This window comes from Populus trichocarpa, chromosome 6, assembly GCF_000002775.5.
Source record: "Populus trichocarpa isolate Nisqually-1 chromosome 6, P.trichocarpa_v4.1, whole genome shotgun sequence".
NCBI lineage: Eukaryota > Viridiplantae > Streptophyta > Magnoliopsida > Malpighiales > Salicaceae > Populus > Populus trichocarpa.
In genome coordinates, this window is record NC_037290.2 from 20,872,517 (window position 1) to 20,943,621 (window position 71,105).

Consider the following 71,105-nt stretch of genomic DNA (forward strand, 5'->3'; position numbering starts at 1 on the left):
GTGGAATTTGTGGCCCTCACTTCCATCCTCCCACCCACTAATGGCCCGTAATCATGGCGTCCATGCTAAGGTCAAAAAAACCCCTCCCATCATTTTTTCTTTACAAAAAATATATCGGCTTTTATCTCGTGCATTAATTTGATTTAACATTCCAACAAGAAAATTGGAGTAAAATAACCAAACCCAGAAAATAGAAGACCGGAACCAATTACATCTAGGTTCATAATTGTTTCGTAGCCACTCAAAACTAGTTCTATTTCATAGTATCTCATATTGGGATTGATTTTTAAAATGATTTTTATTTTAAAAATATATTAAAATAATATTTTTTATTTTTTAAAAATTATTTTTAATATAAACACATTAAAATAATTTAAAATCATAAAAAAAAATCAACATAAAAACAAGCACAATCGAGGAGTGATATTTCTTATATATATATATTCAATTGCTTTCTAGTTACTCTCTTTTTTCTTTTTTGGCAATTTTTTTGGCTTGTCAGAGTGACTTCTTGAGTTGTCACTATTATTTTGTTTGAAAAATAGAGCACTTCATGAAAACACGCTTCATAATGCTGATCGAAGGGATCATGGACTGTGTATAGTATATGGTTTACCCATGCCCAATTCATGAGATTTAATGTCGGGAAAGATTTTGCTTCTGTTCACTATTTTCATGGCTTCTTTTTATTGAAAACGATATCCATAAATTATATAGCTTTATGAGCATCTAAAAGAGAACCTTCATTTATTTCTTCAGGCTTAGTGCATGAATAAGCTCAACATTGACGCGATTTAAATCTTATAAAAATAAATTAAATTAGCCCTCGATCTTAGCAACGTAAATTAAAATTAATCTAAAATTATTTGACCCGCTGAGAACAAATTATTTAAATGCTTTAAGAGGATTTGAAGATGGTCATCGTATATCCATCCAATTAATAATAATGATGAGATTTGCTCTTCATCTAGTCTCAAATTCTATCCTTATAATTACTAATATAATGGTTACTGAAAGTTTACATAGTCGTTAATTTTAGAGTTTGTGAGATTAGTTAAAATGCACGCAAGCTGGCCAGAACATCCATGTTAATAATATATATAATAATGAGAGGATTTTGATTGAAAAATAAAATCATAATTTCACCTTTCCATAAACTTGAGAGTGCAATTCCCGTTTTTTAAAATTAAATCACATTTCTATTCTCAGTATTTTTCATAAATTATTGACTTGACTGCAAGGTCACACCCACGTGGTGTCCCTAATAAACTGGCTAATATGATCGAATATCCAGCCCATACATGTGTAAAACAAAAAATAAAATAAAAGGCTACATTATAATTATGTATTTATCCAATTTTAAAAAAATCATCAATAAACTTGTTTTTTTAGGGTAATTCAGTCTTTGGATATGTTCTATAGTTATTATAAAATTGTTTGGAGTCAATTTAATCTTTTCTTATTTTTACCACGATTGATTTACCTTTAAAAGGAGAAAAATAATAAATTGTTAAACAAGGTTATTTTGGTAGTTTTTTTTTATTTAAATAGTGAAAAGACAATCGATAATTGTGTCCTCGAAAAACAATGATGGATAAATTGTTGCATAGGGGTTGTTTTGTCTTTTCACTCTGGTTTTTTGTTATATTTATTTTGACTTGAGGAATTTAGTTTTTTATTAAATATAAAATATTGAAAAAAGGTTGTTTATGTGTAACGTTCCATCGCTTTCAAGTAGTGCGTGTAGATGATTCTATCGGTTAACGATGAACTTTCTTGGTGTGTTGGATTCGTCTCAGTAGCTCTTTCCTTTCACGGTGGTACATTTTGCATTATGACCTTTAGTTTGGCAACGATAGGCTCTTTTATATTTTCTCTGCCTCAATTTCTGCGCGTGACTTCTCAGAAATTCAAATCAACCCTTTAATTTTTTTTTCATTCATATTTAATCCAGGGTTTTTTTATTACTATTTTTTTTAATTGAAATGGTTTATATTTAGAGTTGATTTTCAATTTCATCTTTCTTTATTTTTTTGATGTCAGATTTGATTATCATTCTTTTAATTTTGATTTATTTTGTTTTAAACAATTTCTTGAATTGAAGTTTTTCACGATTTCATCCCCCTTTTATTTTTTTTCCTGTATGATTTTATCCTCATTATTTTTTTGGTGATTTTTTTATATTTTTTTACATTTCATACTCGGCTATTAAATTTGTTGGAAATTGAACTTCTTGATTAAATCTAGGTCTAGGATTTTACTGATTATAAGTTTGGGGGATTAAACCATATTTAGAAGATTCGCATGGATTTGATTGTGTTTTTTTTTCTTTTTTTAAGGAAATATTTTTTTAGTTTCATCATTCAATATTTATTTATTTTTAAGTTTCATCCTCCTTTAATTTTTTTTTATCTTTCATAATTATTCCTCATTATTTTAATTTTTTTTTAAGATGATTTTTAGAATTTAAGTTTTTTTATATATTTTCATCATCCTTCAATTTTTCTTTCTCGTGTGATTTTATCCTCATTGCTTTTGTTGTGATTTTTTTTTACAATTTCATCTTCCGATATTAAACTGGCTGGGAATTGAGTTTCTTGACTGAACCCGAGTCTAGAATTTTATAGCTTACAAGTTTGAACGATATTCTCTAATTGGACCCACAACTAGTTGAGACTTGATGAAGGCCTGACCTAGATGCGAACAAGGAAAGAAAAAAAAGTGACAAATTATCTAATTAGGTTAACTCATGGTTATCTTATTTGTTACCCGAATTGTCTATTTCACGGGTTAGTATGTATAATTGTGTCGTCAACTTTTTCTTTTCAATCCCCGGATTTCTTTGCGAATTAATCTTTTATTAGTCTGTTGTTTAACAACGGCATCGTTAAATTTTCTTTAACTAGATCATCATTTGAATCGGATGATCAGTTCCCTATTGTATGGTTTGGTAGAACAAGTCACGCTGTTTTTTTATTCTCATTTTAAATATTTGATAGCATGTAAAAAAAAAAAAAAAGGAAGCTATGTAGTAGTTGGATCTTGATGCGGTCCGTTAGTGAAACGTGGGGCCCATACCTAATATATATATATATATATATATCACTCCATCTAGCTACTGTTGTTATTGGGTGTCGTTCCATCTGTGGTCTGCACCACTTTCGTTTGTTTTGTGGCTGCTCTTTAACTTTGTCCCATTCGATGGTCTTTGTGTCTTGGGAGTGTACACTCCTTGTTTTTATCTTCGGGTGGTGTTCCTTTCAATGCGTCCTTGATTTTAGAAAACGACATAGTTTTTTTTGTTTTTTCTATAATATGTGAATGTAACGACCGCTTGACATTTATTCATCTCCAACCACTTTTTTTTATATAAAAATAAAAAAAATATTTTATTTATTGTTTTTAAAAGTTTTTTAAAAAAATATATTAAAATATTTTTTTTTAATTTTTAAAAATTATTTGTAACATTAACATATTAAAATAAATTTTATTTTAAAAAATAATATTTAAAACACAATTCCAACTTAAGCAACACAAAACCATTCATTGTTTCTATGTAAAACATAAATTATTCATCAATTTGTTTATACGTACAATCAAATTTATTAATGATTTAAATTTTCATTGCTTTGGAAAAAATAATCAAATTTATATATATATAAAATATCTCCTTTTCAATTTAAACTATCATAATTAGTTACATGATTTACACTCAAAAGCTTTTTATTTGTCTGGTTTATAAAAATATTTTAAAAATAAAAATAGTCAAAATCTAATAATAAAATTTGCAAACCCCATAATTATTTTTCTTTATAATTTGATCCAAAAATGTTATAAAGAAGATAAGTTATAAGATTAATTTATATTTAAGAATAAAATTACCTCGAGAACAATTTAGAGAATCGCATTGATATATAAAAATTGATTGAGTCATTTATTTTATTTTTGTATTGTTATTGAGATTGACTGATTCAAACTAAAAATTAACTAATTAAGGATTAGGATCAATACCTGCTAATTAGTGTTTATGAATTTGAGAATTTAATTACTTGATAATTTAATTTGAAATCCCAAAACGGGTTTAAGTTAGTAATGTTCAGATTTTTGTGTGAAAAACTAGTTGATTTTCCTTTAGATAAAAACTATATAAAATTGCATCCTTATTATATATTTATAAAAAAACTCCTGCAGAATAAAGATTCGTTTGATAATTCATAATCCTATTAATTAAAACGGACCTTATAATTATATCAATTAAATTAATTGTAAGATTGAAACAAAAAAAGTATTAAAATACACCTTTATTTATTTATTGATTTATAATCAAAAGTCGGAGAGAGTGTCGAGTCGTCGCAAATGAAAGCCTATACTTTTCCTTTGTGATGAAATCACGGAGAAGTGTAGAACCTGGAACGTGGCGATGTACCATTGGGCGACTGCTCATTTTCAAACGTAATTGTCAACTGGTTGCTTTCTCGCTGGCAAACCCAACTTGCACCTTTTTACTTTTTCTAGTTTATGGTGTTAGAGAGTCCGTTAGATATTATTTCTTAAAATATTTTATAAAAATATATTAAAATAATATTTTTTAGTTTTTAAAATTTATTTTTGATATTAAATATTAAAAAAATTAAAAAACTAAAAAACAATTTAAAATAAATTTATTTTAAGAAGTTTGGCCGCCCTCCTCTCAAAGCCTTGTATATTTTATTTGTTTTGTCAACAGATATTACAAACGTGTGCTAAAATGGATGGTACGTTAGATTTGAGATTCATATATTTCCTTATTATTTTATTTAAATTCAATAGTTTATAAAGTTATTTTCAAGAGAGAAGAAAATTGATTCAATTTAAAGATTTTTTTATTCAACTCTCATCAATAATTTCTTTTTTAAAAAAAATGATGACATGTACAATAACTAGAACCCGATGGACCTCTCAAGTCTCGACTCACAACCGTTTCATGTGGCACCGATGACACTTTGAACATGGAACGTGTCAATTCAAATTTAGTGTCCATATGAAATGGCACAGTGGTGAGGTGGCGATATAACTCAAGCAGTGTCTGCATGCAATTTTTTTTATTATTATTATTAATATGGATATCCAGATCAGTTTACAGTACCTCGACTAATCCTACGAGTTTTGAAGTTAATGATCATGTAAGTCTCTAATAGTCCTGAGGTTTGTGAGACTCAAACTGGTGATCTCTAGAAAGCAAATCCAGAACTGATCAGTTAAACTACACCCCTCAGAATTATCTTCATGTTTTTTTTTTTTACTGTTATTTAAAATAGTTTATTCATGTGATCAGTTGCTTTTTCCCATCATCTGAAACTGAAGCCAGTTGCCTAGAGATTTTTTTCACAACCACATCAAATAATTCACGTAAGAATGGTTTACAGAGAAGAGATATAATCGTGTTTAAAAATATAATAGTGGATTTTTTTAAAATAAATTTTTTAAAAATACATTAAAAAAATACTTTTTTAAAAAAATCAATTCTATTATTAACATATCAAAACAATCTAAAAAAATTATTTTCAACAAAAATTTTTTTTTTTTTTATAACAAGTGGTTTAGGGCATGAGAAAACACATTTCTTGATAATTATTCTCTCTCTCTTGTTTCCTTGATTTTATGATTATACGGAGAAAGGTTTTTCTTAATGTACAAATATATAGATAAAGTTTATGATAATTGTTATTTTTTGAAATATTTTTTATTTAAAAATATATTAAAATAATATATTTTTTATTTTTTAAAATTTATTTTTGATTTTAGTGTTTCAAAATAGTCTAAAAAAATTAATTTTAAAAAAAATTCAAATTTTTAACAATCACGATAGTTACCTCATGCTTGTGTGGTGTCATTAGCAAGATGAATCTGGTACTGAAAGTTAAATGAAATGATTTTGCCTTGCAGAATACCAAAAATCATGTTTATAATTTAGTAGCTGATAAGCAACGTAACAATTTGATAAAGTTTGTTGATGTAATGAGTAATTTCTTTTAAGTTAATGGTTAGTGATGATGTTGATTCTTAAGGTAATTATTGATGATTAAATTTGAAGTTAATTATTGTAATTTAATCAAAAGAAATAATATAAGTAAATGATGTATAGAATATATTCAAACTTGCAAATATTTAATCAAGAATTTATAATATATTCAAACAAAAACACTCATAAGGGCATGCTTGGATAACTCATTGTACACAACTCTAATGGCCAATGGTTGGATAGTTTAAAAAAATCACATTATGAACTTTAAGATCATATGGGATAGATTTATTTGCCCATAAAAAGATGTAAATTCGAGAAACAACGTCTAAAACTTTATTTATTTACATTACCAACCTAAACTTAAATATTCAAATATTAATAGAACAATTAAAGGACGCTTCCTTGTCGGTTCTCAAGATGTCAAAAACATATTATGACATTGTTTTGATGTTCAATTTAATAAAAAATAGTTCCCTTATTTTGTTATCATAAAATTAAAATAAAAGGGACTGAAATTGACATTGAGGATAAATTAAGGGTTCTTTCTTTAGCTAAACTGTATGTATCAACATTTTTTTAAAAAAATTTGTGTTTTAGGTTTTTGATAAAATTCTCTTTTGATCTTTTAAGTTTGACAATTATATGTTTTGGTATAACTACTCATTTTGTTTATGTTGAAGTTCATTGGTTTACAAATGAGAGAGAAAATCTTTGAAAAATAATATTCAGGTGTTGAAATAAAATAAAATAAAAACAATATAAAAAACTGTTAATGAAAAATATGTAATTTTAGTAACGAGGGCTAAGTCAACTTGGGATATTTTACTAAACCAGCAGCTCAGATTATAAAATTTAAATTACCCAATAAAAAATAGAAATAATTATAAAGTTCTTTTTAAAAGATAAAAAATAAATTTGTAATCCAAGTCATTAAACTTAAAGTACCTAATATGAAAAAACCACGAAGTCCAATTTTTAATTAATCAAGTGTTGAAGAATAAAATTAAAAATAAAATTTTAATTATACAAAAGGATTTTAAAAAACAGTAATTAGAAGAATAAAGATCAAAATTAAAATACAAAATAAATTTTATATTTAATTGAAGGTGAAATTAAAAAAAAAATCAATTTAGTAAAAGGAAAAAAAATTAAAAATAATGAGGATCAAAAGTGACATAAAAAATAAAAACAATGTTGTAATTAATGGGTGAAATTAAAAAAAAAAATTTACAAAAAAATCAAGAAAAAAAAAGAATCAAATTGAAAAACATAATACAATCAATTTGAATTGAATGATAAAATTAAAAACCACTAAATTTTTTACAAAATGACCAAGGATAAAAATTAGAAATCCAAATAATAAAGACCATATTCAAGAATATAATATTCAGTAAATTGAGATTGAATGATGAAATTGAAAACATACAAAAAGACCAAGACCAATAATTATAAATAAAAAAAATAAGAATTGAAGTTTAAATGTAAATAATCAAGAGGATTAAATTGTAATTTTTTTTTTAAAAAAAACAAGAAAATAGACCATGCAAAAAGATCTTAATAGATCTTAATGCCGTTGTAAGCATTAAGTTTTTTAGGTGGAGAGATAAAAACATCATTACTATTACATTGTATTGTTCTAATGAATGATGACAATGAATTTGTATCTTCATACTTTCTCAAAAGGTCTTAGTTCTCTTTAATGTACATTAATAAACCGAAAAAACAGGTCCTTGAGAGTCATATATGTTATAAATTAAATATGTTATAAAAAGAAATCTTAAGAGTTTAGAATCCTCATAAAATAAATGCAAAAAGTTTAGAAACCAATTTAATTACTAGTCTAGCTACTACCGCATTAATAAAGTACAAATCATTTTGAATGAGGTTTGGATAATTGACAACTTCACCCTGAGAGCATCTCAATGCTCTATGCTAGTAGAGTTAAATTAATAATATGGCTTTTTAAATGATTTCTATATATATATATATATATATATTTTACATGCACTCAATGATAAAAATCAATCAGTTATATTTTAATATATTTGATATATAACTCAGTTAACATGACGGGTCTAAAAATAACCCGAATAATTCAACCAATCTAATATTATATAAATAAATTGAAAAAAAATTAATTAAAAAAACAACCTGAGTAAACGCGCTAAACGCATGATATGCCTTACAACTAAATTGTTTCAATTATTTACATGAAATCATGATAATATCGTAGAAAATAAATAAATAAATTAAAAAGAAATCAAAGAAAAAAAACTAGTGAAAAAAAACACTATTATAATGAATAATATTTTATAAATTTTTTAACATTCTAACATTTTGTGTAGCATTTCTCTTGTACATGTAAAACAAGGATTGAAAAACCATCTAGGTGGTGACCCAGTGGTAAGAGTTTGGGACCAAGAGGTTTGCTTCCTCTGTGGTCTCAGGTTCGAGCTCTATGGTTGCTCATATGATGACCACTGGAGGCTTACATGGTCGTTAACTTCAGGACCCGCGGGATTAGTCGAGGTGCGCGCAAGCTGGCCCGGACACCCACGTTAAATTAAAAAAAAAAAAAAAACAAGGATTGAAAAGCTAAATTAATATTTTATTTTTGGCTTTCCGTTGATGAAATCTCTTTGAGATGCCTTACAGCTAAATCGTTTCCCATATTCCAAGGCTCCAAAAACTTCAACAAAATCACATAGCCAAGGTGTAAAGGCATACTCATTGCAGGGTGTCGCCCTCACACGAAGGAAAATCTTAGCTTCTATGAGAGTATATATCCATACCCTTCCCATGGAAACCTCACGTTCACAGAAAATGGAAGCCCAAAAAGTCTATGATCCCTACCCACTCTTGTAAGCAAGAACCCACGCGTGATGCACATGCAGCAGGTCAAAGATCCATTGTATACCGAAAGGTCCATTGAAGAAGAAAGAGAGTTAGTACTTAGTAGGGTCAGTTAATATTTAAAAGTTGACCTAATCATCGGATCACCTAACCAGACCAGCAGTCACTGAAGCAGAAGGAACCTAACCACCTAAAACAGGGAAGATGAAGGAGAGGGCTTGGTTTTCTTGGACGAATTATATATGAATGGTGATTCCTCCCTCGGGTTACCCAAGAAACAATTAAAAATATTTACAAAAACGCGTGATTTTCTTCTTTTGTTTTTGGTCAATGTGTTTTCTAATGATCAATTGAGAAAACTAAGTCGATGCAATCCTGAAGCAACTTAAGCCAGAATTATCATATATAATTAATAAGCGATTACTTCAGGGCAAAATGTAGCCAGGATTCTTCGTCTGTATAATACAGCCTGCCAAAACATATATGCATAATAGCTCAATACCTCTACTTAACAAAAACCTTTTAAGAATTTTATTCAATTTATTTTATAAAATGAAAATAGTCTCTATTTAGAGACTCCAAATACAAAATGAATATTGCTTAAGACTCTACTTGTCAGATATACATAAATAATAATAATAAAATATTTCTTAGATATTTTAAAAGATTTCATTTATAATTTTATTCAAGTTCTCTATTCACCTTAAATCGGATATGGGGTATAAAATTTAGATGTAATCACTAAATGAATGCATGTGTTTGTGTTTTTTGGTGTATATATAGATATTAATTAACAGCTTGTCAAAAAACTATCTGAATTTAAAAGCTTAAACTGCTAAGTGAGATTATTCAATTTAATTTTTTGTTATTTTTTAATTGAATATATATTTTTTAATTTTTCCCTCCAACCACTAAATCTTCTTCTTTATTTTTCAATTTCATGAAGAGCTTGTCAAAGAAATATCTCAAATCAAAAGCTTAAGCTTTAAAATAAAGTCTCAAGATATGACTTATATAATTCTCTAACACACCTTCTCAAAATAAAATTTTGTAGGCTTAAAACTGTACATGTCCACACTACATTGTGCTTAATTTTTAGCAAATAAAATGAGGTGATGAGATTCAAATTCGTGATCGCTTGGTGAACAAGACTCTGATACTTTATCAAAGAACTATCTCAATATAAAAATTTAAGGTATTAAGTGATGTTTTAAAATATAATTTTTTTAATTTTTCCCTCCAACAACTAAATCTTCTTTTTAACTTTTTAATTTCATGAAGCGCTTGTCAAAGAACCATCTCAAATCAAAAGAAGACTTCCATAATTCTCTAACACACCCTCTCAAAATAAAGTTTTTTGGGCTTAAAACTTGTATAGACCCACACTACATTGTATTTAATTTTTAGCAAATAGAATGGGGTGATGAGATTCAAATTCATGATCGCTTGGTCAACAAGCAGGGGCGGAGCTAAGATTATTTGTTAGGGGAGGCCAAAATTAATATAACAAGATATAATATTTATTTTAATTTATTGTACATGAGTTGTAAAACAAAACCTGTATAATTTAATTTTATTCAAATAACTTACTACAAACATATAATGACTTTTGTATAAGGTAAAATGTTTAAAGTAATATCAAATTAAGTCAAAGCAATGAAGTTAATTTCATCTTCATAATGTATCCATCACTTTAATGTTATTGGTCTTTATACCTATCAAATATAAACATACAAAGTATATAAGAAATATTAGCTAAAACAAAGCATTATTTATGTTTGATAAACTTTGAAATAAAGCAAAAAATAATAAAGAATCAATTCTTCTTAGTTTGTTCATCGTTTAACCTAAAATCAAAATATATATCGTAAGAAAAAACTGATAATTTTGGTGGCTCTGCTAAAAACAAAACATAAAAAAAATTCAAGTATAATAAAAACAAACCAATAAAATATATCTAATTAATTAGAAAAAAAAATCACCATAACAAGAATTCAAAAAATAATTGGTAGAACTAGCAGATTTGAGAAAAAAAAAACAAAAATGATAGAATTATAAAAAAACCTCATTAAATTATTAACAAACATCTCAAAACAAAACAAAAATAAATTTTAAATTTAAATTACCTCATGAATTCCCATCACTTCCATAAATCTTTGAAAACTAGAAAAGCTGTAGTAAAATGGAAGTGATGGGAAGCTGTAGTAAAATGGAATCTTCCAGTTTTCAAAGATTTATGGAAGTGATGGGAAGCTGCAGTAAAATGAAAGTGATGGATGGAACAATTCAAAATTAAAACCGTAAGAATTAAATAATAACATTCAAAAGTCAGATGTTGCAGCAAACTACATGATTTATGGTGCCTCCTCTCTTGAATAAAATTGAAGGACTCCAGTTTTCGGTCTTCAGCGGCCTCATTACCTGTTTTCATCATGGTTTCGGAAGAGGATGAGGATTTGATTCAAAATTAAAAATAATTGATTTATTTGATTCATTTAAAAATTTAGATTAATTTGCTATCCGAGTAAAATTTATTTAAAATTATTGATTTAAAAAAAATATCAAAACAAAGTTATTTTAATTATTTTTTAAAAAATAAAGTTAACTTAGAAGAATTCTAGACCTCAATCTGATCTTGCTCTATGTTAACTTCCAGATCTGTTTTAAAACTAAACCAAGTTGTTGAAAATAAGTCCTTTGATGATTTTTTATTTTTTAATTAAGTTTAATACTTGAATTTTTAACATTGATTGATCAAATTTAACTTATTCATTCAGTTTCAAACTTGAATGCGTGATGATGTTCGTATAGATTTCTCATCTATGAATAATGCTTCCCCTTTATTTTCATCTTTGTCAACAAGACTTTGATATTTTGTTAAAGAAACATTTCAATATAAAAATTTAAGGTATTAAGTGATGTTTTAAAATATAATTTATATAATTATAAATCAAATTAATTACCATATGAAGTATCTGTATTGTAGAATTTTCTTGATGATGGATTAGTACTTTTGAAAAAAGTTCTTGCAGTTTTTTCAATTCTCTTTCCATTTCCCTTTTCTGTATAAAGAAAAATGCTACAATTTTTCCACCAACAGAAGACGAATGATCAATTATAGTTAAGCTATCAAGTGATAAATATGTTTTTTTTTTTTTTTTTGAAGATGAAATTCATGCTTGTACCGTCTAACTCCACAACTCTCTTCTTTTTCCTTCAAGGATAAGCGTTTATTCACTCGATTATACTTTGATGTATCACGACGCCTTGGGGTAATCTTCAAAATGATGGAAACATACGACATATGTAATCACTCAAAATGGAGAATCATCTCCTACTTCTAGAACTCACCATAATAAAGAAGAGATTTCTTGGAGTAGACTCAAAAAACAATAAAATTTATTCCCAACCTCGACGAAATTAATTCTAACACCGTGCAAATAGTGTCCTCTTGTGGGATCTCGGAACACCCTAATTTTTTTATTTAAAAATATTTTTTATTTAAAGATATATTAAAATAATATTATTTTATATATCAACAAATTAAAATAGTTTAAAAACTTAAAAAATAATTAATTTAAAACTAAAATATATAAAAAATTCAAAGAACTTTAAAAGCCCGGTTCAACCATAATATCAAACACCACCTACCTTACATGTCTGCATTGGGGTAACAAGATTTTTGTTCTCTAAAACGAATTTCCCTTAAGTTTTTGTAAGGAAAAAAAAAACTATATACTACTTTTTAATGTGTTGAATTGATAAGGTGCGTGGATATATAATTTCTAGTGCATGTCTAGGCATGTGTCAATATTAATAGCACCCACCACACACCAACAAGTGGAAACGTTTGACAGTTGTTGTCTTTTAATTACTTCACTTGAATCTGCTAGTGTTCGGATTGTAAGATCTTATATATCGGACTTTCGGCTTCAATTAACACTCATGCTCTTGTATTTTTTACACTTCCTTTAGATTTTTTCTAGGGTTTTGGATTTCCCTTCTCTGTTTAATTATTTTTACTCAAATCCAGATCGAGTCCTAACTATCTGATCTAAATTTTTCTGATGAAAATAAATGGCCTCGATTTTAGATGACTTCGGTGTTTAACTATTAGAAAACTCATATTGAAAGGTGAAGAAAACAGAAGAAAAAATTGAAAACATCTTAATTAGGAGTGATGTATGTATTAGGACTTTGGTTTTTAATGGAGAAATTGAAAACATCTTGAAGCATAACTCAAATAAATAATTGTGGGATTTACATTTTAATGGTTAGGAGTGACATGAGAACTCAAGGTATGTATGAGATTGTGGTAGCGGTGGCGGTTTAAAGTGCCTTTCATTTAGAAATGTATCAAAATAAAATTTTTTAATTTTTTAAAAATCATACCCTAATGGAGAAAATTTATTTTAAACAAAAAAAATTCAAAATTTGAGAGAATACGGTTTCCTCAACTAAAGTAAGCATTTTGTTTGCTCAACTAAATTCTATGTGTTTGGCGGAAGAATGGTGGTTAAAGAAAAATATAATTAGTATCTTAATTATTAAGATTCAAACTTCATATTAAACAATAAAAGAAGAAGTAAAATTCTTAACATGGCCCCTGGTTTTAACATAAATAATAATTTGGTTTCGACAGGATGGGACCTTCGTAAATTAATTTTTATAAACCTCCAAAGATAGAGCCTCTTCTTAAAAATATAAAATGGATGGATATCTTCTATCAAAGAAATGGTGTTACCTGCCAAAATGGAAAGAGATGAAATTGCAAGAAAAATTAATAATAATAAAGAAAAGTATATAAACAAAGCAATTAAAAGTAGGAAAATCAAATCGGATAAAAAAAATCAAATTGAATAAAATATCTAGAAATAAAATTGAAAAAAACCCAAACTCCAAAAAATTCAAAAGCCAAATAAACAATAATTAAAAGAAGGAGGACCAAAATCAAGAAAATTATAAATCGAAGGATAAAATTGTTTTTTTAGAAGTTTAGACACAATTTTCTAGGGAATGGGATAGAAAAGAAAGGAGAAAGAAAAACCTCATCCGTAACCTAACCGAACCTTCTTTGTAAGCATGCGTCACACCGTAAAAAAAAACCCGACCTACTGCTCCTAACACCACAACAAAAGCGGGAATTTAGTTGTTGTACAGGCTCTCACACACACTTGAATGGCGCAGAGGCCATCACGCGCTGACGCGGGCGTCCATAATTTTTTTAAAATAATATTCTTAAACCTAAAATCGCCAAGATGCCCCTATCAAAATTTAAGAATAACAAAAAAAACCGGTCTAAAAGGACCAAAAGACCCCCATAATTAGCCTTTGATTTTTCAAATTCCAAGTGTAATTTTTCCATTCTATGCATGTATATTTTTTTCCCTCACTAAGATATGATCGTATTCTTACTGTTCCTTTTTTATTTAAAAAGATAGAAGAACCCCTAACTTAAGGATTACTTTTTTGTGCTGTCGCACGTATGCGGCGATCGTCCTCCACACTCATGTGTGTGTATCTATCTGGAAAATATGGAGAGACAAAGAATTCTTGTCTTTTTATCAGTGGAAAAAATAGAATGAGAGTCGCCACCTAGTATTTTGGTCACTAGAAACCCTAACTGGTCTCAGAGATTGGGTACGGGGACTGGTTGCGTAAAAGGAAGGTATTAGCACCCCAAATACGCCCTACCTAAGGTAAGCTGCATTGTTTTATTGTCTGATATACGCTACGGTTGTATTGTATTTCTAATTGTTGGTTTGTCTATGGTTTAAGAAAAGTTCTCCTCGGTAAGGAGATTCTAATCTTATCGGGTAAAGCCTAACCGTTCTAATGTCTATAAAAGAAATATCTTTTGAATATCGGGAATACGTTTTACATATAAATTCGTAATCTCAGACATTAAAACAAAACAAAATATTTTTTGGATTTTTTTGAAATATTGGCCAAGTTCTCGTGACTTTAATAAACTGGTTATTAAAGCCAAAATGCATGCTAAAACTTTTTTTTTTTTTGAAGTTTTCTTTGTTGTATGAAAATAGAATATGAGTTTTTAGCTTTGAGAGATTTGGCCGTATGCATGAAAACAAAAACATGTTTTTTCTTTTTAATGTTTTGACAAAAACAGGGTATTTTAATACTGGATTTGTATTTTTACGATGTAAAAATACAAACCAATGTTAAGCAAAATTTAGTAGAAAAATACGTGGAAGAATTACAAATTTTCAAAAATATTTTTTTTGAATTTGTTTTTGGACCGGGCTGGACCCGACCCACTCATTTTGGGCTGGGCCGGACTTGTTCGGCCCAGTGAACAGTGGAGACGGTGCAGCGAAGAAGAAGGAAGAGGGGCGGATTTGCGGTGGCTTCGAGGAGGTGCTGCTGGCAGTTGTTGATCGGAGAACGACTTAGACGGTGGTTGGCTTTTCTTCTTCTTCTCTGCGTTTTTTCTTCTTCTCTGTTTCTGTTTTTTTCTGTGTTTCTTCTTCTCGTCGCTTCTATCTCATGCTTATCCTTTCTTCTTGTGTTTCTAATAGTGGCTGCTGTTGTTGGCGGATTGACGGTGGTCCCATGCGGAGATGCTGGTGGCGGGATGGCTGTGCTGTTGCCGCTGCAACCGGTGTTTACTGCCATTTTTTTTCTTCACAGTGTAGAGGTGCCTTTGTTTTCTGTACTTTTTTTTTCTTCCTCCTCCTTCAAGCTGACATACGGTGGCTGCTGTTGTTGACGATCAAGAGGAAAAATGGCACGGCGGGCTATGGTTCCAGACGGTGGTTCTCCTTCTTTCTTTGTTTCTGCGTGGCTTCCTCTGTCTGTTTCTGTTCTCCTGTTGCTCTCGTTTCTGCTGCTCCTTCTTCGGTCTCTGACGATGGTAGAGCTGCTATCGTTGGCGGTGCTGCTGGTGACAAAGCAGAATGACAGTGGCGCAGCTTCCAATGGTGGAGGGAGAGAAACCAAAGAGAGAGATAAGTTACTGTTCTTCTCCCCTGTTCTTTTGTTTTTCTGTTCTTTCCTTCTATTCTCTTGTCAGTTCAAGTCTTCCCCTCTCTGTTCGTCTCTCAAACAATCCCCTGCTTCCTTCTCTCTATTCGGTTCTTTTCTTCAAGTTCGTTTCCCAAAATTTTTGCCCCCTCTGGTTTTCTTTTTTTCTTTTCCTCCCCCCTTTGTCTTCTCCCTTCTCTGTATTTATAGTCGCAGGAAGAGAGGGGCACCTTACCACTGCCATGGCGCAAGGTAAGGTAGCTACCCTGCCCATGTCTTGGCATAGGGTAAGGTGGCTGGTCATGGCTTGCACTAATGGTGGCAGGGTATGGGATGCGACTTGTGTTTTTGGGCAAGTGAGGAGAGCAAGACAGATAGGGAGAATAGCGGGAAAAGATTTAAAATCTTCTTCTTCCCTACCTCTGTATGGGCATGGAAGAAGGAGAACAGTGCCGTTCAAAACGACATTATTTTGGTTTTTTGAAGAAAAGAAAATGTAATTTGAAAAAACCCAAAAATAGGTTATGACATGTGCCTTTAAAGGCAAAATTATATTTATACTATAACAAAAGGAAACTCACGTACCATTATGCCCCAATCAAATATGTAATGCCAAATATATCCCATAAAAAAAAACATCTCGCCCCCAATTTCATGCTTACTTAGTCTTTTTAGCAAAGGTAAAATTATCTTTACATTGCTCTATCCATATTCTTGGTGAACATTAAAAAATCATGTCTATTAATTTTTCTTTTTGTAAAATGCACACACTGAACATAACCATGTGGTTGTTAGAGAAAGAATTAATTTTCATATGGTGATATTAATGAAAATATTTACCACACGTGTCAGTAAATATTTGAAAAATCTTGAAATTCCATATAGATTAATGTGTGATCTATTTCTTAAAATAGTGCTATTTTTTCATACAACATAATTACACACTTGTATGGTCGTACTTTAGACATGTAATTTAGATGAGTGTATGGTAATATGTTGTAATAAGGATAATATTAGAAACACTTATTTTTATTAAGATTGTAACGATTATGATTGATGATTTATTAGTTAATATACACTATAATTATTATTGTATTACTAAACGTGATAAGTGTATATATATATATATATATATCATGATTTGAAAAACCTTACATCATCAGGCAAGCAATTTATCCTCGAATACAATTTATAATTCTATGTAAATAAATTATTATTATTATTAGAGATCAATCACGCCAGCATTTCATGGTTTAATGGTGTTTTTGTAATCATTTAGTAAGTGGTCAGTGGTAAAAGCTTGGGATTAAAGGGTTGCTTTCCCTGTAATTTTAAGTTCGAGTCTTGCGATTGCTAATATGATGACCACTAGAGGTTTATATGATTGTTAATTTTAGAGCCTATAAAATTAGTTAAGATACACACAAGCTAACTCAGACACCTACATTAATAATAATAATAAAAATAATGATTTTGTCAAAGCGTGTTATACATAGTGTTTTTGTTTTTAAATAAACTCCCTCTTTCCCTTGCCAACATTGGAACATTGGAGTTCAAAATTTAACAGGAAACAATATTTTATATTTTCAATGCATAATGAAATCATATTTGATGTTAATATTTTGTTTTCTTAGTTTTTTTTTTTAGATTTTATAAATTAATTAAGTCCCATAATATTCTTTTTAACAAACTCATGCATGTTCCTTTACATGTTTAAATAGTATTGGAAATTATGATACTAATTATTTTACAAATATATTTTATTTGAAAATACATTAAGATACTATTTTTTTTTAATTTTTTTTAAATTTATTTTTAACATTATTATATCAAAATAATTAAAAATATTAATTTAAAATAAAAAATTTAAATATTTTTAAAATATAGTTGAGCCATAAAAATAAATGACCTTTACTTTTCAAGCAACAACATAAAACTTCCTCTCAACTAAAAATTATTTTGATGTAATTTCTTTTATTAAAAATGATTTTATAAAAATATTCCAACTTAGCTATACAAAACATATAAAAAAAAATAAAAATTCACATGTTTATCCAACAAATAAAAAAGAAACACCAAACAAACAAAGACAATATTAATAGGAAACACAAATAAATAAAAATAAAAATAAAAAGAAAAATAGGGAGCTAAGTCAACTTCTTCCTTGTCAACAAAAGAACGCCGTTACATGCGGGATGCATCCCTTCCCTTCCTAGTACCATCCTTGACCCTAACTCCCTTACTTTAACCATAGTTAGCTTAACTCTCTCTCTCTCTCTCGTCTCTCAAATATAACTCTCTCTCTGTCCCTTCTGTCTCTCACATCGTACCCTGTTTTTTTCCATCTCCTGTGCTCGTGATAAATAAAGAGAGAAATAAAAGAAAAGAAAAAAAATCCTCTTCGCTGTAAAACTAAAAATCCACAAGGGCGTATCCCATCGTTTTCTCTCTTGCATATCTGATTTTGCTTCTTACATTCATCTTCATTGACTAAATTATGTCCAGTTTATAGAAAAAACAAACCCTCTCTGTTTTTTTTTGAATATTTTCACAATAATTAGGAGGTTTTAGTTTTCTTTTGTTTTGTTGCGAGGAATGGTGGTCAAAATGATGAGGTGGCGGCCATGGCCACCGCTGGTTTCGAAGAAGTACGAGGTGAGGCTCGTTGTTCGAAGGATGGAGGGTTGGGATGTAGTGCGGGAAGCTGTAGCTGCTGCACCTGGGACATCTTCAGGAGGTGATTTGAAGGATAAGTCGGAGAAGTTGACGGTGGAGATTAGGTGGAAAGGACCCAAATTGGCCTTGAGTTCGTTGAGGAGGACGGCGGTGAAGAGGAATTTTACGAAAGAAGTGGAGGTTTGTGGTGCGGAGGGGGAAAACGGTGGCGTTTTGGTGGAGTGGGATGAGGAGTTCGAGAGTTTGTGTACTTTGTCTGCTTATAAAGAAAATGTGTTTCATCCTTGGGAGATCTCTTTCACTGTCTTCAATGTGAGTTCTTCTTTTCTTTTTTGCTTCTCTCTCCAAAGAAATTTATTTTTCTTCTCAAGATGTTTTATGGGTCTTTTGTGTTATTGTCATTTATCATGTGGGATGTTGTCTTCTTGTCTGTTGAGATAGAAAAAGAAAAATTGTGGGTTTGCTGTAGAAACTAGGAAAATTCATGTGGACTGTGAAATTGATAGCGTTTATGAAACTTGAGATATGATTTTTTTTAAAAAAATTCAGGGATGAATTTAAAATTTCTTTTTTGGTGTTTGGTTTCTGATAGTTTACGGGTTGCTTGTAATTGAGATGAAGAGGTTTCTTAATTGAAGAATATAAGCATATGAAGGGGTGTTCTTTATTTTTGTTTTGTTTTGTGGGTTATTGTGGTAGTCAATTTGGGAGAACAAAGGATTCTTAATTGATTTTTGAGGATTTGGTGGTTGGATTTAATGGAGTATTTTTTCTCTGATCATTTTGACTTGACAAAGCTTGGGTCTTTTGGATATGTTTGAGGTTTTTTTGGCTGATAGTTTTGCGTTTTTAAACTTGTTAACTTTCTGGGGAACTTAGCTGTTTTGTTTTCTGATCCAGGGTGGGAACCAAGGGCAGAAGAACAAGGTTCCTGTTGTTGGAACAGCAACAGTGAACCTTGCTGAATTTGCATCTACAGCTGAACAGAAAGAGGTTGAGTTAAGACTTCCTCTTGTGGTCTCTGCTGGTGTGGCCGAGCCTCAACCCTTGCTCTGTGTATGTGCCTTTGAATTTCTTCCAATTTCCATCACATTCTCACTGGTTTTTTAAAATTATCCCGCAACATATTTAATCTGCCTTTTCTGGTTTTAATATTTTCACAATTTTTATAGTTTCTTACCTCAGCTTGTATGAATCATGCAGGTATCGCTCAGCTTATTGGAGTTGAGAACTGCTACCGAGACCTCTGAGCCATTACAGAGAGCGATAGTTCCAGTTCCATCGCCACCTCAATCTGGAGAAGCTGTCTCAACTGAAAAGGATGAGCTTTCTGCAATTAAAGCTGGTCTCAGAAAGGTAAAGATTTTTACAGGATATGTGTCTACCAGGAGAGCAAAAAAGGCCTGTCGCGAGGAAGAGGGCAGTGAAGGCAGGTGCTCTGCCAGGAGCGAGGATGGTGAGGATAACTATCCATTTGATTCTGAGTCACTTGATGATTTGGAGGAAGGAGAGTCTGATGAGATCAAGGAAGATTCTACTGTGAGGAAGTCATTCAGTTATGGCACACTGGCTTCTGCAAACTATGCTGGAGGACCCTTTCACTCTAGTACAACGATAAATGATGAAGATGAAGATTGGGTTTACTACAGCAATCGCAAGTCAGATGTGGGTTGCTCACACAGTGATGATTATACACCATCAGTGTCTGCACCATCTCTCTTGCAAAGTTCTAAGCGCAGCATATTACCTTGGAGGAAGAGGAAGTTGAGCTTTAGGTCTCCTAAAGCTAAAGGAGAGCCATTGTTGAAGAAGGCATATGGAGAAGAAGGGGGGGATGATATTGATTTTGATCGCCGGCAGCTTAGCTCTGATGAATCTCTTGCTCTTGGGGTAAGTCATCTGTTGATTTCCCTTACTTTCATACTTTTATAAAGCCTTTTATTTCCAATTTAGCAGTATTAAAAGTACAAAAATGAAAATACTGATGATCATCTTGAAGGATGGTAAAGGTGGTTTTGTGATGACTAATTCATTTCATAAATTAGACATGGTTAATTGAAATAATGGTAGCTGTTTTGCAGTGGCATAAGGCAGACGAGGATACATCTGCAAATCGATCATCAGTTTCTGAATTTGGTGATGACAATTTTGCCATAGGCAGTTGGGAGAAAAAAGAAGTGATAAGCCGTGATGGGCAGATGAAGCTTCAAACTGAGGTTTTCTTTGCTTCCATTGATCAGCGAAGTGAGCGGGCTGCAGGTGAAAGTGCATGTACAGCCCTTGTTGCTGTTATTGCTGATTGGTTTCAGAATAACCGTGGTCTGATGCCCATTAAGTCCCAGTTTGATAGTCTCATCAGAGAAGGGTCCTTGGAATGGAGAAACCTCTGTGAGAATGAAACCTACAGGGAGCGGTTCCCTGACAAACACTTCGACCTTGAAACAGTTCTCCAAGCCAAGATACGTTTTCTCTCTGTACTCCCTGTCAAGTCCTTTATCGGGTTTTTCCATCCAGAAGGGATGGATGAGGGAAGATTTGACTTTTTGCAAGGCGCCATGTCCTTCGATAACATTTGGGATGAGATAAGCCGCACTGGATTGGAATGTCCAAGCGATGATGAACCTCAGGTGTATGTTGTAAGTTGGAACGACCATTTTTTCATTCTAAAGGTTGAACCAAAAGCTTACTACATTATCGACACATTAGGAGAGAGGCTCTATGAGGGATGCAATCAGGCCTACATTTTGAAATTTGACAGCAACACGATTATTAACAAGTTGCAAAATGCTGCAGAATCATCCGATGAGAAAACAATGGGTGATCAGCAGAATGTGCCAGCCACAGTGGAACCTAAGGATCAGCAGCAGGTGAACCTGAAGGAGGAGGAAGCTTCTATATTAGGGGCAATAATAACCAATCCTGAAGAACCATCTAAAAGTGAGGAACCATTAAAGAGTGAGGAAGAAGGGGAGGTTGTGTGCCAAGGAAAAGATTCTTGCAAGGAGTACATAAAGAGCTTCTTGGCAGCAATTCCAATCAGGGAATTACAGGCGGACATCAAGAAAGGTTTGATGGCATCAAAACCTCTTCATCATCGGTTGCAGATTGAGTTCCACTACACCCAGCACTTGCAACCATTAACTGAAACTCATGCGACAGAAATGTTGACAGCACCACCAGAGTCAGTCAATGGCTCCATATGAGAGGCTACTGTTTAGAGACTTGCTGTAAATCTTAGGAAGTGTGATTAGTCTAACTAAAGTTTCATTTTACAAACGGTATCTTGTGATGTGAATGGCATTAACAAAGAGGGACCTTTTTCAACTTTTTGAAGAGTTTGAAGAGAAAAGGGTCGCGTTGTTTTTCTTCTAATCTGGTCTTTAAACGGAGCTGTCCTCACTTTTTCCCCTTGTTTGCACGTAGTTGTTGGAATTTGGCATGATCTACCGTTTATTCTTTGGCCAGCCTTTCATGGGAATGGCTGCTTCCGTGCATTGCTGTAAAATCTCTCTCAATTGAATGAGCTCCAACTCACTTTTAAAACTTTTTGGCGATTCTCAAAAAATTCTCCTTCTAAGAGAACAAGTAACTTTTGTAGACTGGTATGGAAATATTCCTCGACTGTTCTGTACTCCCTTTCTGACATCAAGTTCCCATACGATCCACTGATGGCAATAATCTGACCCTTGAGATTTTTCTTTCAGAAAATTGATGCTTTAAACATTTAAGGACTCTGGTTCTTTTACAACTTATTTGATTGGAACCAAATATTTCCTTTCCATGTGCCGTGTTAGCTGTAAAGAGGAACTTTGCAGGATTGATATTCAAGGACATGAAAAGATTCTTTGAAATGCATGTTTCTTTTCTAGATAACCATCCAGCCTAAAGTTGCTTCCTTTAGCTGCCACGACAAACATTTGTAACGTATGTGATATCATGCTGTGTGGAGGGGAAATGGTTTTCTATAGAATTCCTACCCCAGCTGTGCACGTTCAGAATATACCCTTCCAATAAGCATCGTTTGGATTATTCCTCTTAGCAAGGCATGAACATGTCACTTTCATGGAGAACGTTTGAAATACTGTATGTATTTGAATGATCTTACCAAGATTCCTGACCAAGAATTTTAACTAGATTAATGTAAAAATGATAACGATAGCTGCATCATTTAATGTTGATTAGAAGCTCCTTTTCTGCTTGTCAACTTAAGGAGTGAAATTCTCCATTCACTTGTTGCGGTTTGCGCATGCATCACGCTGTTCTTTGGACTCAGAAACTGAAAATATTTTATCAATTTCTCTCGCTGTTAGTAGTACTTAATGATGGTGATTATGGCGGGGATAGGTGAAGATGAGGATGTTGATCACAACGAATACTCATGACTTGTTCCAGCAGGGAAAAAAAATAATAGAAATTCATTGAGCTAGCATTTTTTTATCAAGTTGAGAACTATATAAATTGGTTTTATAAGATACACTTGCGCTGGGAAATTCACAGGCGTTAGAAGAGTACTGATAAATGATAACAGCTTGATTACCGCATCTGCTTGCTACAGCACCATAATTATAATGAAGAAACATGCTACTTGCAGCCCTTCAGTACGTTGCCATTTGGCTCAACCTTTGACATGTTTCTTAGCCTTCCTGGTAGCAATTTTATGATCACCTCAAGAGAAAAGAGCAGCCTTAAACAATGGCTAGAACAACCAACCCTGCTTGGTAAAGGCCTCATAGAGAATAATAGGTTGAGATGGTATCAGAGTCTTGATAATCAAGCGGTTATGAGTTTGAATCTCACCATCCTTATTTATGTGATAAAAATTAAACATAAAAAAATGTGAGCTTGCACAAGCTTCAAGCCCAAAGGGTTTTCATTTGAGGGGATGTGTTAGAGAATAATATAAATTATATTTGAAAACATCACCTAATAGTTTAAGCTATTGGGTTAAGATGGTTCTTTGACATGGTATTAGAGCTTTGATAACCAAGCGGTCACGAGTTTGAATCTTATTATCTATTTATTAAAAAAAAAAATTAAACACAAAATAATGTAAATCCATGCAAGTTTCAAGCCCATTAAACTTTTATTTAAAGATATATATTAAAAAATAATATAAATTATATTTTAAAATCTCACCTAATCATTTTGAAGATATCTATTTAAAAGATCCACCAATAATAATATTTAGAAAAAATGAACTTTCATGAACTCAAGTTTGAGGAAGTTTCAGGCTATTGCACGCGAGGCAAGGCCTCAGCTCAACAAGGAGGTTCAGTATTTGAATGAGTGAAAATGGGCCTTCTTCAAGGCTGATTATTGGCTCTATAGTCTTAACAAGTACAAGTTTTATTCCTTGCCCATCTGCTTGGTGCAACAGTACATTTGATGCTCTGACTGAAGCAGTTAAATTAGAAAAATTTGTTGATGGAAATGAAATGTCCTGATTTAAACAATTTCTTTGGTTTCCTTTTGAATTATCCTGTACTTGTATAGAAGAAGAACACTTGGATATGAGCACCACAAGCTAAGAAAATATTGTAAGAGTTTGACTCCTGACCGTGCATGCACGTTCGACACCAAGGTTTGTTTGATTAACAGCTTTCTTTCAGAAGATTCAGAGCATGAAATCAAAGATTTCTTACTCCATTACTTGTATGCAGTTTGATTGTTCCCATTTTCCCCACATAATTTGACAGAAAGCATGGAATCAACAACTGGTAGCTTCGATTTAACAACGCAAAAAGTTGTCTTGCCCATGATAAAAGGCCATAGGCATGAAAGCATAATAATGAGCTCACACTTTCCATTATTGCACCAAACTTCCTTTTGTTACCAACCGGTGACTTTACTTATGATATTAGGGAGAGCCATGTGCATGTTCTCCCCCTCCCCAACCCATTATTATTCCAAACTTACCTTGACAATGATTCAAGCTCAAATCCACAAGGCTCCACACTCCATAAACCCACCTTGAATAGATTCTTTCCCGTATCGTCATCACCCTTCCCTGCTTGCTTCCTGAGGTTTATTTTCATTTTTATCTTAGAACACTATAATTCAACATTACTATCCAAGAGATGCCTGCTAATATGAAGCTCTATCATGCTTCCACATGTCTGATATTCCACTAATTATCATTACCTTACATGATCAGATCATAATACAGTTCCTTGAGAGAAGTAAAAGGAATCCTCACTTGAGAATCCTGTAAAATTAGAATAGCAGTTTGGTCTATCTTTGCAACCTAATGCATCATCTGTTTCTAACAATTGTACAAACAACATGCTGTAACAAAAATAAATAAAAATGAAACAAAGAAGAGGCAGCAGAAGTTACATACGACAAAAGGATCAAGAATGACTTCAAGAAAGAAATGGCAGCCAGATTTGCAGCAACAAAGGGTCACTTCATATCTCTCTCTATACTCTCAGGACATCCAATGCAAATGCAATCAATATATTCCCGTTTTTTCTTAACCACAATATGTTTCCACTTTAAGACTTGTAAATTGCAACTGAAATTTAAATGAAGAGAAATGTTAGAGAAGATAGGAAAACAAGATAAAAAAAACGGGGGTGAGCAAGGAAATAACAATAGATTTTCTACAGCAGAAAGGGCTTTAACTACTCTATCGCAAGCACTCAGGACACTTGGTGTTACATTTCATCAACTCCTCCACTCATATATATAGGCCTAGCATCTTGTGCTGCAACTGAAGCAGCAGGGTTCTATCCAAGCAATGTACAAGTTACAAGACAGTCTGATATTATAAACTGAAGAAATAGTTAGGGAAGATGGAAAACATTACAGAATCAACAAAGAGCTTCAGGAGAATAGCTGGACTTTCAGCTGCAGATGGGGCACTTAGCCAATCCGTTTTCATTACATTCAGGGCATCTAATGCACTTCTCCTCATTTTGATCATCTTCAAAGACCTTACAACTGCCATTACAATTGGAGCAAACAACAAATCGCTTGTTGCCGCAACCATTGCATGGGGAATTAGACAGGTTGAGAGGTATACCTACCAAGAGCTTCTTCAGCCTACCTTGCTCGTGCAAGCCAATCACTTCATCAGCTCCTCCTATGTACCTTCCCTTTATGAAAAGCCTTGGAGGAATCACTCTGCCACCCAGTATCCTCCATAGTTCCTCCCTGAATTCCAAGTGCAAAGAAACATCTCTCTCGTAGAACATTACTTTCAAACTTTCCAACAAAAACCGAATAGCATGACAATCCTCAAATGTCTTTCTTATACTTCGCAAGCTTGTTGTGTAGAGAATTACAGACTGGCTTCCTCCTGGAAGACATTTCTCTTCAAAATCTGAAAGAGATGGATGTTCTTCAATCTTTTTCTCAGCTTCATTTTCTGTGTCTTGCTCCACGGTGATCTCCGTTGAGACTGGAGCCTCAGGACTGTCCATGGCAGGCACTCTGTCATTGGATAATACGGAGGTTGCAATGTTCACCTTGTCGACAAAATTAAGTTCCAAATCCAGTTCTTCATCTTTTGATTCTGTTTTGTGCTTTGATACACCAAAACTACCAGCTAGAATGTCTTTTTTGTGATCCTCTTGTATGTAAATTGGTGGTATCTGCAGGTTCTGATAGGAAAAACTTTCTGTGGAGTTCAGATGGGAAACTAGACCTTGTTTCAGTGTGCTTATACTTGGAATGAAATTCAATTTCTTTAGGAATCTTCCCTTCATTGATTTCATTTCTTTTGCTCACAAAATGGATGGGGTGTGATCACAACCAGTTGAAGAGGGAAGGGTGGATTTTGTCTGAGAATGACTTATGAAGAGACTAGAGGACATGAAGCAGCAATGGAGGTTTCTCTTTTGGTTTCCAGTGGCACAAAAGTGAAAAGCTTTGCGTGGGTAATTGATTGCTTTTTAAAGTTATGAATTGATCACTGCACAAATTGTGGGGGCTAGGTGGAGTCCATGGCAATCCTTTTATCAGAGGACCCTGACCCTTTAGGTCTTTTACCAACAACTTGGTGTCTCATCAGGTATGAAGAGTACCACACCACCTCAAACAATGAGCGAAGGGATGTGCTTTTCATTTCAGGTAATTGGATGGCAGAGGCACCACTGCCTGGTTTCCCTGCAATTGGCACTCATGCCCTTGATGCCATGTTGTGGCACAGTTTGATTGGTGGTGGAACACCAGGGGGGATGGTTCCGAGGCAGCAGAGCTTCACCCCTGTAGACATGGTGTGCCAGAAGCACAGGTGTTGTGCTCTTCAATATAACACGGATAAACATATTTGATTAATGGAGCTTCCTTTCCCTTTCATTGATGGTGCTGGAAATTCTTTTTTTTTTTGCCCCACTTTCAACAAATCCTGTAATTCAGAAGGAGAAAAAGAAAAGCTGAACCCTCTAGCCTCTAGGCAACAACTCTAGTCAGCAAATTAACCTTAATGGAACGTAAGAAAAGCTCAATTGTAATGGGTTGAGAGTAGGATCATTCATGTTAAGTTGAACGGAAAATCTCAAGGATAAAAAACCCCATGCAATTGTATGCAATAGTCAATAACTAGCCATCGAGTTAGAGGAGGTAGATTTTAGACCTAACACCTGTTTTTTTTTTTTTTTTTTTTTTTTTTTATATATATATATATATATATATACCCAAACATCAAAACTATGAATTGAAATATCTAACAATTAAACCCAGAAATAATATATTTTACAAAGAACGGAGTAAGCACAAAGATTAAAGAGTACAAGAAGAGGTGAAAGTTTGAGTGAGATGAATTCACAAGTCATTAAGATATCTCTCTCTCTCTCTCTGTTTTATAGGCTGAGCATTATATTTTATTTAGTTTTCGGAGTTGATTGATGGTTGTATCCAGTTATAACGTTGTTATTTTTATGGTTAAAAAGATATAAAAACATTTTTTTTTATTTCAAAAAAGGAGAAGGGTAAAAAATGAAGTTTTGGGACCTCGAAGGCTGAGAAAAGGACCTCGTCATGTGGTGACCAAACAATCACCAGAAAGTGGGCTCGTTATTTAGAAAAGTGGGCTTTTTTCCCATCTCTCAGAAAGCATTTTGCAGCATGGAATCCGATCTGTAAGGCAGGTCTCAAAGCACACATGGGGACATCAGGGACATGCATAGCAAATAATCTGTGTTCTCGCATTATTCATTCATAGAAAATTGATTTCTCTTTAGCAGACCAGTCATTTTGCACCAAATATGTAGTTGATCCTTCAATGATCACAACATCAGTTTTTATTCCCTTCCTACATTTGAGCAATATGGCATACGGTTTTATTCAATAGTCATCTGTTTGAAAACAAATTACCCCAAAGTTCAAGTGAGCAGATAGCCTATCATCCTGCAATCATACTGCATCAAAGGATACATAATGGGCATTGGCAATTCTCAATAACGTAGCTACAGAATTGATCCTCGTATTAAGAAAATGGAGCTTAATCATACATTACACATCATGACATTGTAGCAATATTAGGGTAGCTAAAAGGTATATACTATGGATACAGAAGTGATGGTGCTTAGACCATGAGGCAAGCCTTCAAGGCACCTAAACGTCAGAAACGGATGATGCAGAACCAATGCGAAAACCAAAGGAAATGCATGTAAGTTCACGACTTTCTCCATTAATCATCTTCATAGTAAGAGAGTATGAACCCTGCAAATGACAAACATTGGCAGGTAAATGCAAAATCCATTCATCTGATTGATCTCACTATCTTGCCTCCACTATAAAATTAGATCCAGTGATTCAAACCAGGGACCTTTCAAAAGCCATTTCGAATCAAATAGTCAACAATTCAAAAGAAATGAGAAAAGAAACAGGCTGGGATAGTCTATCCTCCATATGTTGTAACCACTCATAAGAAGGATAATAAAAAAAAAGGTGAGGGTGGAGTAGATAGAGATTCAAGCAAGAGTAGAAATAACATGGTGATAAATTTTTCATTAAAAAGAAATTTAGGAGTTGGATTTGATTCACAGAAAAGTAACATTATTGTCATTAAACTAATAATGCTTGTTTGAAAGGAAAATTATGTCCAGCAGAAACATCTATTCACGGATGATACATTATTGTCATTAAACTAATAATGCTTGTTTGAAAGGAAAATTATGTCCAGCAGAAACATCTATTCACGGATGATAGCAGCTGTGATGGTGTTATTTTGGACAATTCCCTACTATCATACAGTGCTTCAGAGAAACTGATCACCGATGAGTGCACCCACAAGCTATAGAGATTGAAGTAGCTAGATCATACTTGGAGAAAAAAATGACTGTACCACTCACCATTTTTCTCTAGAAAATAATAACGGATTTCATGACATCTAATGGAGGTTTTAAAATTCATGATGTTGCAAGAAAAATCAGGCATATATGGTTAACAAAACAATGAGTTGGAAACAAACCAAATCAATTAATCCCAAAACTAAGATTGCTAATTTAGAGATCTCAAAAGGGAATATTATAAGAAACAATATCCCATCATCCAATTCACTTGACTCAGTTTTCACTCTTGAAAAAACCATGCTCCTTGAGATTGACATGCCAAATAAATTGCCCACAGCTGCAAAAAACTTAAAACAGCTGAGCTTGAAGAGCCAGTTGCTTAGTTCAAAGCATCTGATTATATGCCATAATCATGTCATCCTCGACAGAATTTTCCAAACACACAGATGTGACATCCACAATATCCAATCAATAACATTCATCAAAATATATGTAAAATGCATATAAATCACTTACAGGTGGAGTGAACCCAGGCAACTCTTCAGTGTGAGACACCACAAAATTACCACTGGTTACAGGGCAGGGCGTTTCCTCGCAAAGATCATGATCCTGACTATACACAGGAAATCCGAAGTATCTAACATCGACCCTCATTTTCCCATCAGTTATTGATTCACCTGTATTAATTAAATAATTATAATTCAGCAATCAGACTTGCAACTTATAATTATCCAAAATGTGTTTTTTTTTTTTTTTAAATCTAGTAATTGATTCACCTGTATTAATTAACTATAATTCAACGATCAAAATAACAAAATGAAATTATCCAAAAAACAAAAAAACAAAAGCCATTAATTTCCATAAGAAAGAAAAGCATAGTCACTTGTTGTTGCAGAGATAGTGAAGGTCGCTGGTTTCCCTTTCTTCACCGGATTTGGGCTTATCTTCACTCCGCTAACTTTAACGTCATAATCCTTGTTATTATCTGCATGAAAAAGAAGAAGAAGATTCAATTAAATTAAAATAAAACAAGATTTTGGTTGAGATAAATTGGAAAGAGAGGATTTAGAGAGGGAGAGACCGCAGTACTGGAATTTGGAGGCTTGAATCAAAGGTAGGATCAGACAAAGCGAGATAAGCAAAGGAACAATCATCATGCAGTGAGCCATTTATTTCAGAGAATCTAAAGAAATCGTGGAGATTTTAGGAGGAAGGAATATTAGTGGAATAAGAATTTAATCAATCTGGGGGTTTTCTTCTGAGGGGCTTTGGACAGAGCAGGTATCCAATGTGATATATTATTAATCTTTGGATTTGAATGGTCCAGATACGTCGAGGGTGGCGTTGGTGTATGATTAGAATGGTAGTTGGCTTCAAGATGGATGATTGGCTGGGTTTTAATAATTTAATTTTCTGTCCCCACCTACACCTACACTACATTAACATTAATTATTTAAAAAACAAAACTAAAAGATGTATTGCACAATATCAACATTAAAAAAAAAAAAAAACCTCTTTCTACCTAAAAAAAACCCTTTCAAACAAAACGAAAAAAACTCTAGAAATAGTAGAGAAATCACTTTACACCTAGACAAAAAAAAAAAAAAAACACTATTCATTGTTATAATAAAATTATGGTTTTGACCTTCAAAGAAAAAAAATGAAATGGCTTGAATGGGAGATAATTCAATTTTTTCTCATTACCGATTGTCACCGGGTATATATGTTTTTTTTTTAATTTGAAAAATAGTAAATAATTAAATTACACTCAAAGTAAGAAAAAAAATTCAAGCCATTGACCAATGATTTCTTGTCTTTTTTTTTAATACCGTAAAAAATATATTTACTCTTGAAATTAAAAAAATATAAGTCATGCATTTATGAGATTTTTTGTCTTTTTACCTAGGATTTTTTTTTTTTTTTTGTAAATTTCAGAACCAAAGAGTAAATTGATCATTTTCACTTAATTAATTAATATTTAAATTGAAAAACCTGTTGGTGCATACTCTGAGCTAGCTAGTGCATGAGAGGCACCCGTTCACCATTTGGGTGATGTGTGTGGCGCTTTCTGATAACCAAACCTACCATTCTACTGTGTCATTGGAAGCGCCTCCACATCATCTTCATCCTAGTTTAAAATGTGTCGGTAGTGACGAGATGGTTTGTCTTCAACAGACCATTCTTTTTCCCCCCCTTCATTTCTCTCTCCTCCCAAAAAATTACAAGTTGACTTTATTTATTTTTAATATTTCAATTTCAATCATTATTCTTTTGATTTTTAATTTTTGTTCTTTGCCCGTTTATAAACTTTTATTTTTTTTCAATTTTGTCATTCAATTTCAATTTGTCATATACTATTGTTTTCAATTCAGTCCTTATTTTTTGATTTCTAATTTTTTTTCCTTTGCTCTTTTGTAAAATTTTTATTAATTTTTAATTTCATCTTTCAATCTAAGTTTATGGTATATATATTTTTTAATTTAGTCCTTATTTTTTTGATTTTTTTGTTAAAGTTAAATTTCTTTTTAATTTAACCCTCTAATAAATAATTTTTGGTTGCCCTCTAATTTTTATTTTATTTTTATTTTCACCATCATTCTTTTAATCACCATTTTTATTTCATATTCTTTTATGTAATTTTATCCTGATTTCATCCTTTATCATTTGATTTACCGGTGACTGGCCTTCATGATTTTTTCATATATGTTTCTTCCAGTTTAATGACCCGGGTCATGGGTTTCAAAAGTTAATGGGGATCAATGTCTTTTTTCTTTGGCTTATTTTCTTTTTTTGACTTCATCATTCGACTTTAGTTTTTTATTTTTTAAAGATTGACTTTATGGTTTTTTTCAGTTTCTTTTCTAATCAGGTTTTTTCAATTTCATGACCTAGCCCATGAGTTTTGCAGGTTAATTCAGGTTGACTCGCCCCTTACCTAGGTTATATGTCTATCACGTTACCTTAAGCTATTTTTTAAATCCAGTTTTGTACTTTCAATGTTTTTGTTTTAAAAAAAACAATTTCTGTTTATTATCATTGCCTATATTGTTATCGTCTAATTAAAATAAAATCAAATTATTAAACCTGATTGGGGATCGTGATGTGCACCACATTGAATGGCAAGAGTTGCCACCTAGTATTATGGTAACTAGAAAATCTCATTAAAATTTGAGATTTTTTTCTGAGTATGGGCTTTGATCTATACAGACTGTTTAAAGAAGTTACTCTTAAAATGTTTTCTAAGCATGAGCATTAGACCTATTATGGAGATTTTACCAAGTATATGTTTTGAATCCATCTAGACTAAACAAGTTTAACAAAATATTTTTCTCAAAGAAAACATCATATAAATGAATAAAATACCATATTCAATAAAATAGAAATATTCATTACATTATGAAAAACCTCACATGACCAAGGTTAAGTATAAAGCCAAAAGGGGTGGGGGAGGGGCTAAGGCCTCAACATCAAGTAAAGGCTCTCCAGTAAGGTATACTCTCTGTTGGGTAGTTGTAGCCCTGACAAGGAAGACATCAACAAAGTCAGGCATGGAGATTGGATGAAAAGCATCGTTAATGTCCATCTAAATTCCTTTTGACAGGTTGAAGAAATACAAGTTGAACATAGCAAGGAAAGTCTTGTCCCCAAGTGTCTTAGTTAATGTTATAGGCCCTTTAAACATCTCCTGGAACTCCTCAGAAAAATTCCTCAAAGCTTTTATCATTGCACGAGAGCTCTAGGCTTTTTCTATGCCTGTAAAAGTTCAACCCTTAGAGCTTCTTGGAACACCCTCATTTCAACCATCCCTTACTTTAGGGAGGCCATTTCATCATAAGCAAGATGAAGCTCCCTCTTAGTGGAGTTCAACTAAAGGATCTGAACTATTATATCATCTTTCAGCACAACATAGGCTATCATGAGCTCCCCCAGCCTCTATAGGTACGCGCTCAGTCCAATCAGATATAATTCTGGCGAGCTACTAGACTCAATGTCTTTGAGTTCAACTACTCGCTCAGTCCAAGCAGACATAAATTTGGTGAGCTGCTAAATCCAATATCTTTGGGTTCAGTTATGGGCTAACCCTAAACGGACGTGAGTTTGATGAGCTTTCAGACCCAACATCATTGGATTCAACTATGTGCTAAAGCCAAGCGAACGTGGGTTTGACGATCTTACAAACCCAACATCCCTGGGTTTAACTATTTGTTGGGTTTAAGCAGACATGGGTCTAGTGAGTTGCTAGACCCAACACCATTAGGCTTGGTTGCACGCCAAGCTCATTTGAGCATGAGTCTAGCAACCCCATCGACCTTGAGCGTGGCTATGTGCCATGCCTATTTTGGCATGAGTTTGACTTACGGTCATACTCAATTACTGTGGGTTTGACGGTGTGCTAAATGCGAAGGGCTAAATGTTTGAAGATCTTTATAGATTCAATGTTGGGCCATAAAACTCTATTTGTTTATTCTTATGATTTTTCACATAAAATATTAATATTAAAGATATTCGTCTTCCTCACCTATAAGTATATAAAAAATCTCTAAGAGACCTGCCATATTTTTTATTCTCATTAATATTGTATAAGAAATATTTAGCCTTCATTAATGCTATTATAAAGAAATGACTCTTTAGCCTCTTCTCTCCAAGAAAACAACAAAGTTCAGGGGCTATAAATACCCCTTAAACCACTTAGGTAAATGGTTCGTAATTTTTATTTTTTAGAGATCAATACTTTTAAATCTCAGAGCATTTATCATATAAAAATAAGAATAAATACTTTTGTTCTTGGAATTTAAAGCTTATTCTCTTATTTATTGCAATATTTTTTTTTAAAAAAATTATTGACTTTATCATTTAAAGCTCCCTAAATTCCACTATAAAAAACCTATTTTGCCTGTTTTAAATTTTTTATCATCAATTATCAACTTCTTGAAAATAAAGTAAAATACTGACACAAATATATGATTATTCATTGCTCAAACACAAAAAAAAATATATTTCTTGAGCATATTAGATTTTTAGAAGATCACATATATTTCAAAAACTACAAAAACAAAAGAATATAGGAGATATTACATTGTGGGAAAGAGCTGTATGGATCAATAATTGGAGCTGATCCGGTAAGATGTGATGATTTTGCAGCGTCCAGAAGGTACCCAAAGACTAAACATCATTTTCCTTCACTATATTGGTCAATCCCGCCTGCTTGCCAGTGGAACCACCTCAGCCAGAGGGGTCGCTAGAGGTGAAGGCAATGGAGATGTTCTACAGACCGGACAAGTTGGGTGCAGCCTCAACCACGGGTCAACGCATCTGAGGTGAAAGAGATGCCCGCAATCAGGCAGCAACCGGAGCTTATCAGTGTTCTTGTAATCTGCCAAACATATGGAGCAGCATGTAGCAGTGGAGCCTGTCTTGTGTAGCTTGGCCTCCGAATACAGCAGTGTAGGATAGCTATTTAGAGTGGCCTCATCAAGCCCTATATCGACGACAAAGTTCTGCAGGTTCAGCTGCTGATCTGCAACATTTCTTGCTTGGGTTGGCACCGATGCCAGTTGGTTTCGCGTGCAAAAATAGGAAGTCAAAGTGATTGTTGTAATCAGCAGCAGGATTCCAATAGAGATACCGATGCCATAGCCAAATCCACCAATGTTGTTAGAGCCAAGAAATCCAGAATCCCCTGCTGTGCTATTCATGTCCTCAAGGAATATTGAAGGGAGAAGCTGGAATTGGAATTAGAATTGGATATGTAGTGCTAATGGTTTGGTCAGCCATGGCTATGGCAAGAGAAATGGTCTATCTGGGGTGTGATAAATTTAAAAAAGTCAATGGTAAGATGGGATAGATAAAGAGTATTGACAGAGTTTTAATAAAGGGAAGATGTACTTGGGCTTTGAAGTAAAGAGAGGGCAATCCGAGCCAAGCAATGCATGTGAATACATACGTTTTTCAAATCTTCTATCAGTCTATTAACTTATTTTTTAAGCTCAACGGCTCTCATAGCCTTAGATTTACGCTTGTCTTGATATGATTTGTAGAGTCAAAACACTTCTACAATCTTATATAATTCTCTTTGTGCGTGCAAAGCACGATCCAAGTTGATAATATATATGCATTCTTGATTACTATTTTATTCAAGTAAGGTCAGCCATTACTTCCCACAGGAAGGTATACAGAGCCTAAGAGTTGTTCTTGTCGATCTGTGGTGTTTGCTAACTGTTATATATATCACAGGCAATTACCATGAATGAGGCTGGTGCTAGTGGTGAACACCTGCAGCATGCAAAATTTAAAGATTCTTCCTCCTTGTTTCTCTTTGTTCTGTCTCTGTTGCAGGCGATCTCAAAATACTCTTCATGTCAGGTTAAGGATGTCACAAGGGGTGACTGGTGGTTAAGTTGCTGCTCCTCCCATTTCCATTTCAGTCGTGTCAGTTTTCTGTATGTTGTGAGGCTGTGGTGGGATATGCCAAAGATTCTGCTTCTCATGAACTCCTGCTTCTCTGAGATGACTGGCTGCATTTTGACATATGTTTATTAATCTGCCTTCATCATTCTTTCTTGTCTAATCACTGGGAGATTCGGGACATCCTTCAACCACAAATGGCAGACTTGAGTCCCTCGATACATTTAAATTATGAAAATTTTATGATATTTAAACTGTGATTATCAATATATAATTATAAAAAGAGAGAAACAACAAGAAAAGAAAGGAATTCTTATGGGGTTTTTTTTTTTTGAATAAATATGGTTTTTCTTTTTTATTTCTCTTTTGTTTTTATGTCTATTTCTTTTTTAATAGTATAATTGATAAATACAGTATCATTAAGTCTTTGTTAAAAGACGGTGCCGAGATTGTTTAGAATTGGACTATTCTTGATTTGGTGTTTGTATTTTAGATTAATGCGGGTGTTTGGCTAATTTGTGTATATTTTAACTAATTTTATAGATTGTAAAGTTAATAATTATATAAATTTTCAATGAACTTTAGATTTATAGAATTCAAATTAATAATTTTTTTTAAAAAAATTAAAACTTAATTAGTTAAATTATAACTTTCAGGATTTATTTTGATTTCTTTTGGTGTTCGTTGCCCGGACCCTTGACCGTTCTTCTTGCATGACATAATTTCGTTTTTTATGGGGTACAGTTATTTGCCTAAAACTTTGGGCCTGTTCAAACCTTTCTTATTTTCAATTTAATTGTTAAATGAAAAGTTGATACTGCATTAAAAAATCAAATCAAATAGCTTTTTTACTCCGGGCCGCTATTCCAAAATTAGCTTTATCCATAAAGGAAAAGGAAAACAAAGAAACCGTAGCTTTAAGAAACATTGCAAACTGTTACAATCTAAGAATTCTTTGTGGGCAGGAGGCCAGGAAATGTGCTTAATGGGGTATAACCCAGTAGCCTTTTAGGGAGACGGAGACCAATTCCAGGACTTCAACTAAGATAACTGAAACTTGATGATCTCATGGACCTGGTGAGTCAAACCTCCTCCGAGTCATCAATGTTGCAGCCACTCAGTTTCTTTTCTTCGCCATAGCCAACCATATGTTCACAGTTGTTGGTGATGATGCCTCCTTTACCACCTCAGTCATCATGCTAGGACCTCGCCAAACCATATATGTTTTGATCTCTGGAGACCGATTACCTGGCCGATATTATATGGCAGCCTGAGCTTATCAAGGTGGACAAAATGCACCATTTGATATATAGCACTACAACCACCGCCATTCTTGAATACAAATCTGCCCTTTGCCTGCTAAGTGTACAAAGAAACCATTTATGCCACCACTTCCAGCTTATAACAACACAACTACAGTCATAACATTCAGTAGAAGCTTTAAAAGTCCTTGAAAAGTTGAGGTCCTGACTGATATTGATGAGAAGCTTTTCTTCAGAGTCGGCCTAGGACTCAACTTCACAGTCGATTCTAGCAACAGAACAATAGAGCCAGGACGGGAAAAAACATAAGAAAACACTTGAAAAAATGCAAATCTCGCAAGGTTAATTTATGATTCAAAAGGAGAAATTAAAATAGAAGAAAGAGTGAAGAAAATGAAAAGGTGAAAGGAATTAACACAGACCTGCCTCACTTATGCACTCTGCAAGAAGCTAGAACAAACCGATTGTGTTTACCAATCAACGATCGTTTCGCCTAAACAATATCTTAACATTTGGTGTGATTCAATGCATGAAAAGTTTAATGAGAACTTTGCAAAACTTGATGAGAATCAAGATGTTAGAGAAGAGGAGAAAAATGAGGATGGGGTAGTGCTGTAAGAAACCAAAACAAAACCCCTCTTCCAACACATCCCAGCCTCCAAATTGCTCAAGGGCAAAAACGTGACAACACTATTAAAGTCCACAATAAATTTTCTTTTAGTCCACGCTAATTTCACTTCACTTCTTAGTTTTTTTTTTTTTTTTTGTTAATAGGAAGTGTGTTGTAAGTTAAAGGTTATTAAGTTTATAACCATCAGTATCTTTATATATAACAATACTCCATGAGATATGCATTTTATTACGATAATATTTTAAAAAATCCAAGTAATTTGGAGTAAGATTTATATCTTAAATAATCAGTTAATTTCTTAATTCTAGTAATTTAATTTATTTTTTCTAGTTAAAATAACTGGTGTCTGATATCTGCAAAATATTTTTTTGGTGAATTTCAGGACTCTTTAATACTTAAATAATTATCTATTTTAGAGAAAATACAATAATATTTTAGAGAGACTTTGAAAATAAATATGTAGTAGATAATGGAGATTGAGAACCCACATGTTTATAGCCTATGAGTTTCTTTAGGAAGATAAGAGCTAAAGTGTAATTTTTTCATGATAGTTTTAATGAGAAAAAAATATCTCTAACATATACATTAATAAGTGATAAATATTATTTATATAAACAATAATGTTAATGGAAATATGATGACCCTTTAAAGGACTTAAACAACATTAATATTGATGGAAATATAATAGACTTACTAAAATCCAAAATGTAGCTAAGTTTATTAGGATTGAGCTTTTTTTCTACACTGTGTCCACGTGAGATGTGTTTTTTTTTTAAGACTAAGTCCAAGATTTTGAATATTTTTTTAAGGTTGAGCCTACGAGATCAAGGCTATTTCTCTTATCCTTTGAGAGCATGGCTTAATAAAAATTAGAGAGAATTGCAATTTTCACATTCTGAAACCAGAAAGAATTTTACTTTACACAATTTAATAGAAATTTAAACCACTTCACATAACTATTAACCGGATCAATTTACTGTTTTCTTTTTGGTTCCTGAACCTTTGAGAAACAATTTTTAAGAAATAGAAAATAAATAGCAATGGTAGAAAAGATTAATACCTAGAAACATGAAAAAAATAAATAGTGCGGCCAGTGAAAATCTTGGAAAACTGAATGTTAAAAAAGCCATAGAAAATAAGAACTGCAACAATATCAAACGGGCCTTAACAAAGAGTTTTTGTCAAATTTGGAGGGCGAGCTAGAGAGTCGGAAAAATAGCCCACTACGTTTAATTTGGGCCATCAAAGTAAGCCCAAGACAATGCAGCCCAATCCTCCTTCCAGCAAGAGATTCCTTCCCTCTCCCTCTCCCTCTCCCTCTCTCTCTCCTGCCAAGTCAAAAATTAATAAAAAGCTAAAAACCAAAAAACACCCGACCAAAGCAACCGCCTGAGAAAAGAATGACAACGTTGACAAGAGAGCTAAAACCTCTCCTTTTATTCCTCGTAACAATAACATCATCAACTCTATTGCCTGTACAATCAGACAACACGAACCATGTCTACTCACCCTGTGCAGACACCACTGTACAGGTATCAGATGGCTTCACTTTTTCTATCGCTTTTTCGTCGAGTAAGGCTTTCTTCTTCAACAGTACCCTACAGTTGTCTCCCTGTGACAGCAGACTTTCTCTTACTAGCCAGAATTCTCAGATCTCAGTTTTTAGACCTAAAGTCGATGAGATCTCTCTCCTCACTATCAACACCTCATCTTTCTCTCCGGTTAGTTGAACCCCCACCCTCTCTGTATGCTTTCTTTAATTTTCTGTTGTTTTTTTATTTGGATATTTTAAATTAAGTCAATCGGGGTTTTATCCCTCTACTAGATTCAAAACATTGATGGTGCCCATCCCATAGATCAGTTTCTTTGTTTAATTGATTAATCTTTAGTGCTAAGTCCATTTATATCTGCCATGAACATGAACTGTTCATTCTTGCTCGACCAAGAACAATTGCAATCTTTTCCTTCATGTGTTGTGTCTTAGACTCCCACAAAATGCAGAATTCGGCAATTAATTTGTTCGGAAATAGTTGTTATAGCTAGAGGAGCAAGCATTTAGTTGTTGAAAAGTGCTGATAAAGTGATACCTGGGTTGTGGAAATAGAAGAAGATTTTATTTCAAGTAATTAAATAAACAAGGTATCTGTGCCTTTTGTCTACTTATAATCAGCTTGGAGTGTTGAAAATGTTCATTAAGGAGTGTTAAGATTAATTCACGTTCTTCCAATTGTCAGAAAATTATAGATAAATTGAGTTTATGGAGTAAAGGGTGCAGTGAGAGATCTGGAGACAAAAGTTGAAAGAAACAAATGTATATACTCTTAGAGTTGTTCATGTGTTGCTTATTTGTTTTAGAACTATAATAAACAATACGAGTATTTCTAGATTCCAGTGAGATGTTATCTTAACACAAACCAAAACTAGAGTCTAGCATGCCTACAAGATAGACTGTCGTTTGCACTTGGAAATAAATAATCTCTTTCATTGCCATGACGAAGTATCATTTTTATACATCTTTCACCACAATACACATGTTGCAACTGTAACAACTGTTTAACCTTTGTCACTATAACTCCTATGTACCTTACTCTTCCTCGCCTAAAATGAAAAACTAGCAGCTGAAAATAAAGAGACAACTAAATTTTGACTAAGAGCAGACTATTTCAATGGACCTGTAGTTAAAATTCATTCTCCGAGGAATGTTTAATTTTTTTAGTTGAGATCTGAATTGAGTTCTTTACAGATGAATATTATCTGATAACCTCTCCTTAAAAAATCCGCTTTCATTTATCTATATTTACACCATATAGCAAATAACTTACCTGCAATCTCACACAGTGAGTATTAATTTGTTGATAGCAATATACATGTTTATCAAGTCAAGCATGGTATCAACCGAGGTACCATAAACCATAAGGCTGGATTTAAGTGATGGTACTAGTGGCTTTCAATCTCTTTTTTTGTATCCCCTTTTGTTGGTGACTGGTATCAACCAAGGTATCCATAGCTGAACTGGATATAGGCTCAAGAGTGCTTTTATTCAGCTTACTGTATCCCCTATTTTTGTTGGTGCTTTGCAGGGCGACTTTGGTGGGTATATGGTTGCATTTGCCGGTCGAAAATATGCTGCAAGGTCTCTCCCTGCTTTTGTTGCAAACAGTACATACACTGTGACAAGCTTCACTCTGGTAAGAGACGATCCAGGACCCGTTATGATCTCGATTTAGCTTCATAAGATCATCAGGAACCCGTTAAATTTCTGTAATGCAGGTGCTTGAGTTTAAGAAGGGAAGGCTACAGAACTTATATTGGAAAAGGGATGGCTGCGCTAAATGTTCAGGAAACTCAAAATTTGTCTGCCTCAACAATCAGGATTGTGCAATCAGAACATCCAGTTGCATAAAAAACGGAGGTAGTGTTGATTGCAGCCTTGGGATACAATTGGCATTCTCTGGCACAGACAAACACTTTTCTGCTCTCAACTCATGGTACGAAGTGGAAAACCTTCGACAGTACTCGCTTTACGGTCTTTACTCAAATCTCAGGGATTCTCTCACCAGTCAGTATAACAACATCTTCTAATTGTGCTTTAGATGGTTTGTAGAGTTTTGGTTTCCTTGTATGTTGTAATTTTTTCCTCATTTCTTTTCCAAATGTTGCAGACCTTTCTCTTCGGTCGATGCTCATCTATGTTGTATCTTTTCAGAGTTGTTCTGTGTAAATTTACATACGTGATCAGTTATTTGCTATGAATGTTAAACGAGACTAAAATGCTTGGAATCTGCGCTTTCCATGATGTTAAATGCATATGCCCGAGGTTTTTGAATTGTGTATGTCTACATCTGTGATGAAATGATTGAATTCCACGGATATGAAACTCTTACTACTAATTTTACGGGCTCTGAAGTTAATAATCATGTAAATCTCCAGTATTTTTAAGATTTGTGGGACTCAAACTGGTGATTTCTAGAGAGTGAATTTATAACCTGACTAGTTGAATTACATCCTTCAAAATTAGCTATTTTTTTATTCGACTTTTATTATTGATCAAAAACTATTTAAAGAACAATTCTTTATTTGATAGTTTGAGTTAGGATTTTCAATATGTGCTAACAAATATTCAATCTACTCCAAAAAATTATTTCAAAAATTTTTGAAGTCAAGAAGTTTTTTTTGTAATCTTAAACATTAAACATTAACAAAATTGTAAAAAATAGAAAATAATTTGGAATGATTCCAATTTTTGTCGGGGATCTAAAATATCATATAAATTTATTTGCTTATTTTTAGTATGATTTTCTAAGTATTTGCATGGCGAATATGTAATACCTAACTAAATTTAAAGTGGATTAATTTTAGAAATTATTACTCATATAATTTCATATGATCTCTTCAGAACTCTCATATTGTTTAAAGATAATTACAGCTTATTTTCTGTTTTTAATGTTTTATTCAATTTCTATTGTTTATAAAATAAACAAAAATATCTTTTGGCTTCAATTTTTTTTTAAAAAAATTGGATTGAATTTTCTTTAGCATCAATGAGAAATCCCAGTTCAAAAAATCAAAGTATGAGTTTTTTTTTAAAGAATCTTTGGTCAATACTGACGATAAAATCAAAAGGAGGGACAATATTTACCTAAAATACCATAATTGAAGGATAAAATTGATTTAAAAGCACAAGCCTCATTTCACAACAACCGCAATAGTTAAGAGCAAAATATGCCGTTAAACCAAATATAGATAATATGATGTGATGTGAAGATGCATCATCATGAAACATGGGTGTTTAGTAGGTGATTGTTTTTACTGTAGAAATTATTATTTTTTTTATATTTTTAATTATTTTGATATATTAATGTTAAAAATAATTTTTTTTAAAAGATAATAATTTTATATATTTATTTTTGAGCTAAAATTACTTTAAAAAAACTAGAATCACATTCCCAAATACCTGACTTAGATTTAAGTAATTTTGACTGGTTTTGTAGTTTTGTAGTTATGCATACCATAGTTGTCAATACCGTTCGGTTCAATTCCTTCGGTGTGACATTTGAAAAAATAAAATACATATTTATTTGTTTCACACTATTTAAAATTTAATTGTACATTGTCCAAGAAGAGTAGAAATGGATCGAAACTAACCATTATGGCCTACCAATGAAAATATTATTTTTTATTAAAAATTTTCACTATTGATTATATTTTATCCAAATTAATTATGTATCTTTTTTATTAAATTCGTTACTTGATGTCTATGAAATCCAATCCAATTGTTATTAACACTTTTTTTAAAAAAAATTTGTTTTGAATATCTTTAAAGCAATTTAACACAATATCATGTATTTATGTACAAACACTCTAAAATACTTTAACATCCTCCAGTTTGTTATATATTGTGATTACCCGTTATAATTTGAAAATTTATCACTTATATCATGAACTTTGTACGCATGTTGACACTTAACATTATTTTAAAAAAAATCAATAAAAAATATTAATTATTTATAAGATTGTCATTATTTTTCTAAGCAATACTTATTGGAAATTTGTTTAATTAACATGATTTAAATAAATTACAGGTGAATGAAAAATTATACTTTTATGCAGGTCGTCCAATTGTGGACCCGTAATATAAAACCTTCGTGCGAGCCACCTCATCATCGGTATCAATATTTTGAATGACAACAATTGACGTAGACAAAAATAACACACTAGTTTCGGAATGTCTTTTTCCCAAAAAAAAAAACCTCCTCATCCCCTCTTATACAAAAACGTCTTGTTCTGCAACATTTTCTAGCCATGCATGGTTGTTATGCAACACATAGTAAAGCAAAATAACCACCAATGATCGTTGAGTTTTAATACCAATTAATAGAGACATGAGTGAATGATAAAGGCATTTGTTACATCTCAAAACCATCAAAGACCAAAAACACCATAAGTATAGAGAGATTCTTAAAATATTTAATTTTATTCATTAATGTATTCACTTGTCAAAACGTTATTACAATTATTTATATAAAAAAACTAAAAAATCATAATGAAAACGAATAGAAAAATAAACTAGAAAAAATATTATCTTCAAATAAAATAAAAACTAAAAAATTATCTTAATAAAATATATAAAAAATACAAATAGGAAAATATTTATTTTCCTAAAATGCTAAGAAGTTTGGGGGAGGGGGGATGCATGAGACCCACATCCAAGAAATTATTAGACGGAACACACAAGCTAGGGCCATGTTTGTTTCCCGGAAAGTGGTTTCCGGAAAACCATTTTCCAAACTTTCCTGTGTTTGTTTGTCATTAGAAAAGTTGGTTAACGGAAAACACTTTCCAGTCAAAGAAAAATTTAGCTTGGTTTTCAGGAAAGTGTTTTCCTGAAAAATTTGGACTGAAAACACTTTCTGGAAGTTGTGAAAAATTTAGAAATGTCATATTATTTGCTGATTATATCAAATTTGGTCCTCAAACTTTTGATTGCTATATATATATATATATATATTGTTTTGAATATTTATTTTTCAATTTCATCTCTTAAAATTTAATTTTTATATTAACTTTGGTCCTCATTTTTATAATTGTTATTTGTTTTTTCCTTATCATTTTTTTATTGAAATTTTTTATCTATTAAATTTAATCTTCATTCTTTTGATTGTTACTTATTTTATTTGAAATAATTTATGAAATGTTAATTATTATTATTATTTTAATTTCTTCATCTTTTATTTTTTTCTATTTTTTAGATTTGATCTCTATTATTTTGATTATTATTTATTTTATTTGAGATAATTTATGAAATTATATATTTTTTCAATTTTATTCTCATTCAACTTTTTAATTTGTAAGATTTGTTCCTCATTATTTTAATAAACTTGAGAAAAATAAAACATTAATAAGTTATTTTTCAGCTCATTTTCCATGACATAACCAAATACTGGAAGTGTTTTCCAACTTATTTTTCATTACACTACTAAACATTAGAAAATAATTCACTTTCTCGCAATTTTTTTTTTAAAAAAAATATTTTCCAGGCCTAGAAAATCCTTGCAAATCAAGGATTGAAGTTGTTACCAGGCCAGCTTTTGGTAACATCAAATGGCTACCCGATATCCCTTGAACCAGCTCCAAAAGATCCAGGCAGCCCCAAGTCGCTTCCACTAGCACTGCCTGCTCCGCCTCCACTATAGCCGCGACGATGCATCCCCTGCAGTCCATGAAAAGGATTTCCACCAGTACTGCTTCCTGCAAAATCACTTCCAGGAAGCAGCCCCAGTCCTAAATTCTCTCCACCCATATCTCCACGAGCCAGCCAGGGATCAACATTATTCACAACAGCGCTATTGCGCCCCATATTATTTACATGAGGCAGCCACAGGTCAAAGTTGTTTCCACCAGTGCTATTGCCTCCTACATCATTTCCTTGAGGCAAATCCAGATCAAAATTGTGTCCAACACTATTGTTGCCTCCTGGATTAAATCCTAGGCCACGAGGCAGCCAATGATCAAAACTGTTTCCAGCATTGTTACCTCCTGTCATATTGCTGCCAAGAGGTAGCCTCAAATCAAAATTGTTTCCACCTGCAGAACTGCTGCCTCTTAAACTTTCATTTTCATGAGGCAGCTGCCCCAGATCAAAACTATGTCCACCACGGATGCCTCCCATATTTCTGCTATGAGGGAGGCCCAATCCAACAATGTCTCTAAAACTGCTGCCACCACCACCATTATGCCCAGGGTGGAATCCAATATCAGGTCCCCCTCCAGAGCTTACACCAGTAAAGTTAATTAGATGTGGTCGCCCCAAGACATTTCTGGCACTGCTACCTCCAGCAACATTATGCTCAGGGTTGTTTATTATATCAGTGAACCAATGGTCCCATGATGCACCACCATCTTTTGGATTGTTCCTCCCATCTCTAGATTCTCCTCCAGCTTGGCCGCTAGTTCCATCATCGTCGCCACCATCATCCTTGTTAGGGTCTTGATGATTAGAAGGAAAAGGACCAGGTGGGAATGCACCTGGCTGGAGTGGAGGAATTTGTTGAAAATATTCAACCCTTTTCCTTATTTCCTTCATTTTCTCCTCCACCAACAAAGTTAAACCACGCAATTGAGTTTGGTCCAAGCCATCGAATCCTTTATCTTGGTAAACTTGTTGCATGAGACCAGCCATCTCCAACTCCCTGTTAGTCTTTAGGTGCTTCCTGGACTGGTCATTTAGTTTGGCCATCCTCTCTTTCAGATAACTTTCTTGATTCGTCATCTTCTTATAACGCTCCATGTCGGGCATGTTTTGGAACCTCATAAGAAGTTGTCGCACCTCAGGGCGTGATGGCCAGACAGCTGGTTCGGGTTCATCTGGACTGTAGATGATAACAAAGGCCTCGATGCCACATAGTATGGTTAGCTCGCTCACTTTTTTGAGCAACCCGACTCTCCTTTTCTTGAGGCTAGCTTTCCTAGCAGCATCATTCACTATCCACGTGAGCTTAACCTTCTTTCTCGTCATGTTTGCTTTTCACTCTTGCTCTAAACCATACCCAATGGGAGGTTTATATAACAGATGACAAAAGTGACAAGGGCTAAGAAAGCATTAAATGCAGTGGCCAAAATTGGAAAAGAGCAAAGAAAAAAAAGGGGTGGAGGCCTTATTGGATCTTAAGAGGTTATCTGCATATGGGTTAGAAATCCAGAAGCCAAGATTCTATAATCATGCATTTTTGGTAAGAGTATTAAAATTTCTTTTCTTTTTATGGTAGGATAAGTCATATACCGATTAATTACAGGTTTTCAAGATCTGGGCAGACCATTGTTGTATACATGATCTACTATCTGATTTTTCATGGTGCAAATCTGCACCAAGTTGCACATTAGTTTTATCATGGAATTACAAATTAATGGCTTAAATTTATATACGGAAAACTCTACAAAGATTAAGTTTTTTTCCAGGTTGATAGATAGACTAGAAAGGTTGAGAATAGGGTACGTACCACGAATACTTCTTAAACAAGTCCCATGTAATTAGGTTTAAAAGAGACTCTTTAAAATTTAAATGAACACATAATTAATGGAGGAAAAAAAGTCTTCAAGGTTGTGTAAGTTTACATAGCTAGACAAAGGTTGTAAAGATGATTGCTCGTTGAGATTAAATATATGCAGGGGTATTTGAGATAACGATAAAGATTATGGTTTAAAGTGTTTTTTATTTGGAAATACATTAAAATAATATTTTTTTATTTTTTAAAAATTATTTTTAACATTAACTTATCAAAACAAAAACATAAAATAAAATTTAAATTTTTAAAAAATATGATTTTAACTACGTTCACAAATAAGTTTTTCACACATACAGTTGTAATTGGTGTTGGATATATTTTTTAAACATCTCAAGCAAATTTAAAATTGTTGGAACTTCTAACACATAGTACTATATATTGCTCAAATAGTAAGCGAACAAGTGAGAATCAGTTCTTGAAAAGAAAAAAAAAGAAAAAATGACATAAAAGAACTTATATCTGTCATATGGAAACAGAATACATACGAACAAAGTTCTCTTATAAACCTAGAACTAGAACTTTGCACGGCTACGGGCTTGCAAGGTAAGCTTCGAATTACAGAGATAAATACTATTACTGGTCTTCAATTTTCTGAGCTACATTGCTTAGTGTGATGAATATATAGGAAATAATTATTAAGAGATAACTGTATAGTTGTTGAGGGCAGATAAAAAAAATAAACATATAAGAAAAATATGCAGATGTTACTAATTTAAATTTGAATTTTTTTTTTTGCGTGAGTCCAAGTTTTTTTTTTTTTTAAAAAAATTTATTAAAAACATCTTCGATACATCTAGATTAATGAGGATTAACCTATTAAATCCATGATCCAAGTTATAGACTTAACTGAGTTTAATAACTTTATTTTTTAAAATTATTTTTTATTTAATTACATGATAAAAAAAATAGATGGTCATGAAAAAAAAACTATCAAATATTTTTTTTTTAAATCATACTAGCCTATATAAAAAAAGTTTGGTAATATTATAAAAAAGTTGCTATAAACTTATTAAAAAAAATAACGTAAATCAAATGCTATTTATTAAAATAACATCTAAAATATATTATTAATTAATTTCAAATCTATATAAAATAATATTTGTAACATATTTTAAATTAATTAATCTTAAAGAATTTAAAATCAAATTGAAGGGAAAAAATAAAAAGACTAAGGAGGTGAGGCGCGGTAGATGGCCCATTAAAAATAAGCTCCGGCAAGTCGGCCTGCCACTCTCTTTCATTTTGCTCAGGTGCTGGAATGCAGATCACTGTCTTACACATCTGCTCATTTGCCATTCATTTGTCAAGCGTCCATGGCTAATGTTTCATCCCTTTTCCCCCTCAGCACCCATCGCCATTTGCTTCTGTTTGAGCGTGCCTTTTCCCCTTGAATTAACTTGGCCTTTTATGTTTTGTCCGGCAACTGCCACTACTGCTGTTAAACGTTGCATTTGCCCATCTCCTGTCAATACATTTTATGATTTCCTTCACTTCCGTTCCACAATGCCTGCTTTGATGCTTCTAAGTTACATTTATTTATTCAACCCGTGTTAGATCGACAACACAAACCTATTTCTTTAGCTCGACTACACGGCCACACTGTCAGAGCAGCTCGCAGCGAAGCGTGTAACACCTATCTAGTAGTCAATCTATTGATGATGGCAAACCATGTAAGAAAATTGTGTTTAAGGACATGGAGGGTCCATAAACAAGTTCATGCCAATCTACAGGTGCATTTTCCTTCGAAGAAAAACTAGGCACCGCTGAGGAATATTTTTCATTTAGGATTATATATATATATATATATATATATATATATAGTAAGTTAAAAAATATTTCATGTAAAAGTAGAATATAAAAAAAATGAGGTTAAATATTTATAAATTAATTTTATATTTTTGAATTTATTAAAAAATATATATAAAAAATCTCACCCAAGTTATGTCAGGTCACTCAGGTTTCAGGTTGATCAGAAAAGTCACACAGATTTGACCGGATCAATTACAAACCCGGGTTTTTATGATTTGAAACCCGACTAAAACCTCAAATTACCCGAGTCGCGGGTCAACCCACTAACTCGATACAAGATTCATAAACATGATTCTGAACATTAATTTTATATAAATACAAATTATTTATAGTCAACGACTCAACATATATATCCAAGGACAACTTATTTGGATTAAACTTTTAACCACTACAATTTTTTATTCACTGGCACCACAGGTTCTAGCCGCCAATGGGCCAGTAAAAAGCCAACAGCCCACCACAAAGGTGTTCTTCCATTTACCACAGCAAGCTTAATCAATTCCCAAGCGACTATCCTCAGTTTGAGAGCTTTCCTCCGGGCAAGTAAAGAGTCAGTTGAAGCTTTAACAAACCACAGATTTTTCCCTTTCAGCTAAACAAGAACAGACCTGAAATCGCTCACTGGAATTGCTAAGATTATATTTCAAGGAACCAGCTTGTTGAGTTAAGCAGTTTTGACTCCTAGATATGCTGAGTTGTTCAGCAATTAGAGATTTTATTATCAGATTTAGCCGCATTATATTGTTGCTGGGGTAAGTTTCAGCCTACTTGTCGTTTGTGATCATGCAAGCTCAGTAACAGGCTAAGCCCCCGCTAAGGTGGTGGTAGCGGTGTTGGAGAGAGCACCGCCAGACTCTTTGCCTCACATGGTGCTAAGGATGTTGTTGCCGCTGTCCTATATAATTTGATGTCGCCTCACTGCAATCTTTTTTCTTTTTTTTTGGGAGAAACAGCAAGAAGAACCCTGAACCTATATAATTTCTCAATCTGGTCATAAAAATTACGAACTCGCTTCTTACACATCATTAAAAAATTATGAACTCGATTCAATTCTTAAGAATTATATTGGAGCTAAGATGATGTAAAATGGAATATAAAAACATCTAGAGATTAATTACATAAAACACAGTACTCAAGTTGGGCTTGAAAAGCCGAACATGATATACAATTATTTTCTGGATTTTATTGATATGTTTAGGGTGTTTCACAACATACAATTATTTTATAAAGTATTTATCGTTCAGAAATATATTAAAATAATATATTTTTAAAAATATATTTTTAACACCAGCTTTTAAAACAATAAAAACATAAAAAAATTAAACTAAAACGAGGTACAAATAATCTTTTTCTAAGAGGCGGCTTGGACTATTTTTCTAGTTTCGTCAAGATTGCCTACCTCCAAATGATTAATTAGGTATTTCACTTCTTTAATAATATATATTGCCTTGCTACCTCCAAATGATTAGGCCGTCTCTCTCGTGTAGCTCAAGACAGCTCATTTCTTGAATCCAGATTTTTCTTTTCAATTCTTTATTCGATTTCTTTAATTCGGATCTTATGCACGTAAAATAGATTCGATTACTGTTGATGTCTGTCATTGCTAATGATATCCACCTATGTGCAAATGTCATAGTTATTCATCGAATAATCTATATTAATTTGTATGCATTAACGTATTAATTGACTATTTCATTATATTATGTTTGTTTAGTGTTTCGATATAAAGTTAACGAATATAAAAATACCAAAAACATATCTAATTACAAGGATAATATAAAAATATAAAAGTATATATATTTTTTAAAAATAAAAACAAAAACACTGAGATATATCTTTTATGTCCTTATTATTTCTATCTTTTCTATTTCGAGGCAGTAACCGGTACATTTATATATAAATTAAAACAAAAAAAAACTCTCCACTTGCTTGATGGTGGCTTATTACAATAAATAATCCAATGGTGGTTATAAAGTTAGAGAAGATTCTTGTAATTTTCTTTTAAAAAAAATCGGCTATCATGCTGAGTATAGTTAAGACAGAACAAAGGAATGTAAATCCACTTGCTTAGTGGCGATCCCATTTATAATCCACCCTTGTGTTACTTTCTATTAATATATATATATAATTCTCTCTAGTGTGGCAAAAGCTTTGATTTTTCTTCAATTTATAATTTATGTTATATAGTTAGATCGATATGATCCCCAACCTCAACTAATTGGCCCGGTAATCAATTGATGGATAATGGCTTGGGACGACATTATATAGTTTTTCAGTTAAATTTTAAGATTTTAGATGAATTAATATACCGCTCATAGATAAAATGAAGTGAATCTCACAATACTTTTAGAGTGCATGAGACATAACTTACGAAAGTTATATATATAACCAAATTAAAATATGTTTGACAATAAAAAAAAAACAATTCATTTGAAAGTTATAATTTTACTTTATATATAAAAAAACTAAATTTTCACTCAAAATTAGAAATAATATTTTTGATTTAATATAAAAAATAGCTCTAGTTATCAAAGAATCATCTCAATCCAATAGTTTAAGCTGTTAGGTGAGGTCTCAAGATATAATTTATATTATTTTCTAATATTAACTAGCTAAAAATATTAATGCGTGTTCTTTGAGTGCAAAAATAAGAAATATATAGTTCCAGTAAATTCTCAAGAATTATATGAAACCAGCATGACTTAATTATCATGAAGAGTAACTCAGTCATAATTATATTTTTGCTTTAAATCACGCCAAATTAAGGACACTTTTCAGCCAGAAAGAAACGGTGATTTTTATTCATATGCCAACCTCCTTCATATTATCCAGCAAAAAAGTATAACCTGACATTTTCGGAGCTAGGTAACATGCAGGCACCTAGCTAGCTAGCTACGCAGAGAAATAAAATGGCAATATATATATCACCTTTGAGCCCATCACTAGGGATGTCGCTTTGTCTATTTTATAATTGTTCCTTTGAAAAAACAGAAAAACAATTTGCTAGATCATGAATCCGTGGTAAGCTAGCTATACCTTTTAGTAATGCACATCTTTCTCACGCAAAAACAAAGAAAGGTTCTTCCGCTTGAAAACCAATGGTGGTGTTCTGGAAGCTCTAAAGAAAAGAAAATGCAAAAAGCCAAGCAGAAGCTGATGTGGATTTGCAAACTCCAACAGGAACCCTACTTTTTTCCACGTTGGTCTTAGGGCAGATCTCCACTTGGAATGATCTGTGCGTGCCACCAGGCTCCATTTCTGCCCCTGTGAAATGGACACGCGACACACGTCACATCCCATAAGAGTGGAAGGGGCAGGGACTCTTCTTTTTCTAGTGAACATGAACAGTGCCCTAAAAAGAGGTAGGGTTGAAAGGAAGTAGGCCGAGGCGGAAAGAGAAAAAGGAAAGGAATTTGTGACAATGTGAGGCCTAAAAGGAGGAGGAGCGACTAGCTTCAATTTGCTTTAAATGATTATTGGGGAAGATTTATTTTGGTGAATTATATATGTTTGAGCTTTCTACATATACTCCTGTGTGAGGAAACTTGCAAGTTTAAAAATTAAAATAATTAATTGAGCATGGACAACAATAATGAAGTTTAGTAAACTGTAAAGTCTTTGGCGCACAGAATTCATCAACCATGGCCAGAATTAATTAAGGTCGTACTTATAGATTGGAAAAATAAAGGAAGGAAGGTGGTGAGATAGAGATCTCAAATCACAATAATTTCAGCTCTTCATTCATCACAGAGGAAAAGGAAAGGAATGAGCAAGAGAAAATCTTAGCAAGCAAGCAACTGGGCATACACTCTAGCTCCTAGAGTCCCATGCTCTTAATTTAAGCTCATATTATAAATCTTGCCGAAGATTCACAGTGGCAAGTCAATTTAGATCAACAACCTTCAATGTGTAAGCAACCAAGCATGTATCTGTACTGTTAACACCAACGGGAAAGAAAAGTATTGAAAAAACAAACAAAAAAACAAATAACCATGATTATATTACCATCATGAAATGAAGCATTGAGTCAAAGGGCCACTAATGTGCTATGTACATGGATGTTAAAAAAAAAAAACATTCATCTATCCTATTTGTATTATCTGACCCGACTTAATCCGTCAAAGTTAGATAATATCCATATTTCAGATGATAATGAATAAAAAAAACATAAGAAAATGATATCACAAGTGCCCTTACTTAAACAAACTCTCTTTTGTCTTTATATTTGATAATTTATGTATTGAGCATTTATTTTTATTTTATTTATAAATGCTTTGGCTCTAAAATTATTGTTAGTGGGTTTCTTATTAGATTTCTTTAACATGACAAAAAAAAGCTTGTCTGTTTTCTTAAGGGGAGAGAGGAGATAACTAGAATTTAATGGTGGTGTAAGGTATGAAAATTAAATCTAACATCAGGAGTGTCATGGCACCTATAGTACATGTATTAGGTTAGGCTCTAAATATAGACTTATAAAAATTAGTAATGTAAACCCAACTCGTGGATATATGTAATATCTACTAAAAAAACTAGTCTAACCTGATATATTTAATCCGCTCGAATCAAAAAAATAAAAAAGTTTATAATTTGTAAAATATCAAAAATTATATACAATTATACATCCAAACCCCATCTAATTATATTCATGAACATCCTTATTTTTTTTACTAGATTTTCTTCTTACAGTGGAAGTAGTATAGCTTAACTCTTAGCTAGTGGCGTTAGTAATTTGCGAAGTCTTGGTAGGACACCAACTACGACAAAGATTTCAACATGCTTGGAAAATAATTACATAGTATCATCTAAACTCGGGGCTTTTATATATATATATATATAATTACTTAAACTTGGAACTTTAAATTTGAAGATGTTGAGATAATTTCTTAGAGGAGATCTAGTAAATATATATTTATGGGAATGTTGCAGACAGTTAATCATTAATTAAAGACTAGTATATATTCTCTATAATATACTCCAAAACATGATGGATCTTCCCACCCAAGGAAATAATTAGAAGTGGTCTCTACATGCTGCGGATCTGCCATGAAATTCTGTACACTGTAGAAGCATGAAAACTTGAATTAATTAATGATATATCATTTCTAATTCTCAAGGGAAAAAAAAGAGATTCTGATCTCACGTCTACCAATTAAATTAATTTATTTTGTATTGGTGCGATGTACAAATCAAGTTAATGAGACCCAACTGGATATGACTGAGCAAAATAAAGCAATTTTGAAATAATTAATTAACACTTCCATGTCATACCCTCCATCTTGTGGGAGGGAGTTCACAATTTACGCACATTGCTCACCTACTTTTTCTTGGCTACCCACCTTATAATGCAATTCCCATGCAACCTTTTTTTTTTTTTTGGAACTATAAAAGCTAAAGTAAGGTTAATGAGACAATTAACATTAAAATTCTTATCTTTTAAAAAATCTCTGTTGAATTCAAACCAACCTAACAAGGTTTTATCTTAGCACTCTCCAATTCAATAGCAAAAAAGAAGAAGTTGTATCGTATTTTTAAATTTTTAATTTTTTTTTAAGATTAAATCAATACTTTTTAATTATTTTAATGTATTAATAAAAAATAAAAAAAATCATTTTAATATAATTTTAAAAAACAACTTATCAAAGCATCCTCAACCTCAGACATTACCTAAATCATTAATTATGGTTGATTGATAATAAGACAATGTAACTTGTCCCATCTTTCAGATGGGCATGTAAACCAAAGCTTACGTACCCTAACATTCAAGGAAAAGAAGGAAACAAAAATGAAGGACGTGACCTTAAAGACGACATTTTGCACCCACTCTAGGGACTGGAAGGATCTACCTAGCTAGCTAGCTCCTGCGGAGTCCTACCGGCACGTACCAGCAGAGAAACCACATGTAGTACGTACCATCACGACTTAAATAAATAAAATAAAAGTTCCTCAGATTCTCACTTTCCATCTATTTTTTGCATAAAGAGAAGACTTCTGATCGATGGCCAATTATTTGTCACTGGAATATTTGATTTATCTTGTACTTGGGGTCGCCAGTTATAGCTAAACAACAACGAAAAAAAGGAAGAAAAACCATTAGTCCTAGCTAGCTCCTAACAAGGAAAAAGAGGAAAAAAACAGAAGACATAAAATCACAGAAGCCCTGACGGGCCAACTATCAACAAGGCTTGAAAAACATGCCTCGCCGGATAAGAAAATGTCCCAAGAAAGAAGGACAAGTGTTGTCGGAATACTAGCCGGCATTTACATTCCAAAAGCAGACTTTAATGCATCTTGATTCGTTCCTTTAACTCGGATCATTTCCAGTCTAATCATTATATAGCCAAATGATTATGACCACAAATCTGACCTTTGATAATAATAAATAAATAAAACAGTACCAATTGGCCATATATATATAGCAAGATCCATTTAGCCAGCCAATTCTATCTTAAAGCCGAAGTGTACTGCTGGCAAGGAATAGAAGATGGCAGTAAAGCCATGAATAACTCGGATAAAAACAGCGGCGAGATGTAATCCTCGCTGAGGTAATGATTGAGGTTTGTGGACGCACACCGCGCTGTGCAAAGGCAAGGCAAAAAAGAAAGGGTGATCTCACACGCACAACTCAAGCGTCCTTGCCAAGTAAAGCTAGAGAAAGCCACCCTCCAACCACCGCAATTGCCTTCGAGAGCCTCGTAGCCCGTCGCCGTATGTATCCTCAGGAGTGTTAGGTCTATACGTACAGACAGTACTGGACTTACGAGTTATGAATGTTTGGTAGGGACATATACATTCACACATATACTGGGATTTCCGATTTAAACACTATGACAAAATCATGGTCAACGGCTGTCATCATATGGCCTGTAATGAACATAATTGACTTTGGAACATCGACGTCAACATGCGGTAATTATGTTAATTATTTTATTAAACATGATATCTATTTTGCAATTAATGGATTCTGGAATATAAATAAATATTTTTGTGAGCTTCTCCTTCTTCATGTATTAAATATATTCGGCAGCATATACATATTAAAAAATGATATAAATAATATTTTAAAATTTTATCTAACATTTTAACATTTTGAGTTGAGAAGATTTTTTAAAATGATGTTATAATTTTTTTTTATAAAAAAAAGTAACAATTTTAAGCATGTTTGGTTCATCAACCAGAAATCCTAAGTATTCTTATCCATCAACACTAAATGTCAGCAATTTTAAGGTATATGTTTTTCAGTTTAGTTTCACATTAGCAGTGAACCACAATAATAAAATGTTTGTTATAAAAAAACACAATTTTCACATGCAAGACCCACCAATAAATTGTGTTCCAAACATATTTACTGGGTAACATCTTTTACCATCTTTTTTAGTCGGGGTTTATCAATGTTCCTATCTCTTCTTCTTTTTTACTGTTTTCTTAACTTACCAAAATGTCCTTCATTTCTTCTCTAGGCCTTTATTATCGTTTGTAAAAACTGATAAAAATAGCCTCCTTCTTCCTTTTCTTCAATAGAGAGAAACTATAGTACCTAGGTCTATAAAGCATATGTTATTAATATCCTTCAATTACTATAACAAATAAGCCTACAAATAAAGAAATCAAACTCCAACCATCTATTCATCGTAAATGTCCATAACAATAGCATCAGACAACAACTTTTTCTCTGTGAGTTTGATGAATTTGTTATCGAAAGCTATTAATAATTTGATTTTCTTTTGCTATTTTGCTTAAGCAAGTTTAATGGGGCTATAAAAAAGGTGTTGTAATTCGTGTGGTTATTTGTAAAATTTATGAAATACAAATTAATTCAATCGAAAATTAAAAAAATAATAATTACAGTCCTTTTTGGTACTATCATTAGAAACATCAATTTAGACCACAATTTTATTCAAACACCTTATGCATGCTTTTTACTATACATCAACTTCAACCATAGTTTTTACCAAACACATATTTAAATTAAACCAACCACAACTAAAAGTGATTTTTCTAGACTTACTTTTTTTCCAAACCACAACCATAGTAGTTACCGCAATACCAAACATAGCCTTTGTCTCCTTACGTCTTGTCTTAATAAATTATTTGTTATTGAAAACACAATTGACAGAGCTTGTTGAAAGTGAAGATCTTCACGGTTTTCTTAATGGAGAAATGCAAATACCTACACAATTAATCTCAAATCTAAAGAGCATTGATGTTGGATCACAGATTTCTAATCTTGATTATATGGAGTGGAAGCGTTTTGATTGTCTCCTATATGGTTAGATCTTAAGAACACTGTCGGAAAAACATTTTAGGCATGTAATAAGCATTGACTGCTGTTAAGGTTTTAAAGGCACTTGAAGAAACTTTTGCTCAAGACTCCATTGAGCATGAGCTAGGTCTTTCTTATGATTTATCTATAATTAAAAAAAGATACTGACTTATTTAATGAATATTTACGATGCTTTAAATGTATATATGATAACTTGGCTGTTATAGGAAAGCTTGTGTCTGATCAAAGTAAGGTTCTACCTTTATTGAGAGAACTTGGAGATGGCTGTGAATCTTTTATAACAACAATATTAAAGCCACATGTTCGTTCATTTAAAAGTTTGTTGCCTTTATTGCAAAGCCATGAAGAACGACTCCAACTTTATAGTATTCACCTTAAATAGCTCTAAATTGCTTTCTTGAGCCAACAAACTTCAAATAAAAGGAGAAACAACTTTCAACAGAGATTCAATTCAAAAAGACATGGATTTGTTCAAGGGGAAGATAAGGTAAAAGGAGAGGATATCAAGGATATCGTCCAAAATAACAATAACAGGAAAAACATGTCACAAGTAACTCCTTAGAGTAATAAATAGGAAACTGAAAATTTAAACATTAGTGGAAACAATGGAGTTTGTCAAATATGTGATAAACATGGCCATATCGCTTTGAATTGCTTCAATAGGTTTAATCATCCCTTCCAAGCTAATGATATCACATAGGCATTAACAACTCTTACCATTTCAGATAATTATACTTCTGAATGGTTCCCTGATATTGCAGCTACAACATATATGATTGGGAATGAAGGTAAATTGCATAACATCAAACCTTACATTGGTAATGGCTCTTTCATAGTTAAAAATGATAATTCTCTTGCAACAAGACATATAGGTAATGCTAATATTGATGAAACTTCTAAACTATTCATTTAAAAAATGTGCTCCTTGTTCCTGATATTAAAAATGATTTAATCTTTGTTGGTCAATTAACTATTTATACGCCTTATTATGTGAAATTCTTCTCGAATGGTTGTTTTATTAAGGATATGAGAATGGGAAAGATAATGGAAATCGGGAGTAGAAATGAAGGTTTATATGCTCTTGATGATTAGAAAGTGGCTTAATTTTCAACTTGTTTTACCAAGGTGATAAAAGATAAATTGTACCAATATCTTAGACATCCTCATCTTCAAGTTATTCAATTTCTTATTCGTATAACTTTGATAAAGTCTAGTTTTTCAAATAAATTCAACTCTATTTATAAGAGTTTTCAAATCAAAAAGTCTTGTTGAATTTCATTTACTAGTTCAAGTAGTCATTTATAAAAGTTCATTCAAATATATAAGGTCTTGCAGTTGTTTACTCCACTATAAACTTTCAATATTATGTCATTTTTATTAATTAATTCACTCAATTTACTTGCCTATATCCATTAAAGAAGAAGTTTGATGTTGTTGCATGTTTTCTTCATTTTCATAAATATATGGAGTGTTAATTTAAAAGGAAAATTAAAAGTTTTCAATCTTATAAGAGGAGGTGAATATTTAAATGCTATATTTACAAGATTTTTGGATTGTCGCAGCATTATTCACCAAGTTTAAAATCCTAATACTCTTCAAATAATGGTTTTGCAGAAAAAAAATAAGAATGTATAAGAACTTGGGTTTACTATGATGTTACATGTAAATATTCCAAAAAGGTATTGGTGCAATTGTTTTAGTACTATAGTTTTCTTGATAAATAGATTATCAATACCAACACTTGATATGGATTCACCTTTTTGTAGTCTTTTTGATAAGTAACTAGATTATTCATCTCTCAAAGTTTTTTGTTGTAATGTTTTTCCTTTCTAGTTAAGTATTCTAAAACTAAGTTAGATCCAAAGTTTTTACCATGTGTATTTTTGTGATATCAAACAAATATAAAGGATACAAATGCCTCTATCCATCCATCAAGAGAATTTACATATCTCGTAATGTAGTATTTGATGAATCAGCCTTTATATTTGCTAATTCATCATCATTTTATAATACATATAGGACAAAGATAGAGTTATTTACTTATTAAGAATGGATTAGACAATCTAATAATAATAATAATAATAATAATAATAATAATAATAATAATACATTTAATGGCACTAATGTTTCTTTTATTAATATGATATGGCATATGAATTTATCACCCATACAATATTTGATGGCAATTATACCATCTGTAGAGATGGATAAATCCATGTCTAAAACAATGGACATTGTGGATCAGATGTTCAATCCATAAAAATCCACTATGGTTGATTCCCTTGAAAGCTCAAGTTCTAATTCCATAAACCTCACATAAGATGACACAACACTAGAAATTAAGAGCATTATATTGTTTCTGTATATGCCATCTCTTATTGCTTTACTTGAAGATATTATGTTGTTTGTGTTAATTCAAGAAATAGAGCCAAACTCCTTACAACAACATTTGTCACTAGATAACAATTATCATAAACCACCTGTAAGTATAACCATTTCATCTAGTGATACTCATAAAGACTTTGATCTTGCTATTTCATTTTTCCTCAACATTGGAGAGCACAATATGAATACTTACTCTATGCATGGTATTAAAAAGTCAAATCCATTTTATGTTGCTTTGCATCAAATGCTTTCTTTCTCTAATATACTAGAAAAGCCAAAGTATGTTAAATCTATCTTAAAACATTGAAGTTGGCTTGAGCATCTTAAAGCATGTTTAGTGGTAAAAAGGTTTAATTAAGTTAAAGGGGTTTATCTCATTGAAATATTCTCTCATATTATGAAACTAAGTAGTATTCATACTATACTCATTGTTGCTACCATTAAAGGATTACATATTCATCAACTTGATAAAAAAAAATTCCTTCTTTCATAAACATTTGCAAAAACCAGTATACATAGAGCAACCCTATAGGTTTATCAATGATAATTTTTCATCATATATGTGCAAACTTAAAAAGGCATTATATAGGCTTAAATAAACCCACCGAGCTTCATCCTATTTTTTTACTAATAGATTTTATTGCAGCGTTGCAAATCCTTCTTTATTCATTTGACACTCTCTAAAATGCATACTTTTGCTTCTTGTGTATGTTGATGACATGATTTTAACATAAAATAATCTTGATCAACCAAATTGGTTCATTATTTAGTTTGGCAATGCCATTACAATCAAGGATCTTAGCATTCTTCACTATTTATTTGGTATTGAATTTCATCCATTCTCAGATGGTTTATTTTTAAACCAAGCAAACTATGCTCATAATATTTTAACTAAAGCACAAATGTTAAACTGCAAACCTATCTCCACTCCTATGGTAACCAATGTGCACCAAGTTTTGTCAGATAATGATTCATATCATATACCTACACATTACCAGAGTACTGTTGAGGCTCTATAATATCTCACTTTTACAAGATTAGATTTATCTTAAAGTGTTAATTATGTATATTGATTCATGCATGCACTTTTTATTGGTTAATACAAAACTGTGAAGCGAATTTTCTATTATTTGGCACTTTAAATCATGGAATGAGGATATTGAAGAATAGTTCACTTGATATATATGCTTTTTCAAATTCTGATTAGGTAGGTTGTTCTCTTACTTATCATTCAACAATGGATTATTGTACCTTTTTAGGCAGTAATTATATCTTTTATAATGCAAATAAATAACTAGTTATTGTTTTATCTAGTGTAGAGGTAAAATATTGGGCTATGACATCTATATTTGCTGAACTTACATAGCTCTCTTTCATCCTGTATGGCATTGATGTTCTTCTCCTACAAACTCTTATATTATATTGTGACAATCTAAGTGCTTTACACATGACCATTTATCTAGTATTCCATGCTCATTCCAAACACATTGAACTTCGTTATCATTATGTGCATAAGAAAGTTGCTCATGGTAATCTATCTACATCTTTTGTTCCTCTCACCAATTAGTGGATGATATTTTCACTAAGCCACTTTCAAAGACTCAATTCTTTAATTTATACATCAAACTAGGCCTCTAGCTCATGTTTAATTTTAAGGGGGGGGCGAAAACAAACAAAAACATAAAGATTCTTATAGAAATCGAAATAATTATGATTTATGCTCTTTATTGTGATTAAGCCATTGATTATGCTATCAATCTATGTCATATCAATCTATCTCATAGCTATGCATATTATACTTGAATTATAGGATTATGAATTATATTGGTTGTTGTATGATTGATAAATAAAAAAATACAAACCATCTCATCTACACCGAGAGTGAGAAATTTAATCTTAATATTCAATTGTCTTTATTGAAAACAAACAAAGACATAAAGATTCTGATATAAATCAACATAATTATGATTTATGCTCTTTATTTTAATTAGACCACTATCAATCTATGCCATATGAATTAGTCCCACAACTATGCATATTATGCTTGAATCATAAGATTATGATTTGTAATGATTGTTGTATGATTTGTATATATAAAAAAGCATAAATTATCTCCTTTACACTAAGAGTGAGAAATTCGATCTCGATATTCAATTGTCTTTATGGTATTGGATCTTTGTTAACCAAGCTATCACAAGCTTTAATATCATCATCCTCATTCTATTCGATAAAATTAAACACAAAGTAGTGGTGAGTCTGTGCAAATTTTAAGTTCAAGGGGTTTTTACTTGATGAGACATGCTAGAAAATAATATAAATCACATAGTGGGGTCTCACCTAACAATTTAAGCTTTTGAGTTGTGATGACTCTTTGACACTCAATAGATATATCAAGAAATTTCTGCCCACTAACATGTAGGGATGATAATGGAGTTGATTTTAGACAAGTTATGCTTCTCTCATTCCTTCATTATATTAATCAAGTTTAGGTAGAAGAGGATTTTTTATATTGGATTTGAAATGAGTTATGAGATTCTTCATTAATAAAAAAAAATTATTTTTATTTTTATAATTAATAGTTAATATTTAAGAAAAATAAACATTAATTTTGTATGAATATTGAATTTTATTAAAACACTTATACATAGTTAAATATAAGTAATCAAAATATATATCCAATAGATATTTATTTTAAAAGATTATTACTCATGAAATATTAGTAAAGAAATACTAAAAATAATATATATAATCAAGTAAAGGTTTTCCAAGGGATATATGTATGCTTCCTGCCCCGTCTCATTTATTTATCGTGGAAAAAATACCTCTTATACTTGTTTCCATCGAATCAAGTTTTATTAAGTACTGCAAATAATTTTAACATTTCTACTAAAATAGAGAAGACTAGAGAAATTAAAATATGAGCAAGATTCTTAATAAATTCTTGTATCCAAAACCTTAATTAAGTACTTTATTTGGAAAAAAATTTTTTAGCTTTGTTGGCCTAGAAAGAATTTGCCAAAATTAGGGAGTTTATATAAGTGAGTAGAATTGGTATATAATTTCTTAACTTAAACTTCTTATTTATATGAATTTCTAGAAATCCATATTTATTCTTTTAAGGAATAGAAGTCCTTTTAATCTTAATTTCCACATTTTATTTTATTTTCTAATTAAAATGAAATTAAACATTCAATATATAAGAACACGAAAACACACACACACACACACATATATATATATATATATAACTAACGACATAAATAATACTCAACTATGTATATTATTGTTTCTTTTTAAATGAAAGCATATACAAGAACAACACTTCTTTTGTACGGGGTTTGAGAATATGGTAATAGCTGCTTTTTAATGTGTTATTTTACTTAGAAATGCATCAAAATAATATATATTTTTTTATTTTTAAAATTTATTTTTAATATTAGTATATCAAAACAATACAAAAACATAAAAAAAAAATTTAATTTTTTTTTTAACAAACATCTATTTAGACCACACTCTCAAACATGAGATATATCCTTATACATCAAATATACATCAAATAGAAGGTTCACAAACCTTTACAATATGAATAATTACATGTAGAGTACATAAGCTATATGTAAGAAAAAAAAAATCAATTGCATATTACGTTTTACCTCTTCTTTGTAAATAAATAAAAAAAAAACTTATTTGTAATCCAAAATTATTAATAAGTGGATGTTTGGTAATGAAGTGCATTGTATTTTTTAAAAGTATTTTTAATTAAAAATATATTAAAATAAATTTATTTTTTTTTTTAAATACCAATACATCAAAATTATTAAAATTTAGAAGGGAAAACAGTTTAATTTTTTTTTAAATTGTATGTCTAATCATAAAAACAAACACTCCAACAGATGGTGGTAGTTACAAAGTTACCACGAATAGATGGCAGGTATCAGTTCTAAGCCTCTCGTTACATTACATGGCCTCAACTCCCAATACACCCATTTTTGGACATTAAAAAAAAAAAAACAAATGGAAATGAGACCTTCAAGGTTGGATTGTAAGTACATGGTCAAAAAATAAAGAACAAGGTTAGAAAGCACCAGGAAGAGACAAAGAAATCAATAAATTATTGCATTAATATACTGGTACTGTGAGTGTACAAAAAGACTTGCATGAAAGCTAATGTTCATTGGTTACTAGTGTGGAGTTCCATTACACTTGGGTGCATTTACCACCCCCTCCCCCCCCCCTCTCTCTCTCTCTCTCTCTCTTGCTTTCTTTTTGTTTGTTGCTTGAAAGTTTACAAAAAAAAATGGCTCTTGACAAATTAAAAGGGGTTTCTCTGGTTTCTGTGTGAGACCTAAGTTGATGCTTGCTTCTGCTTCTGCTTCTGTTCTGTGAGTATGCATGTCATCTTCTTAGTCTCACAAAATTTTGTCTTTTAATCAGAATTTCTCAGTTTTGACTCTGTCTTGAGTACCTGCTTCTTCTCTGTTTTATTTTCTTGGTTTCTTCACAGTGTATCTCCGGTTTATATGGTCGCGATCTTTGTACTCTAAGATGGGCTCATTTTATGTCTTGTTTATTTATTAATAAAGAAACTGTCTTCCATGTCTGTATTTTCACCTCATTTTCTTGTATTTTCCATTTTATTTGGTTGGTGTTTAATTGCTCTTTATAGTAACATGGTGATGCTCTTTTCTAGAATTTGATTCTTTTCTTAAATTAAAAAAAAACATTTCTGCCTCTTCTATCTTTCTTTACTTCGGCTAACAAAGCAGATTTTTTTTTTCTTGGGGGTTGTGTTTTACAATGGAAAAGTCTTTGGTGATATAAGTTATAGGAATTCTGTCCTTATTTCTCATATTCTTATGAGGTTGAATTCAGCAGAAAAATTGGTGAGAATTTTTTATTAAATCGTTGAACCTCCAGGAATTAGTTTGAACTCTTGAGATAAAGACGGTCAAAGCAATCAGTCAGGTCATTTCAGAGGGAATTTAATGGCTATGAAAACTTTTTATCTCAAAGAACATGAAGGAAGTGTCCATAATCCAAATGGGCAGTTGTCAACAGTGCCATGGTGGACTGCATTTGGGTCTCAGGCTGTTAATGGTGAATCGTGTGGCCTATTGAAGGCTTTACCCATAGAACAGCCTGCCGGTGGAGGTGAAACTGCTACTAAGCTCGCCAGGATGGGTACTGAGCAAGGGTTGGATAAAGGGAATATCACTCAATTCACTATATTTCCCGGTAAATCGTTCTCCTTTTCATGGTTTAGAAATTTGCATAGATGTCTTTCTGATTGTTTTGTTACTTTTTTTTTTTGGTAATTCTTGTCATTAGTTACGAATTTGCAGCTTCAAAAGGCATTGTGAAACTTTGTATTGTGCTCTGTATAACCTCTGGACTACAGCAGTTTGCACTATTTCTTAACACTTTTTTGCCACAAAATGATTGTTTTATGATCGAGGCTCGAGACAATGGAAGTTGTTTCTGCCCAAATGAGGATTTATAATTTAGCCAGTAATTAAGGGTCAAATAGGATATAAGAGTAGCTTTTCAGTTTTCATTCACAGTAGTGGATGTCCCCCCAAAAGGCTGGAAGCATGCAGTGGCAAGTTTAAGGTTGGAAGCATGTTTGAATCAAATTAGATAAACTAGAGTGTTAAGTGATATGGTAGATCGATCCATATTATTACTAAGAAGGGCACTTGTTGGTTTGTGGGAAATACAAAAATTTATGATTTCCCAGAATATAAAACAATAGTTACAATTTAACTCTTGATTCACCAAACAATGCTACCATACGCAATGTGTAGCTCACATGGCACACACAGGTTGCCACACATAACCTACACAGTGTCACTATGCACTCACAAGACACACAAATATGTCTGGCTGTAACTCAACCCACACACAACACAACACAATTTTTTTCTAAACCACACAAGGCACTGGTGTTTTTTTTTTTCCTTTTTTTTAAGGAAAAAAACACTAGACACACTTAAGAGAAGACCAAGTTCTTATATTTATAGAAGTTGTAACCAATAACAAGTTCTAACATTAAGTAGGAAATCATCTTTAAATAGGACTAACAACAAATACTAGGTCTAGTAGGACACCAATACCTATTAGGAGATCAAATTTCTAGGATATAAGGATTAAAGATTAATATCCACTTGGTTAATTTCCAACATGATTTCTGTTTAGAGAGTGGTAGATAAGGAATAGTTGTGTGTGAATAATGAACATTCATACTAGAATTTAGCCAAAAAAATCCACTTGAGAAAGATATATTATGAGAAAACTGGAACATTCACTGCTCAAATGTGCTGCGGCCATTTAGCTCTGAACGGTGCCCAAAGACTTGCATTATTTTTGGAGGACTTTTATACTGAAATGGATAAAATCATAAAATTAGTTCTTATATAATTTCAGAGCCAACAATGTCTATTCTATGCTAGATGCTTGATGAACTTAGGGATAAATAAATGTCCTAAAGAAGATTTCTTTCTCCTATGTATGATAAGGAATAAACTGAGGCAACATGAAAACATGATTGTTGCTAAACTAATCAAACATGTGCCAGAAAAAACATGGACTGTGATCTGATGTAATCAGATCCGTTTGCATGGAGAAAACATGTATCACCCGTTGGAAGAAATCGTGATCAATGATGATTGCATCTCGAAGTCATTTCTTGGCACGCAGATGCAGAAAGCAGCGCGGAAATGCTGCTTCAGTCATTCTGGAAAAGGGTAGCTTGAAATATGAAGTGCTCAACTGGTCTGACATGTCTTCATCTTTCATGGCCCAAAAGACCAGGTGATATCATAAGGGTGAAATACTGCTTCCTAGCATTTATATTTTCCAGAACCTGTTCAAAGACTATCTTCTTCCCATTTGATACACTGAATAGTTTATCAGAGAACTAGATACACTTGGTTATTTTGATCCATCGTTATAAAAGAAAGTATCACATGGAGTTCTGGTACCTAGTTGATAGATCAGCCATTCAAGTCCAAATTTATCCACCAATTGTTTTCTCTAGGCACTTTCAATATGACTATTTGTTAACCATCAAGGTAATTTCTCATTCAGGTGACTGCAAACCTTCAGGTGGTGGACAGAAATCTGTTCAGGGAGCCATTTCACTGCAAACAGCTCTGCCGGAATATTATGCTCATTTTGACCTGGGATTTGGTCAGCCTGTGGTGAGTGTTTTATTTCAATTAAGGTTTTATACTGGCAGTATTCAAACCTAGTTTATAGTGATTGATGGCTAATGGTTCGTACTTTGATAAACACGGCTGTAGATCTGCGCAAAGTATCCTGTCGTGGACCAATGTTATGGATTATTCTCAACTTTTGGACCTCAAATTTCGGTATGTGATCCTTCTCACAAGTGAAAATACATCTTTTGCAATAACATTTACCCATGTGAAGCAAAACAATCTCCATTCTACTAATTTGTAGTTTACTGAAAGTGATGTGGTCCGCTACTCCCCTTCATTCGAACAACTCCTAACAAAAATTTAAAAAATAATTGTGATAGAATAACCCTTTTTCATATTTGAGTTCTCTTTTATGCTTGAAGAGAACCAGTGACAAATTGACAACTAGAAATCTAGCAACTTCAACTAACTCCATGTTTATTCATAATAATGTAGGGCCGGATTATGCTCCCAATGAGCACGACCACAGATGATGTACCCATATATGTAAATGCGAAGCAATACCATGGAATCATAAGACGTAGGAAGTCCCGTGCAAAAGCTGCACTGGAGAATAAATTGCCCAGAAATCGTAAGGTATGATCTTGTGATTTGGATCCTCAATCTAGCACTATCTTTAGGACATAAAACTTCATATCATTCTAGATTGAAAATATGGTCAGACAAATTAGACCTCATAAGTAAACCCCTTCTCTCAATTCCTAGTCCAAAGACGCACATTAGTTCAAGTTTGTATGTTAGGGCAAGCCATTGTCATCTTCCCTCTGGAAAACATTTGACTCAAGTATCAATCTAATACTTAAGCTTCTTTGTTAACTAGCGACCACAATTATTCCTTTAGTTGATAACATGTTTAGGACAGATGGTGATTGATCCAATTATAATGGCACATGAATTCTTAGGTTGGGTGAAATGAATGCTTGATTCAGTAGCATGGTTCTTGTTATGGTTTTTGTATTTGAGATTCGACCATGCTTTCAATCTACCACTTAAAGCTAGTGGAAAGATTTTCTTCTTCTTTAAAGTAAATATCCCACCCTCGTTCTGGCTCAATAATTAAGTTTTTACTGTTGACAGCCTTATATGCACCGTTCACGCCATCTCCACGCAATGCGCCGACCAAGGGGATGCGGTGGCCGTTTCTTGAATACGAAAGAGTTGAATGATGGAAAAGGCATAACAGAGGCTAAGAAAGCTGGTGATTTTCAACTTTCGCAGCCAACTGGTTCTCAGAGTTCTGAAGTCCTGGAATCAGGTGGTGCAACTTTGAACTCAATGGAAGCAAATTGTGGTGGATCAAATCTCTCTGGGTCAGAAGTGACTAGTTTGTACAACAGGGTAGATTTCGATCGCTTCCCTTTCAATCATCATGGGCCAACTGTCCATGGTTTCTCAGGGATGGACGGAGGGCATGGCATTGGCATTGGCATGCCCAGTAAGTGGATTGCAGCAGCTGACAACTGCAGCAACCTCAAATAGCAAGGGAACGGATTGGGTTGGTGCTTGCATCATGCACAAGACCAAACCCCACCTTTGCTGGAACCTGACAACCAAATCGTGGCTTGAAGATGGACTTCACCATTTGGTTGTAAGGGCAAGTCGTTCTTGGCTCCTGTGCATTGATGGTATCTTTGCCATTCCATACAACCTTGCTGTCATGGATTGGTCAGAGGTGCTGAAACCATAATGCACTGTAACAAAACTTTGGGATTGGACAACATAATAAAGGGGTGTGTTTCTATCAATGAAACAAAGACACCCAGATGTGTGTGCTTGATTTGTTATCCTAAACTGTGTTGAAGCATGTTTGATGCTCTTGAAGTTTGATTTCTACTCTATGGTTGTAATAAATTGCTGTATGTTTGTGTTATCATCACTATTTGTAAGATTTAAAATATTGTCCCTTCTTCTGCGTGCAATTTGAAGGAACAATCCTGTGAAAAGCATTTGGGTCTTCGTTTCAATTTATGAGCCCAGCCCAAAACAAGGTACTCTATTTTCTTTTTATCACAGCTCTAACCGGGGAGTACATGCCACACCTGCCCAGTAAGAAGAGACTGGCCCAAAAGGACCAAAACTGATAAAAGCAAACCAAATTGAAAAAACAAAATAGAAATAAAATTCACGAACCTTATCTCTCTCTCCCTCTCTCTCTTCCAAAAAATATATCACCAAAACATTCCTGCCCTCCGTTTTCCTTTCTACTGTCTCGCATAATTTCGAAAAGAAAATGTCAGCTCTCTCCATGGCAGCTTCAACTATAACTTCCTCTCCATTACACACAAAGCTTTCAAACCTCTCCTTCACTCACTCTCCACTTCCACTCCCTTCCCACTTCTCATCAAAACCCTTACTTAAACCTCTAAAACCCCCCCAACTCAACAACCACGACTCTAATTCCCTTTCTCTCCTCTCCCTCCCTCATTTCCATGGCATTTTTGCTGCCTCCTCTGACAGTTTTGAATCTGGAACAGAAGAAAACACCACAGCTCTAGATGACCCACAAAGTGAAACGGACGAATTTGACCAAGAAATTGTAGAAGAAGAAGGAGATGTGGAGGCCATAAAAGCAACTGAAGAAGGCAAGCTTTATGTGGGAAATCTACCATATTCAATGACTTCTTCGGAATTGACTGAGGTTTTTGAGGAAGCTGGTCGTGTTTTCAGTGCTGAGGTTTGACTTCTTTTGTCTCCTTACTAATTGGATTTGGATATTCTTTTTTCTTCTTTATTCGCTGCCTTTTGGAGTATTAGACAAATGAATTATGCTCATGGTTCTTCTTTTTTTTCATTTGGGTTTTAAGGTTATTTATGATCGAGTTACGGATAGGAGCAGGGGCTTTGGGTTTGTTACCATGGGAAGTGTTGAAGAAGCTAAAAAGGCGATTCAGATGTTCAATGGAACAGTAAGTGACTTCTTTTTTTGGATTTGTTAAGCTATCTATGATTTCGAGTGCAATGACTTTACAAAATTTTTAGTTTTGCATTGATGTGATCTGTTATGAGGTTGTTTGAAGTATGTATTGTGGAGGTGGAGAATGCTCATTTCTCTAATCAATTGCAGTTACTGATTTCTCTTTTGTCAATAACGTTAGCAATCCATCTTGCTCCCTTACCAATTGTCAGCATTTCGTTTAGTGTTGTTGTTGCGTTGAGCTGGTGCAAAACCAATCATATGTTTATTGCAATTTCTGCATTGCTAAAAAATGAATTGTAGGTTGGTTTCAAATGAAGTTTCAGATGGTTAGCAACTGAATATGTACTAGTTCTTTATTTGAATACAAAGAATCCAAACTCTAATTGGTGGTGTTAGAGAATGCCTTGTCAACTAAAGAGTTTCTTTATGGAAATCTTGTTCTGAACTTGGAACTTGGCATAACTTGCTCCTATCCATATCCCCAACTATATATTTTATTCCTCATGTGTGCTTTTTTCTAGATGCATGTTATCGAAGTTGAGAACTGTGTTTATATTTGATTGCCGCTAATTGAGCTCCTTACGAGAAGATGAAAAATGGTAATGATGATGTTGGTAATGGTTGACAGCAATTTGGAGGTCGATCTGTGAGGGTGAACTTCCCAGAAGTGCCAAGGGGAGGTGAGAGGGAAGTAATGGGACCAAGGATACAGAGTGGCTACAAGGGGTTTATAGACAGCGAACACAAGATATATGCAGGAAACCTTGGTTGGCGCCTCACATCTGAGGGTCTTAGAGACGCATTTGCTAACCAGCCAGGGGTATTAAGTGCCAAAGTCATCTACGAGAGGGACTCAAGAAGATCACGAGGTTTTGGCTTTGTCTCTTTTGAATCTGCTGAGAATGCAGAAGCTGCTTTAGAAGCCATGAATGGAGAGGTAAAACCGGATTCTGCTATTGCTTTTGCATCCTTGAATCATTTTGCTTGTTCATTTTTTTTATCAGCTGATGTGTAATTATACTAGGAGGTGGAAGGGCGGCCTATGCGATTGAATTTGGCCGGAGAAAGATCACCTCCTCCTTCAGCCAAGGAAAATAACACAGAAAACAATCTTGAGAGCGGTGAATTGCTGTCCAGCTTTGGAACCTGAGAGGACCATGTGAATTCCACGGATGTTTAAATATGCTGTTAGATGGAGCGCTGTGGGAAGATATAGCCATAAATTTCCAAGTCTTGACTCAATATGGGACCTCTTTTGATTATTTTTTTTGTTTTGCTCCAAAATTGTATACAAGCTGGCTCGTATAAATTCCATAGAAGAAGATTAAAGTACAAGCTTATGGACTCCAGTCATTTGCTGTGCACTTGGAGTGATGCAGCTCTGGATTGTAAAAAATAAATAAATACTGTGCCAATTTTAATATTAACCTTGTTGTGGCGTGTGCAGAGTTTTGATGGTTAAATTTTATCTTTTCGTTGGTCTGGATCCCTCATTTCTTGTGGTTCTTGAATAGTAGCAAATCCGCCTCCAGTATCATCAAGGAGTATGCAATCAGGGGTTGAATGATATCAATAGAAACAAATCGATCTTCAGTTGATTCGCAGTTCAAATTAGAAAATGTTCTTCCTACTATTTTTTTTTTCTAATTGCTATTCTATAAATGGGATGGATTGTGCGATGCTATTTTATAATTGATTGGATCTTTGGAATGATATTTATTATTTTTTTCAAAATAAATTAAAGAAAAAAAGACTAAAAATGAGTCTTTTGACATATCAAATTAATATGGAAGATCTAACTCATGGAAACAATTGTATTCAAGGGATCAAGAATGATATCATTTTTTATATAAAAAATTCAGCTTTTAACGAAAAACCAAATAATAAGCGGAAATTCTAAGTTTCAAAAACAGAGTGATATTTCGGTTTTGAATTTTGTAGACTCGGTTAACCATAAACCACATGCCTTGAGATGGAAGCATCATTGATGGCATCAAAAAATGGAGAAGAGGGACTGGCAGCGCCAAAACCAGTGAGTTTTCCTTCACGGCTTTAGCAAAGCCACTGGAAGTTCATTGAGAATCAAGATGACCGGCAAGAAGAGCATTGCCAGCGGAACCCAAATCTCGGGGAAAGAAAACCCTGCAGGCAATGTCTAATATATTTATTTTCTTCTAGAAGGCAATCGTATTTCACTCTTGCAAACCCTTTGGAATTCAAGAAACATTTTAGTTTCTGCAAGCAATGTCAACATTTCAAGCCAGGAATTTCAGGGGCCTTGATCGCATCATCTCTGACTGCAATACCGATCCACTAAAAACCATTACAACCTTCTCTTTCTTTTTGTACCAAAATCTGCATTGATAGAGATAAATGCA

At 32.7% G+C, this 71,105-nt stretch overlaps 7 protein-coding genes across 10 annotated transcripts; 4 read left to right on the forward strand and 3 right to left on the reverse strand.

Annotated features, from left to right (window-relative positions):
* The first annotated feature begins 18,144 nt into the window (after positions 1 to 18,144).
* Positions 18,145 to 21,924, forward strand: LOC7455605 (uncharacterized). The gene is made up of 4 exons (XM_002309225.4): positions 18,145 to 18,829; positions 19,418 to 19,573; positions 19,721 to 20,407; positions 20,599 to 21,924. The coding sequence occupies exons 1-4, from the start codon at positions 18,437 to 18,439 to the stop codon at positions 21,718 to 21,720; spliced, it is 2,358 nt and encodes a 785-aa protein (XP_002309261.2). The 5' UTR covers positions 18,145 to 18,436; the 3' UTR covers positions 21,721 to 21,924.
* A 2,678-nt stretch (positions 21,925 to 24,602) lies between these two features.
* On the reverse strand, positions 24,603 to 26,864 carry LOC7455604 (uncharacterized protein At5g39865). The gene is made up of 2 exons (XM_002308295.4): positions 25,326 to 26,864; positions 24,603 to 25,031 (listed from the first exon to the last, which is right to left on the reverse strand). Exon 1 carries the CDS (start codon positions 26,233 to 26,235, stop codon positions 25,363 to 25,365), a length of 873 nt encoding a protein of 290 aa, XP_002308331.2. The 5' UTR covers positions 26,236 to 26,864; the 3' UTR covers positions 24,603 to 25,031; positions 25,326 to 25,362.
* Positions 26,865 to 27,928: 1,064 nt separating this feature from the next.
* Positions 27,929 to 30,107, reverse strand: LOC7455603 (MD-2-related lipid-recognition protein ROSY1). Its single transcript, XM_002308294.4, has 4 exons — positions 29,837 to 30,107; positions 29,639 to 29,740; positions 29,272 to 29,432; positions 27,929 to 28,183 (listed from the first exon to the last, which is right to left on the reverse strand). Exons 1-4 carry the CDS (start codon positions 29,922 to 29,924, stop codon positions 28,076 to 28,078), a joined length of 459 nt encoding a protein of 152 aa, XP_002308330.1. The 5' UTR covers positions 29,925 to 30,107; the 3' UTR covers positions 27,929 to 28,075.
* Positions 30,108 to 33,765: 3,658 nt separating this feature from the next.
* Positions 33,766 to 34,665, reverse strand: LOC7479481 (RING-H2 finger protein ATL70). Its single transcript, XM_002308293.4, has one exon. The coding sequence runs from the start codon at positions 34,449 to 34,451 to the stop codon at positions 33,948 to 33,950; it is 504 nt and encodes a 167-aa protein (XP_002308329.2). The 5' UTR covers positions 34,452 to 34,665; the 3' UTR covers positions 33,766 to 33,947.
* A 3,725-nt stretch (positions 34,666 to 38,390) lies between these two features.
* Positions 38,391 to 40,879, forward strand: LOC7497652 (uncharacterized). The gene is made up of 3 exons (XM_002309224.4): positions 38,391 to 38,774; positions 40,134 to 40,241; positions 40,324 to 40,879. Exons 1-3 carry the CDS (start codon positions 38,454 to 38,456, stop codon positions 40,633 to 40,635), a joined length of 741 nt encoding a protein of 246 aa, XP_002309260.1. The 5' UTR covers positions 38,391 to 38,453; the 3' UTR covers positions 40,636 to 40,879.
* A 21,932-nt stretch (positions 40,880 to 62,811) lies between these two features.
* Positions 62,812 to 67,774, forward strand: LOC7479478 (nuclear transcription factor Y subunit A-10). 4 transcript variants are annotated; one of them, XM_006381876.3, is made up of 6 exons: positions 62,812 to 62,972; positions 63,508 to 63,825; positions 65,677 to 65,789; positions 65,892 to 65,960; positions 66,246 to 66,386; positions 66,888 to 67,774. In XM_006381876.3, the coding sequence occupies exons 2-6, from the start codon at positions 63,576 to 63,578 to the stop codon at positions 67,287 to 67,289; spliced, it is 975 nt and encodes a 324-aa protein (XP_006381938.1). In that variant the 5' UTR covers positions 62,812 to 62,972; positions 63,508 to 63,575; the 3' UTR covers positions 67,290 to 67,774. The 4 variants fall into 4 exon arrangements, with proteins under 4 accessions (XP_006381938.1, XP_024459810.1, XP_052309909.1 ...); XM_052453949.1 differs by having other exon boundaries at positions 62,825 to 62,972; positions 63,095 to 63,825; XM_006381877.3 differs by lacking the exon at positions 62,812 to 62,972 and adding an exon at positions 65,165 to 65,400 and having other exon boundaries at positions 63,676 to 63,825.
* Positions 67,775 to 67,915: 141 nt separating this feature from the next.
* On the forward strand, positions 67,916 to 70,173 carry LOC7497651 (RNA-binding protein CP33, chloroplastic). Its single transcript, XM_002309221.4, has 4 exons — positions 67,916 to 68,484; positions 68,615 to 68,716; positions 69,356 to 69,664; positions 69,752 to 70,173. Exons 1-4 carry the CDS (start codon positions 68,041 to 68,043, stop codon positions 69,875 to 69,877), a joined length of 981 nt encoding a protein of 326 aa, XP_002309257.4. The 5' UTR covers positions 67,916 to 68,040; the 3' UTR covers positions 69,878 to 70,173.
* The last annotated feature ends 932 nt before the right edge of the window (positions 70,174 to 71,105 follow it).

What these genes read in the sequence shown, in the direction of transcription:
- LOC7479481 (XM_002308293.4), bottom strand. Translation starts at nt 34,451, where the DNA reads ATGAATAGCACAGCAGGGGATTCTGGATTTCTTGGCTCTAACAACATT.
- LOC7479478 (XM_006381876.3), top strand. Translation starts at nt 63,576, where the DNA reads ATGGCTATGAAAACTTTTTATCTCAAAGAACATGAAGGAAGTGTCCAT. An exon ending in TCAATTCACTATATTTCCCG is followed by an intron (nt 63,826 to 65,676) that starts GTAAATCGTTCT and finishes TTTCTCATTCAG; the next exon opens with GTGACTGCAAACCTTCAGGT. An exon ending in CTTTTGGACCTCAAATTTCG is followed by an intron (nt 65,961 to 66,245) that starts GTATGTGATCCT and finishes ATAATAATGTAG; the next exon opens with GGCCGGATTATGCTCCCAAT.
- LOC7455605 (XM_002309225.4), top strand. Translation starts at nt 18,437, where the DNA reads ATGGTGGTCAAAATGATGAGGTGGCGGCCATGGCCACCGCTGGTTTCG. An exon ending in TCTCTTTCACTGTCTTCAAT is followed by an intron (nt 18,830 to 19,417) that starts GTGAGTTCTTCT and finishes TTTCTGATCCAG; the next exon opens with GGTGGGAACCAAGGGCAGAA. An exon ending in ATGAATCTCTTGCTCTTGGG is followed by an intron (nt 20,408 to 20,598) that starts GTAAGTCATCTG and finishes GCTGTTTTGCAG; the next exon opens with TGGCATAAGGCAGACGAGGA.
- LOC7497652 (XM_002309224.4), top strand. Translation starts at nt 38,454, where the DNA reads ATGACAACGTTGACAAGAGAGCTAAAACCTCTCCTTTTATTCCTCGTA. An exon ending in ACACCTCATCTTTCTCTCCG is followed by an intron (nt 38,775 to 40,133) that starts GTTAGTTGAACC and finishes GGTGCTTTGCAG; the next exon opens with GGCGACTTTGGTGGGTATAT. An exon ending in CTGTGACAAGCTTCACTCTG is followed by an intron (nt 40,242 to 40,323) that starts GTAAGAGACGAT and finishes TCTGTAATGCAG; the next exon opens with GTGCTTGAGTTTAAGAAGGG.
- LOC7497651 (XM_002309221.4), top strand. Translation starts at nt 68,041, where the DNA reads ATGTCAGCTCTCTCCATGGCAGCTTCAACTATAACTTCCTCTCCATTA. An exon ending in GTCGTGTTTTCAGTGCTGAG is followed by an intron (nt 68,485 to 68,614) that starts GTTTGACTTCTT and finishes TTGGGTTTTAAG; the next exon opens with GTTATTTATGATCGAGTTAC. An exon ending in TTCAGATGTTCAATGGAACA is followed by an intron (nt 68,717 to 69,355) that starts GTAAGTGACTTC and finishes AATGGTTGACAG; the next exon opens with CAATTTGGAGGTCGATCTGT.
- LOC7455604 (XM_002308295.4), bottom strand. Translation starts at nt 26,235, where the DNA reads ATGAAATCAATGAAGGGAAGATTCCTAAAGAAATTGAATTTCATTCCA.
- LOC7455603 (XM_002308294.4), bottom strand. Translation starts at nt 29,924, where the DNA reads ATGGCTCACTGCATGATGATTGTTCCTTTGCTTATCTCGCTTTGTCTG. An exon ending in CTCCAAATTCCAGTACTGCG is followed by an intron (nt 29,741 to 29,836) that starts GTCTCTCCCTCT and finishes TTTTTCATGCAG; the next exon opens with ATAATAACAAGGATTATGAC. An exon ending in TGCCTGGGTTCACTCCACCT is followed by an intron (nt 28,184 to 29,271) that starts GTAAGTGATTTA and finishes TGTCATTTGCAG; the next exon opens with GGTTCATACTCTCTTACTAT.